The following is a 71,613-nucleotide window of genomic DNA, read 5'->3' as shown; positions in this document are numbered from 1 at the left end:
AGTTGCTTTTCTTTATTGCAGGAAATTAGTCCTGCTGCGACATTGTTTTTTTTATTTGAAGATGTTTGCAGCGAATTAACGATTAAATGTTTAAACACGCATTATGTAATCACTCGTATACAACGGGGGGGGGCTGGGAGCGGGGGTGGGGGTTAGCGAGGGGGGCGGGGGTGGTAATCGTCATCACAATAAACGGGGGGGGGGGGGAGTAATCGTCGTCACAATGAACGCACGCGTACGGCCGGTGACATCACGTGCTTTGTTCTGTGCCGTGTGTATAGGTGATGAATCGGAGGACAAAAGCCCCTTTGGCCTGTCATCGTCGAAGCGCGCCCGCACCGCCTACACAAGCGCCCAGCTAGTTGAACTTGAAAAGGAATTCCACTTTAACCGTTACCTCTGCCGCCCTCGACGAGTTGAAATGGCCAACCTACTTAACCTCACCGAGAGGCAGATCAAGATATGGTTTCAAAACAGGCGGATGAAATACAAAAAGGACCACAAGTCAAAAGGCGTCGGCAGCTCTCCCGGGAGCCAGTCGCCCACGGAGAGCCCGCCGTTGCACGTGTCCGGCCTTGGCGGCTTCCCCAACCCTGTGCACGGCATGGGCGTTGGCTCGTCGGTCTACGACACGGGTTCCCCGACCTCCTTCCCCGGGCAGCAGCAACAGCAGCAACAACAACAACAGCAGCAGCAGGGTGCCTACAACATCGTCGACCAATACTGCGGGCCCCTGAACAACGGGCCGCCCATGAACACCTTCCAGGGCAACCACAAGCGCTACGCGGGCACACCGATGCCCCACCAGGACTTCCACGACCATTATCAGGGCAACAACGGCAGCTACGGCGACCCGGGCCTGCAGGAGGGCGCAGTGTACGGAGGAGGAGGAGGGGGTGGTGGCGCAGGAGTAGTAGTAGGAGGAGGAGGATACGTGGATAGCATGGGGGGCCCCGTGTTCAATGTGCCCCACCTCCCGCATCCATCATCCGCCAGCATGGGCCTCGCCAGCCCGTCCCAGATGGCCGGCGGCCATCTTGTAAGACCATGTGATTCCCACAGCACGTACACGGACCTGTCGTCTCATCACCACCCGACTCAGGAAGTCCCCAGACTCACTCATCTGTAGCGAACAGAGAGCGAGCGAGAGGAGAGGGAGGAGGAGGAGAGAGCAGGACCGCCCGCCCGTCCGTCTGTCCGTCTGTTTTGAGAGCTGCTTTACCTCGCGTTGCCCCCCCCCCCCCCATGACTTGTGTTGTCACTGTGTGAGTGTGTGAGATGCTGTGTGTAAGGGGAGCGGTTGCCTAGTGGTCAGCGCCCCGCGCTACGAACCGCGCTCACGGCCACCAAACGCAGTGATGATTATATCTGAACCGATGCTGGGACTCCCCTAGGTCAACTCAGCCTCAAATGCGTACCCGGTGCGGTGCGTAAACATCGCCGCTAGGGAGACAAAGGCGGCCGGGTTGTGGAGTTGGCCACCCCCCCCCCTCCCTCGTGTGCCGTGCCGGGCCTTCATAGGTGCTCGCTAAACAGCACTTGCCCCAACAGTATATCAAGGCTATACGGGGGACCTTTATCTTTGTGTGCACATTGGAAAAAGTCGCGCACTCCCCACCCACCCACCCCGGGGGTTCGCCTACAGGCGCACAAGGAGACGCAGGCACGGTGCACACAGACACAAGGACACACAGACACAAGGACACACACAGACACACACAGACACAAGGACAGGGCACACAGACACAAGGACACACAGGCACAAGGACACACAGGCACACACGAGGACAGGGCACACAGACACAAAGCACGCAGACACAAGGACACACAGGCACAAGGACACAGGCACACACAAGGACAGGGCACACAGACACAAAGCACGCAGACACAAGGACACACAGGCACACACAAGGACAGGGCACACAGACACAAAGCACGCAGACACAAGGACACACAGGCACACACAAGGACAGGGCACACAGACACAAAGCACGCAGACACAAGGACACACAGGCACACACAAGGACAGGGCACCCAGACACAAAGCACGCAGACACAAGGACACACAGACACAAGGACAGGGCACACAGACACAAAGCACGCAGACACAAGGACACACAGGCACACACAAGGACAGGGCACACAGACACAAGGACACACAGACACACACAAAGACACAAGGCACACAGACACGAGTATACAGGGCACACAGACACAAGGACACAGGCACACACACAAGGACACCCAGGGCAAAACACAGACACAAGTATACAGGGACACACAGACACAAAGCACAAAGACGCGCACGGTGCTCCAGGAACACAGACACAGTACACGTGCGATGAAATACGCAAACACAGTACACGATACCGCAGACAAGTACGCGCAAAGTACACGTACACAGTACACAGACGAGCTGCACGTAGACACGCAGACAGGGGCACAGGTACGCGTGTGAAGTACACAGGGAACGCAGTACAAGTACACGGCTGCACAGTGCATAGATAAGCACACAAATGAGAGAGGTACACATACAAGTACAAAAACCACAGAGCACGTGGGCACACAGGTGCACACCAAAGTAACCAGAAACATTTTAAAAGGCACCCAGAGAAGTACATCGGAACGGATAAGTACACAGGGAAAGAGATAAGCACACAGTGCACTGCTCTATGGCACAGGCACACAAAGTACGCAGGAATTCTGAACACATGCGCATCAAGTACACACGTGTACACAAACACTAAGTACAAATCCATAATATAGGTTTGTTTGGGGGGGGGGGGGTTAGATCGCGACACGTTAATATATACGCGATCTAACTAACAAAACAAACAATATTATAGATACTGGTCGCGAAATCCTACATGTTAATCGGACAAAGTACACAAACGTCCAGACATACATAATATCTAGTGCTTGGGTACACAGACGCGCAGACAAGTACACAGCCCATAGACTACAATGTACACAGGCTCACAGTACACGGGCACACAGACACGTGCATCTGTGCACTGATAAGTACACTGCCACGCATTAGTAGTAGACACAGTAACATAGACACTGGGTTCAAGTACGCGGAGAGGAAACACGGACTCTGTGCGCAACACAGACACTGCACATCACAGGTCTCTGGACAATACATGGCCACGAAGTACAGTACAACATCGTATACACGCAGACTTTGCGCGAGACGAGCGCACAGTGCACAGATACGCGTGGTGTACACAGACGTCCACAGACACGGTGTACAGCGTATACACGGGGTACATAGTACGCACACACTTGTACACACACAAAAACAACAAATATCCCCCCCCCCGGTATAGCCTTAGCATACTTATGGGGCAAGTGCTGTTCGCGAGCACCAGTGAAGGCTGGAACGGCACACGAAGTATATGGTGTGGCCGGAAAATCTCTCCCGGACGCCTTTGTCTTCCCGGTGGTGATGTTTACACATCGCACTAATTTGAGGTGGAGTCGACCTAGGGGAGGCCCACGACTGGTTCAGATAATCGTCGTCGCTGGTTTAGGCCGAGAGCGGGGACTCGAACTCGGGTGGCAAGGGTTCGTAGTGCAGCGCGCTAACCGTTGCACCACCGCTCCCCACACACACACGCGCGTACGTACGTACACACATTCACCGCGTGTACACATATATAACAAACATACACTTGTACACAGACGCAGGGTGCACACAGGAGTGGAACACAGGCACTCGTACACAAAAGGGTTAACACAACAGACATGACACATGTTATACTACTCTATACAGACATCGGGTGTACACTTAGACGTGTACACATATCCGTACGGTGGAGACACGCACGGGAATGAAACACACGCAGCTCGCATGCGAACGCAGATATGGTACACAACCACCTGTACACAATAACAACACGGCGGGGAACATTGACGCGGTGCACAGATAATGATGTACTCGTGTACACAACCACGGTACGCACGCGAAGGACGTTTTACTTCGTACGGGGACACTCGCCTTTGCACACGGAGACATGCCACGCGGACACACGGCACGCAGACACAGGGTACGACGCAGTTGTGCGAGCGTACGCGTGGCTCAACAGCTAGGGGACACGGAGACACCGTCCGCAGACACGCCCCGAGTACACTCAGAGACAGAGTACACGGACACGTGGCATACACACACGTGGTACACAGACACCCCGCATAGGCGCACGCGCGTGTACATAGATATTTTACAAAGATACAGGGTACAAAGCGACAGGGTACGCAGGCACATCTGTGCACACGTCATATATCTGGTACACAAGAGGCGCGTGTACGCATAGAGTTCCGCAGAGACACATTTGTATACGCAGAGAATTTGTACACACGCAGACACACACACACACCTGTACACACGTGTGTGTGTGTGTACACAGCCACGCCCGTGTGCTCAGAGAGAGAGAGAGACGGAGGGAGGAGGCGGTGAGACCCCCGTAAGCCTCGAGTCGCGACCAACTTCCATCCGCACGAGTCCAGGAAAGGGAGGGGGGGGTCCCGTAATGCGCAAAGACAATTGAAGTGATTATTTATTTAAATATCATGTAGGAATGTCTAGAAGCTAAAACCAGCGATGCATTGCACTTTCTTTACATCGTGGTTGATCGTACGCAATCAATTATTATCGACAACGTGAACTTGTCAGCTGCTCGCGTGGAGGTGGTGGTTGGTGGTGGTGGTTGGTGGTTGATGTTGGAGAGAGAGAGAGTTCAAGCCCTGGCTGTAGTACGGAGGGTTCAGAAGAAGCCGGTAGCTCCCATCGCGAGGCGAGCGTGTGTCACGTCTCTGAGCGATGCCTTTCAGTATTTCATTTCGTACATTGGCTGCCGAGTTGCAGTTTGTTTTTTTTTCGTTGGGGAGGGGGGGGGTTGCTTTTGTAACGTCGAGATCACGTTGCTTTGATTATGTGAGGGTATAGTGTTCTTATCCGTCTATTTAATGTATATAGACCCGGTGTTTTACCAAGATGAATTAGGTAGCTTTGTGGTTTTAGGTGAACGTCCGGTCTCATTTAGGGAGGGGACTCGGACCAAACAAGTTAAGAAACGGAACCTTTTTCTATGAATTCCCCCCTTCCCTCCCCCCCCCCCCCACACACTTTTGATCAAAATAGTTTCCCTTAAATAAAACTGTTGTTCTATGCCGCTCGCCTGAAGTCGTTGTTGCGTCCGCGGGCCTCCGGCTTCACGCAGCTGCAGCTGCTGCTGCTGTTGCTGCTTCTTCTTCTTCTGCAGCAGCAGCAGTAATCGGGGCCACGTCGCCCCTTCGAGTGATTGATCGGAGGGCCGAGCCCGGGTCGGGTCCGGGCTGCTGGGTCGGGTCGGGCCCGGGCTGCTGGGTCGGGCCTCGGGGCTTCTTTTTTTGTTCACCCCCCCCCCTACTACCCCCCCCCCCCCAAACTACCCCCTTACCCCCCCCCACCCCTACCTACCCCACGCCAGCTCCCGAGTCGCGATTGTGGAAGCGCCACGCAGACGCACACGTCACCAAGAGAGACAAAGATTCCCTCTCCCGATGGCCTCAACAGCAGACTGTTGGGGCAAGCGCTGTTGGCGAGTAGCACCCGTGAAGGCCGTGGCACGGCGCACGAGGCGGCGCGCGGGGTGACCAGCGGCACCACGCCCGGCCGCCTTTGTCTCCCGAGCGGCGATGTTTTACACCTTGCACCATTTGATGCTGGCTCGTCCTAGGGGAGGCCCCGGGACCACGCACGTGGACACACGCGCACACAGACACTCAACCGAGGCGCTTCTGCGTTTTAAACATCGATTTATTGGGAGAAGGAGCGAGAGAGCGGGGTTTCTCGTAATTGCACCGTGCCGAGCCGATGGTACCGAAAAGCGGCGACGAGAAGCGAGCTGACTCGACACAAACTCGACGTGCCCGTGCCGGGACAGCATAACGGAACAACAATAGTAAACCTCACCCCCCCCCTCCCGTCCCCGCGCGCTCCCCGTGTTAATGAGCAACCGCGTGCAGCGGAAGAATGTGAGTGCACGGCGCGCATGTAACATCACAGGGTACAGGCAGGCAGCTGCACGCAATACGCATATACACCACGCGTGCACAGTGTGCGAGCCACGTGCACGCAGAGCGGGCAGCGCTGCATGAAACAGCGCAGTGTTTGTCTGCGTGCCCGCACACCGCCGCGTTAACGCATTCGAACGCGCACAGCATATTTCGCGTTGGACCGGCAATCATTAATTCATTGATTTCACATTTTAAGAGTTCACTATGAATGAAAAAGCAATTCAAGCCCGCCACCACCTTGAAGCTTGGGGGGCATTGCGCGCGGGCGAGTTGCGACCGTCCTGGGCCCCGCCATCGCACCGTCGCCGCGATGACGCGCCCGCTGGTAAATGACGGCGGCGTTCAGCGTTGGCGCTCAACGATAAAATGGCCGGAGAGCTGTAGTCGTGCCTCCTACACGCAGCCCTGGTAGAGCGCCCGCCGTGTGATGGGAGAGTGATGGATGGTGGGTGTTTATGTGCACACAAACGTGAGTGCGGGTGGGTGTGTGTGTGTCCAGTTGTGTGATGTGCACACACATACACCGCGAGTGAGTGCGCGTATGCTTGAGTGTGTGTATGTGTGTGCATTTTTTAACGTGCATTGCTGAATTATATATTTTTTTAAATACAGAGAGAGAGAGCACATGGCAGTGTGTACGCCTGTGTGTCTTTTCTGTGTGTGCAGAATTCGTTGGATGTGTGTTTATTGTGCGCACCAGCGTTTGCGTGTCGTGTAGTGCGCGCACACACACGCGCGCGTGTACAACGGCATGCGGGTGTGCATTTTGATGAATGCTGTACTGGGGGGTGTGTGGGTGTGCACACGTTCGTTGTGTGTGTGTGTGTGCGTTGATTTGTCGACGCGTAGGGCACACACGTCGTGTGTGTGTGTGCGTGCCAGTGTATGTGTGTGTTGGTGAGACGGAACGTGCACAATAGGGTGTGTGCGTGGGTGTGCATTCCCGTGTGTATTCTCCTGACGTAAAGAGCAGAGCGTGGGTGTGAGTGCGAGGGTGTTTTTGCCTGTACGTGTCAACGTGTGCTCGATCTGTTTTTGTATTGGAACGCGCGCGTTCGTTTATCTGTGCTTGCATGTGTGGTGCATAGAATCATAGGTGCTCGCTAATATCGCTTACTCCCCAAAACGTCTGTTAAGGCTAAACGGGGGGTTCTTTGTCCTTGTGTATATGGCCTGCGCCCGAGTGCGTTGTCTGTGCTTTGCTTTTTTTCCTTAGCTGTATAACGTGTGCGCGTGTACTCAACGCGTAGTTGTGCCTGTGGCCGCGCGTGTGCGTTTTGCCCGTTCGTATATTAATGTAGCTGCGTGTGTTCACGTGCGTTTAGTGCGTATTCGCATGTACAATTGTGCATTCGTGTGAATTATATGCGTTAACGTGTTTGTCCACATCTGTGTGTGCCTGCGTGTACGGTATGTGTTCGTATCTTAGTATATTTGTGTACCGTATCCGTGCGTGTATTCGCACGTACACCAACATTAGGATAATTTTGTTTATTCGTTTTCGTGAGTTGTTATGATTAACAAATGCGTACATTTGTACGCGGCCACTGTGTTCGTTTAACACGTGGCAGGCTTTCGCGACCAATATCATCCATCCATAATAGAGGGTTTTTTGATTAGATCGCGTGTTCGTTTTCGGAATTTTGAGTGTGTGTCTCTATAGTTGCGTGCCTATTTGTAATTAAGTGCACATTGCGTGTAAATTCGTGTGAGTACACAGCGTATGTACACGTGTGTTGCACCCCCACACTCGATTTGTACTTTTCCTTTGTGTACACATAGGTGATAACACACGTACTGTCCTATCAATGTACTGTATTCCTGTGTACATCATGTATATATGTATGTATGCGTGTGTCATAACCGCACTCATCGCCAAGAGGGTGTTAAAGGCTACACGGGGGATCTTTGTCTTTATCTTTGTTTGCGTATTATAAGTACACTCCACTATACGCATGCATTTGTGCGCGTGTATATTCGGGTGTACGCGTGCGCTTACCATTGTAATCACATCCTATAGCACGTGCATATTCGCGTCAATATATTTGCTAATTTGTATGCGTGTACGTATGTGCACGTGTAATATTGCACGTTCGTGTGTACACCTATATTTCGCGTGTGTGTACACATTCGTGTGTGTGTGTGTGTGCGAGTTTCGAGGCAGCACGGCCATTATACGGAATAATAAATCCTTGTATATGTTGGCAGATGCGCGTAACATCAGCCCACGCGTACACTACACTGCGTGTGCGTATATTCGTGTGCGCGCGTGCGTGCACATTACGTGTGTTATGCGTATATTGTTTAATTCCCCAACCCCCACCACACATTGTGTTTATAAATCGGTGTGAATAATTGCCCTGTCTGAATGTATGTACGTATAGGTGCGTATATTTGGTTCGCATGTTTTCTGGGTGTGCAAATGCGTGTAGTTATCGGTGTGTATATGTATTAGTATACGTGCGTGTGATGTAAGCACACACGCACACACACTAACATTTAATTTGCATATCGGCGCGCGTTCATTGTTTTTTCGTATATTTGTCCGTGTGTGTTGTAATAAGTACTGTATACGTGTGTGTGTGTGTGTCATATGAACATACCACCAGCCCATGTTATTGTGGATAACTGCAGGCTATTGTGTGTAGGACCATGCGTATCTATTTGCGCGAGTGGGTGTATCGTTTGTGTTCTTGTGATATATGTATGTGTGATACGTGTGTGATACGTGCGTGTGAACACACCCCCTTTATATTTGTATAATTGGTGTGTGTGTGTGTGTATGATGTATATAATTATATGTGTGTAATATGTGCATACCCTTTGTGTTTGTGTATCTGGTGCGTGTGTGTGCGCGCGATATGACCACACATCGTTGTATATTTGGTGTGAATTTATGTGCGTAGGTTTGTGTTTGAGGTCGTGTGTGAATGTTTGCGTGATATAAGCACGACCCTCTGTATTCGTATACTTAGTGTGTGTATGCGTATCTGTAGCTTTGTGTGTGTGTGCTAAGCACACACAGCTGTACGTGTATAATTGGTGTGTGTGTGCGATGTGTGTGAGCGAGTGAGTGTGTAATGCGTGTGGGTGTGCGATGCGTGTGAGTGAGTAAGTGAGGGTGTGAATGCATGTGTGAGTGAGTTTGTACGGCGAGTGTGCGATGTGTGTGAGTGAGTGTGAAGTGTGCAATGTGTGTGCGAGGTGTGGGATGCGTGTGACTGTGTTGAAATGTGCACACCCCTCGCTGGGAGAGACATCTCGGGTCTGTGAGCGAGATTTCTGCACGGATCTGATTGGTACTGTGAACGGCAGAGACAGGCAGTAACATATACACATTTATTTGCTTATTCTTCTGCAATAACGGCATGCTGCTGCTGACGATTAACAATAATCTAACAATATAAATCCATCGCGCAATTCTCCGGAGCAATTACGAAAACGCGCGGTAGGCACATTTTGCCACAATATTCGAGAGCGGCTTTAGCATTTGCGACAACTCGTTCAATGGAAACTCGCGATGAATTTAATCTCGGCCGAGGTCTTCGAGCCGGACGAGACGCTTAAGCAAGTTGCCTCCCTTTCACCCCGCCGCCACCACCACCACCCACACCGCTTCATATAACGAGCAACATCATACACGTGCAACAACACGCGACAAGGTGGGGCAACAGCGGCCAACAACGATCCTTCTATTTACACGCACGATAAATCATATTAATATTATAGCCGGAGCCGCCGCCCTGTACCCGTTGTAACCTCACCGTGCGCATTATATTCGCTTAAAATATCGCGCGCCCGCCGTTCTGTTGAGCGCAAACCTCCCCACGCGGTGAAAGAGAAAAAAAATAGACAAAAAATACATTTCGCGAGAGGAGAAAAAAGAAGCAGCAGAAGAAACCCCCCCTCACCCAGCCACTCGGCCTCCATCGGACGGCAACAGCCGGCAGCAGAGAGCAACAACGGAGATCCGCCGTCCAGAGAGGCGAGAGGGACGAGAGCGAGCGTGGCGCCATATTTGAGTGCGTTAGACCCCCTTTGTGTCGCTTCGGTTAACGCCACGATTCCGTCTCGACATCGCGTGCGAAACGTGCAAACTGCGACGTCGTTAAACATAATGGGACTGACACTTTTACACACACACACACACGCGCGCGCACGTACGCGCGTACGCTCACACATTTTTTTTAGTTTGTTATATATATTTTTTACAGTCCGTGTATATTAAAATAAAAATGTGTGTGCGCGACCGCGTGTCACACACACACACACGAGAGAGAGAGAGATACCATGCACATGCAATGCCTGGTCGCGTACAGTATATATTTATTGTACACATAAAACTAATGCCTGGCTATAAATCGTGGACATTGCAAACGGCCCTCCCCCCCAAATCCTCTCCCTCTCCGCTCACGAGCGCGCCTGTTGTTGTTGTTGTACGTACGGTGGATTGGTCTCGTGACGGACTCTGCAGACTGCATGTGCCATATAAAATGCCAGCGGATGCGTCTCCTCTTAATGTCGGCTTCAAGCGCCTATTATGAGCACTGTAAAGCGCGAATTAATCTCAATTATGGAGCGTCGCCCCCCCCCCGCCCCCCCTATTTTACATTCAAAATCTGCCGCTCGGGTCCCCACTGTAAGTCGCGCGTTCATAACAATAACCGAGTGTTTTTATTTCATTATTTCGCAGCATTGACCCGCGCATATTTCTATTAAACGCGTTTATAAAATAATAAAAAAATCATAATTTCCGTGATAGTAGGAAATCGTAATAATAAAACAGCAACGATTAACACCGACGTAGCGATTGCTAATTTTATTTATCCGCCGTAATTTCGGCGCAAGAGTCGTGGCACGACACAAAGGACGCAGCCACTCCCATCGACATGTAAACGTGGGGACGATAAATTCGCACCCCCCCCCACATCACCACCACACCACACACAAACGACAGCACATTGTCCTCACTTGTTTACATTTTAAACACTTCTCTCGTCTCCTTCTTGGCGCATCTCGGAATCCCTCCGAGCCCTGTCCGCACCTCCACAGCCACACTCACCTGCACGGAACAACGGAGCAGAGCTCCCCCCGCCGCCCGCGTAACCGCGGTCTCTTGGCCCCTGTTCCATGAGTCCGAGGGCCTCGCGACTCCAAAGTCGCGCCTCTCGCCAATATTTAAACCCAACATCTCTGTATGCGCGGGCGGCGGCGGCGTCGTCGGCTTCTTCTGCTGCTGCTGCGGCGACGGCGACGGGCGTCGCGGGAGATAACGAAGTCCACGCACACCCACGCGCAAACTTCCCGCACAAAGGTTACCGGGATTCCGGCCACAATCGTTCCCCCCCGAGCGACGATGCCCTCCAGGCCGCCCACACGCCGGGGCTCCCACCCCCACTGCCCGCTCGCCTCTCCCCCCGTGCGCAGTGGAGGCAGCCGCGGGTCGCGCGGGGCCCGTCCGGCTCTCGGTGTCGTGCTCGGGCCGCTTCGGGCCGCGCGGAGGCCCCGCGGACATCAACACACACGGCCGTTGCCAGAGCCCTTCTCTCGCGTTCTCGCATCTCGGGGGTTTGTGTTTCGCGCGCGCCTCAAGACGAGTCCGGTTGCAGCCCGGCCAGTATTTTGATAGGGACCGCTGAATTCCTGAGTATTTGTGCAGGGCAAGAGCTGTCAAGGCTCGCCCGGCCGGGAAGATTGATAGCGAGGGGCTCCGGAAAGACCAGTCCTGCGACACAACAATACACGCTCTCTCACACACACACACACACAACACCACACCCCACGCGCACAGCGCCGACGCACGCACACACCACCACACCGCATCCTAACATCTTGAACCTTGTAGAGTGCGCGGTGCACACTGCGGTCTGCGTGCGTGAGTTGTGATCGCGGATGAAGGCGCCCTCATTGCAAAGTCGTTGCCCGCGAGCGAGGCGCCCTCGCCGCACGTTTATTTGTGTGACCCCGGGGTGAACCTGGCCCACGACACGGGGCAGCTCTGAGACTGCATGTGGCGCGTTTATGAGTAAAACAGGAGCAGGGCCGCTCCTCCTTCTTCTCCTCCTCCTCCCTCCTCCTCCTCATGACCTCCTCACGCACGTGTCGCGTTCCCGGCGGCGCACATTGCGCGCCGAACGAAGACGGCGGCCGTGGAATGATGAGAGAAAGGTAAAATGTGACCTGTGTTGCAGATCCATAAATCCATCATTGACATTTCTCCCCCACCCTCTCCCTCCTCCTCCTCTTCATCCTCCGCCGCCTCCCTCGGCAACACTGCCGCTTGACGCGGCCAACTCGGCCACGACCTCGCTTACTCGATTATCGCAGACGCGTTTAGTACATTTCTATTATTTAATTTATCACGGTTTCTGTAATCGACGCCCCCCACCACCACCTTAATTTTTTTTGTTTTTTTTTATTGAGGTGAGGTGGGGGGGTCTCCCTGCCTGGGCGCGTTCTCTGCTACCGTCGTGAGCCGCGGCCGATGCCCACGACGAGTCACCCCAAAGCAGCGATAAACATCAAATTACACCGCTAAATGCATCTGTGCGAGGTGGGGGCAGCGGTGGGGGCGGTGGTGGGGGGGGTGTGGACCTCGCGGTTTATCTTGGCCGTGTATCGCCGCGGCTTGTACCGGGAAGGTAGAGAGGGGTGGAGGAGTCGTGGTGGTGGTAGTGGTGGTCGTCGTGGTGGTGGTAGTGGTCGTGGTGGTCGTGGTGGTGGTCGTGGTGGTGGTCGTGGTGGTGGTCGTGGTGGTCGTGGTGGTGGTGGTCGTGGTGGTCGTGGTGGTGGTGGTCGTGGTGGTCGTGGGGGGAGGTGGGAGAATCATCGTGTTCTGAGGGCGCCTCCGGACCCGCGGATTTGTCACAACTTTCGTTGCTGATTAATGGTCGCGGTCGCCTCGACTTAATGGCTGTGGGGCGCTCGTCGTTGGCGTTATGATTTAGTGTTGGTGGTGGGGGGGTGGTAGTGGTGATGGTGGTGGTGGTGGGGGGAGGCATGCGCCGTGCCCACACGGGAGGAGGAGGAGGATGCCGCCGCGGCCACCGCCGACATCAGCGCGTCCTTACGAGCCGAATCTAAACGGGGCCGGCTTCTTTGCGTCGTCGACCTCGCCGTAGACGTATCTACGGCGCGTTATCTTCAAGAACTAACAACAACAACCGCCACCACCACCAGGACGACGACGACGAGTAGGAGAAGGAGGAGGAGGCGGACGAGGCGTTCCCCAGTGCGCCTGCCTTGTGGATCAATCACGACTCACACAATGCGCTCCCTTCCCTTGGGCCGCCCGCCGCCTATTGGCCGGGCGCGCCCACGTGACCGCCGCCGCAATCGCTCCGATTTCAACGTTGTCTCGGCGAATTCAATAGTTTTAAAATAGCCGCAGTCCCCATACGGCCCGTAATCAGTGGAATTAAGAAGAAGAAGAAGAAAGAGGGGGGGGAAGGAGGAAAAAAAAAGGAGAAAAAAAATTATATACAGACCTTCCTTTAAAAAAATTACATTTTTATTTTTGTGTCTTGTGTGTGCGTGTGTCAAGAAATACGTCGCGCTGCGCTTCCCCCCCCCCCCACGTCTTGCTCAGTGCTCCGTCAAGGCAGCGATGAACTACGAGTTTGAGCGGGAAACGGGGTTCATCAACAGCCAGCCCTCGCTCGCCGAGTGCCTGACAGCCTTTCCCCCTGTCGCCTCCGTCGCCGCTGAGACATTTCAAAGTTCATCAATCAAGGGCTCGACGCTTTCACCCCCGACGACGCTCAGTCCTCCTCCTCCTTTCGAGTCGATCATCCCGGCTCTGCAGCACGCCACTCGGCCGCCAGCGAGCCGGGCAAGGGCGGCTCCCTCCGGTCGTCTCACGTCCTCCTCTCATCCTCCTGAGTATCCGTGGATGAGAGAGAAGAAATCGTCGAAGAAACAACAGCAGCAGCAGCAACATCATCATCATCAGCAGCAGCAGCATCAGCAGCAGCAGCAGCATCTACAACCCGCGCCTCCAGTGCCATCGTCGGTGGCCGGGCCCGTCTCGCCCACAGGTCAGCTTCGACGGATTGACGCTTGTTTAATTTGTTGTTGTTGTGCTTCATCAGCTCTCTCTCTCTCTCTGTCCTCTTCATCTCACGTGCGTTCGTTCGCTCTTTGTGCGTCGGATCACCGCGCGAGCGTCACGGGGCCCCTGGTGATGTGATTAGGAGACTTTGTTTTGGTAAATATCGCAGTCGTACCGTGAACTCCCCTTTTTGTCTTTCTTTTTTGTTTTTCCGCCTTTCGATCTCGACCCCGTCCGTCTCGCGACAACTGATAAGGACGCCGTTTGATTGGCAGCCGGTGGCTTAAAAAGTTTTTTTTTTGATGGCCAAGAGCAGTGAGTTTGAGTTGGTGGGGTTGACCAGAGATGGGGGTTGGTTGGTGGTGGTGGTGATGATGATGATGGTGGTAGTGGTGGGGGTTTTCTCGCAAACTCTCTCTAGAAATGACTGTTTATTCAATTAAATGTTTGACAGTCGGTAAATAATGGCCAGCCCTTGGACGATCTATAAATACGCTTCGGTGTTGACGGGGGACGGCTTCAGCCACCGCGAGCGGCCATTTTACAGCAGAAGACGCGCGATGCTTTTCGCGTTCGGACAGAGTGGATTTGACTTTTGAGTCTCACTCGGGAGTCTCTTTCTATATCTCTCTCTCGGTGTCTTTATTTTGTGTGTGTTTGTGTGTGTGTGTGTGGTTGTTGTTGCTGCGCGCGTCTGGGTGTCGCCACTGTATTTTCTCTCCATCCATCCACCACCACCACCTCCTCCGGCGTGCGTGCGTGTGCGCTACAGATGACTCCTTAGACGAGGACGGTGCGAACGGTGGCTCCAAGCGGCTCCGCACCGCGTACACCAACACGCAGCTGCTCGAGCTGGAGAAGGAGTTCCACTTCAACAAGTATCTCTGCCGGCCGCGGCGCGTCGAGATCGCCGCGCTGCTCGACCTCACCGAGCGCCAAGTCAAAGTTTGGTTCCAGAACCGGCGCATGAAACACAAGCGACAGACGCAGTACAAGGAGAACCAGGACAGCTCGGACGAAGCCTTCAAGAATAACAATGGGAATTCTGATCCCAGCGTGGAGCCCAATTCCAACTCGTCCGTCGCCCAATCCTTAATCAGCAATGTGCCCGGCGCTCTGCTGCAAGAAAGGGAAGTCTACGACGTTCAATCAAACGTGCCAATCCATCAATCGGGCCACAACTTAAACAACGGCGGCGCGCCCAGGAATTTCAGCCTCTCCCCCGCGTCGAGCGGCGATGAGAGCCCCGGGCCTGAGGACGAAGGAGTCGGGCAGCCGCATCATCAGCAGCAGCAGCAGCAGCGAGCATCGTCCAGGAGCCCCGAGGCGAGCAGCCCCGACAGTCTGAGCATGCCTTCCCTGGAGGACCTCGTCTTCCCGGGCGACTCCTGTTTACAGCTCACGGCCACCAGTATGCCCGCATTACCGGACGGCTTAGAGAGCACGCTGGACCTTTCCACGGACAATTTTGACTTTCTCGAAGAGACTCTGAACTCCATAGAGCTGCAGAACCTGCCCTGCTGAGAGTGGAGGTGCGTTTCGGGGGGGGCTGGGTGGGTGGGTGGAATTTGGGGGCACCAGCAAACTGCAGCAGCAGGAGGCACAGAGCACTTGGGCGATGCTGTTCTCGTCGCGAAATTCACTTCGCGTCTCGTTTTTTTGTCAGAGTTCGTCCGCGCGGCCCGCGGAGTTTGTTGCCACCGGCGGGGCGGACGAGGTGAGAGTCTTAAATATTAAAAACTAAAAAAAAACTTTAAAAAACATTATCATTGAGGCGAGGGACGGTGATCGCTGCCCGATGGAAGTGAAGGGGATGTGAACGACGCTGCGATGTGTTTTTTGTATGTTTTTTTTTATTACCGCGGCTCTTTTATTATTGTTATTTTTTTTGGTTTGTTTGTTTAATTTTGAACAGTTTTAATAGTTTACAAACGGAGAGTACAAGTTGGACACGGGCAAAACACGTTAAGGGCACCGCTCTCGTTCTATTCACGTACCCACCTCCTCCCCAGCTGGGATGGATAAGTGGACATGTTACAAAGCATTTATAGTTGTTGTATAAAAGTAGTTTACGCATTATGTTATATGTATCTTTTTGAAAATATTCAACAAGTATATAGGCCCGTAGGCGCAATAGATTTCGACTTTAGCAACTTTTTATTTTATTTCGGTCACAAAAACTAGTTTCATGCGTTTCTCTTTAAAAACAAAAAATAATACATAATGTTGTTTCATCGCTCGACAACCACGCATTTGCCCACGTGTCGTTAATTCATCGTTTAATTTAATTAATGTCGCTTTGGGTTATTTTTTTTTCGTGTTGGGTTCGGCGAGATCCTTCCTAATTTTCACCCGCGTGGAAGCCAGCAGCCTCCTCCTTGCTGGAGGAGCGGAGAGAGAGAGACAGAGAGAGAGAGAGAGCGGGCGGGCGGGCTCGCGAGGAGAGCCGCTTTCTCGCTTATCAGCGCGACCATCTCAAGAGCGGGGTCAACCCCTCGACGCGACTCCTCGATCGCCGCGACAGTGTTACCACACACACACACCTAAAACTATCCCCACATCGAGCCCCCTATCGGGGAGTTGGGGGGGGGCAGAAGAGGGGGGGGGGGTGAATAGGGTGCGGGGGTGGTGGGGGGAAACGAATGTGCATTGTATTTCCGTAAATTATTTTAATAGATTACAAATCAAAGGACACCATATTCAAATAAAAAAAAGACTAAAGTTGCATGGTGAGCTGGGTCGTCGCTCGTGTGTCGGGTAAGCGGCGTCGGTCGCCGTGTTGATATGGGGGGGCGACTTTCGTGAGCGATTATTTACGACAATCGCAGCGGGCGATTGTAAATAATCGCGGCCAGGGTTAGGGGTAGACACGCCGCGGTGTGACAGCAGCGGTGGTGTGATGATAATGTAATGGTGTGCGTGCGTGTTGGGTGGTGGTGTGTGTGTGTGTGTGCTGGGTCAGTGGTGTCTCTACTGGGTTGTGGTGTGTGTGTGGGTGCTGCGTCCTATGTGAGTGTGATGATAGTGGTGCGTATGCTGACGGATGGTGTCTGTCTGGGTTCGTGTATGATGGTGAAGGAGTTTGTTGGGTGGTAACACGTGCCGGCCTGGTCATGGGTAAGAACCTATTCGGCCGTAATGTGTGCTGACTGATGTGTGTGCGCGTGTGTGTTGTTGAAGTGCTCTGGATGACGGGGGTGTGTTGGTACCGGTGTGTGTGCGCGCGCGTGCCGGTGATAATGTAGTGCTGGGCTCATGTTTATGGGCAGAGATGCGCGCTGGCTTGATGGTGTGAGTTGTGTCGTGGCGTTCGCGTTCACGACGTCTCTCCGACCCCCCCCCCCCTCCTCTTGCCGTGGCCGCGTCGTCTCGGCTTCTCTGCTGCCCCGATGGGCGTCCGTGACGCCGGCGACACCGAGCTCCCTTCCGTGAAATGCACAATCAGATGTTATATGAGCTGTTAAACGACGGGGCGAGCATTTACGGGCGGCGGTCTGGCGGTGTTTAGAAAGCCGGCGGTGTTTTATAGGGAGTTTGGCCAACCCCGCCAGCCGCACATAAATCACGGCGCTTTTCTACTGAATGGGAAAGTCGTTAAGAGCAAAGCGGCATTGGCACGGAGGCGAGGCGATAAATCACAGGCCACGTTCTCAGAGCGCCGCGGCGGTGTTGCGTGTTTGGGGAGAGAGAGAGAGCGGAGCGTCTCAACATGGCCGACGTGTCATCATCGCACGTGAAGCCCTCTCACTCTCACGTTCTGTAGGACAAATAAAGATGCCCGCCTCCCACCGTCTATTGCCTTAACAGACTGTTGGGGGCAAGTGCTGTTAGCGAGCACACGAGCGCGGATGGGTGGCCAGCACCACTCCCGACCGCCTTTGTCTCCCCAGTGACGATGTTTGCACATCGAAACAGTTACTAATTTGAGGCTGAGTCAACCTAGGGGAAGCCCAGGATCGGTTCAGATAATCGTCACTGGTGTTGGTGGCCGTGAGCGGGAATCGAACTCGAATAGACCTTTGCGCTACCACTACACTATCGCACACGCGCGCACGCTCAAACCTAGGCATACGTTATAATACTATAATGTACGTTTTCTAAAAAAACACGAAGATATCCTCTTAACGCCTCTAACATGACTTGTGATGAGTGCTAGTGCTGTTAAGCAGCACCCAACACTCTCTTGAACTCCCACGTACACTCAGACTCACGAACGCACGCACACTGGTTCGAAACTCGTTAACACGCATTACCACACACACTCACTCTATGAGATTCACAGAGTATTAAACAATATTAATACTACGTGTACGAATTCGTTGCCTGTAATATACACGGGCACACAAACTTCTCACGCAGTGAAGCAAACGACCACTCGCACACTTTCTGACACTCACAATGACCGACACTCTCCAACGCACTCCGGCACACACACACACACAAGAACGCCGCTCTCTCTTTGAACACACATGGAGTAAAACGCACACTCCTCCTGCATTCTGTAACAACACACACTCACACGCTCCCCGACAGATGCGATCACACGACGCAAACACTAAGCACCATCCATCCCTCCCTCTAATTCACACTTACAGGCCTTCATCACAACTTGTAGCGCCCTCTCTTATCCTCGACACATAGCGGACACGCGTCAAATGATAACATTTATCTTTTGTTTTATTTAATCGGGAGAAAAACAACAATAATCTTTGAGTCGTACCGTCTCCTTCACCGCAGGGTGCCACGGTTCATTATTTGATAAATTCCTCACTGTGTGGGTTTGTTGTTTGTTGTTTAAGGGGAAACCATTTGAGGACGCAACTTCGTGGGTACGTACGTGCCTGGAACTTCTTTCGCACCGTACGTAGCCAACCGTGCTAAATCGGAGGTGCGGGGGAAGGACAACAAACTAAACGCACACACACACGCACACAGATAAAACGTACAAAAACAGTTATCCAAAAAAAGAAATGAGTTTTCAACTTAAATAAATTGATTGGTATCGTCAGTAGCAGGGCTGGCAGCTGAGAGTGGCACCACCGGGTTTCGATTCTCGCTGGAGCGTAACCGAGTAACAAACACTGCGGCTCACGTTTAACACATATCCATCCCTCGGGTGATAACAGTTTATTTAGTAAATATTGCAGTTTATTATGATAATGTGTAATCTTCAACGGTAACACTCATACGCATCCACGGTTATATACTCGGCGTTATGTTACTCGTGTTTATAAAGTGAATGTTTATTAATATCATTACGAGTGTATATCGGTGTTTGTTAGTGTTTATTATTGTTATGATTCGCTGCGGCGTGAGAGGAGATAGCGCGAAATCACGCTCCCGTAGGCGAGAGCTTCCTCCTTGGAGGACTCCGGGCAGGGGGACGACACTGAAGAACTGAGATGAAGTTGACTGTGGATGTGTAGAAGACTTCGGCAGAAGTAGCCAACGGCAAAAGCGAACTTAACGCAACTAAACGCGTCAATGATACTACTGTAAGGCCCACTCAGTTGCGATATCGCTCTTTTTCGGAAGTGACCTGGCCACCATTGATAAGCTCAACGAAGTGGCTTATCACGGGGAAATTTATAGCAGCCAAATAGTTTGAACGCGTGTTTCTAAAATGTCGAGGGAAAACCCGGATGACTCGGGGGTGGGGAGGGGGGTGTGGGGAAATCCACGCGACCACGGGGAGAGAGAGAGAGAACACGCAGACTCAACCGAGATGTTAACTCTGCTGTTTGGGGACGAGGGGCACTGGAGACGACGACTTCCCGAGGCTCAGGAAGAGCCCCGTTGTACGCCGACGACGAAGAAGACAAGTGGGATAGAGCGACTCGTCGCCTCTTCACGCGTCATGCGCTGGCATCTGTCGGGCGGCCGGGAACTGCCGCTGTCCCCCCCCATCACCACCACCATCACCACCACCCCTTTGTTGGGCTCATTGTGCAGAGGCCCGTGAATGGCGCGGGCGTGGATGACTCGGGGAGTCCCGCCCGCGCATTCCTCCTCGACTCCCTGGCCGCGTTTGCGCCTCCTGACAGAGAGAGAGCGAGAGGGGGGGGGGGTGGTGGGAGGACCGACAACGACGCAAAGGGCCGGGGCGTGGGGGGGTGGTGGTGGCACTTAACGCACGCATGTTACATACACACACATACACGTGTGTGTGTGTGTAATATGCGTGCGTGTGTGTACAGTAAGCACTTACGTACAAAGACAACGAAGAGCCCCCAGTATAGCCTCAACAGACTGTTGGGGCAAGTGCTGTTAGCTGAGCACACTGTCGTAGAAAAACAAAGGCCATCACCCGCCCCTGTATAGCCTTAACATGCTGTTGGGGCAAGTGTTGTTAGTGAGCACACTTTCGTATAAAGGCAAAGACCCCCCCCCCCACTCTGTATAGCCTGAACAAACTGTTGGGGCAAGTGCTGTTAGCGAGCACACTTAAGTCCAAAGGCAAAGATCCCCCCTGTATAGCCTGAACAGACTGTTGGGGCAAGTGCTGTTAAGCAGCACACTTTTACGTACACACCTACACAGACACACACACATGCAGACACTTAAATACGTACACACAGTTACATATATACACACACAGAGAGAAGATATATGAACTTATATGCTGAGTTACATTCACACATACAAAGACAAATATTACCCGCATAGCCTGTAACAGACTGTTGGGGCAAGTGTTCTGAGCGAGCACCTATGAAGGCCGGAACGGCACACGAGGGGGTGTGTGTGGTCAGCACCACGCCCGGCCGTCTTTGTATCCCCAATGACGATGTTTACACACACACACAAGGATACACACAAGTCTAGTCGAGTATAAATTTAAATCTAGAGGGGCTCGATAGACACACTAAAACACGCGTATACACCCGCTTACACATATACATGATGATATAAAGACAGTGCATACGCATAAACACATACGTATACACACATTAATACATACACAACATATATAATACGCATAAATGCGTATAAAATACAGGACTTAGATACATAAACACGTAACACTCGCCCCAATGCACGTCGTTGTAAGGCTCTGTACAAAACGAAGACACACGTACAGGCAGACGGAACACAACGACACGCACAGACATGTGCGAATACAGACACATCCACGCATAAACACATCGAGTGGACACGTACACGCACGGACACGTACATCATATATACATACAGAACGAAACTCGCGTAAATACGTGTACACACACACACACAAATATATACGTAAAATATACGCAGCTAAACAGACACTCACGTGCAGACATCATATACCCCCGTTAAGTATACAAACACGCGTACCGCAAAGTAGAGTATCAACACAGTGATGTACAGAAACTCGTACACGCGGATTCAACTCGCGCAAAGGCGACGACGCGCACAGCACAAACGATCGCCGGTGGTGACTCAGTGACTCGGTGACGTCACCGCAAAGCGCGCGTGCCAGGCTAGGTGCACCTCGAGGTTCGCGTGAAGTTTCGCGACGGCTCAAGCGCGCAAACAAAGGTACAAGTGCAACGGACGGCAACAGTGGACTCCACTCGCCACTGCAGTGACGGGAGACGTCAACGCGGCGCGTGTGCCAGGCTAGGTGCGCTCCGAGTTGCATGCAACAGACGCAAGGGGCGACAACGCTTCAAGGTCGCGTGAAAATCGTGACTCGGGCGCGAAGGAGGCTTCGCGCCCGCGGCCCCAGCGAGAGTTTGAAGCCGCTCGGGTGATCTTGAGGCCCACCTCGTTTTGAGAAGATCGCCCTCTGTGACGCACACGAAGACAAAGATCCCCCGTGTAGCCTTAACGGACTGTTGGGGCAAGTGCTGTTAGCGAGCAACTATGAAGGCCGAGACGACAAACGCCGGGGTGGGTGGCCAGCAGCACCACGCCCGGGCCGCCTTTGTCTCCCCTAGTGGCGATGTTTACACACCGCACCAGGTACTCATTTAAGGCTGAGTCGACCTAGGGGAGGGCCCAGGACCGGTTCAGATAATCGTCACCGGAGTTGGCCGTGAGCCGGGAATCGAACTCGGGTCGCCGGCCGGGTTCATAGCGCAGCGTGCTAACCACCCCAAGACAAAGATAAAGATCCCCCGTGTAGCCTTAACGTACTGTTGGGGCAAGTGCTATTAGCGAGCACCTATGAAGGCCGGAACGACAAACGCCGGGGTGGGTGGCCAGCAGCACCACGTCCGGGCCGCCTTTGTCTCCCCTAGTGGCGATGTTTACACACCGCACCAGGTACTATTTTGAGGCCGAGTCGACCTAGGGGAGCGCACACACACAGACAGATGAAGCCAAGCCGCACACGCACACAAAGTATTGGAACGGCGCGACCAAAGGAGCGGTGCCCTTTGCTTCAACAGTTTTTTTTTATTATAGATTTTTGTTTTCTTAATGCGTCTTATATAAAATCAGCGCGTGTGAATGTCGTGGGTGGACGATGAGTAGGTACATCGCAGGATCGTGCGAGATGGCGATGACGACCGCGGCGTTGGAGAGGCCTTCATCCAGCAGTGGATCGATGATGGCTGGTGATGACTGACAGAGACGCATGTTACTATGGCTACAGTAGTAGGATTATTATGCGCTGTTGAGGTCTGTGGGTCGGTGAGTTGGCGTAGTGGTTAGCTCCACTGCGCGATGAACCCCATTTACCTGCAGCATGAGTTCCATTCCCGGCTACGGATACCGTCAGTGGCGAGTGACACGTATCTGAACTAGTCCTGGACTAGTTCAGATACGTGTCCAGACACGACCGCCCTCCCTCATCTACCAGTGTGGTGAAGTATGGTCAAACAACCCCCCCCTCCCCCATAGCTTAACACGACGTTCGTATGCGACTAACCATCAGTGGATTGACAAAGTTACGTAGGGTACAGTAATAACAGATGCCTTTGTGTATATATAAATATAAAGTGCGAGTATTAGTTACGCTTGATTTAAAAAAAAACTACTTTTGGACAATAATAACCGGACGATATTTTAAAAGGAAGGTAATACGATGGGAATCGAACTCAGATGGCTAGGTACATCATCATCCAGCAGTGGATTGCCAATATTCCGAAAACATTTTTTTTTGCAACGCAGAGTCGAGTCGTAAGTTTATTATGATTACAATTAATAATTATTATATCATTTATTTACACAGGGAAGCCTCCGCTGAGTTTCGAAACTCTTTTACAGGTGGGCCTTGCCCTGGGGGATGTAATCGCCAATTCCATTGCAGGGGGTGATGACAGCTCCATGCCAGGAAGAGAGGGAGAGGCGTCCGTCAGCACGGCAACTGAACTGTGACGTTTTTTGGTAAAACATGCAACGTATTTAAATGGCACACACACACACACGCGTGCGCATCGAGACACACACACACATACACACGTGAGGAATACGCATTAAGAGAAGAAGCCAGCGCTTACCCCTCGGCACGCAGAGGGGTACATTCACGCGTGTTTGTGGAGGCGTGATTATTTAATAATTTCCCTTTAAAACAAATACAAAGTTTGGGCCTGGAGGGGGTAGAAACTGATGAAGCGCACTGGCACTGCTGCTTTAAAAAAAACAACACACGAGCTCCTGTCCAGCGGCACACAACTGCTACTGCTGCACGTCCACCGCTGCACCAGCCGTCACTGCACCAGCCAATCGCACCGAGCTGCACTCAGAGTGCTGCATGTCTCGCCAGCCACGTCTGTGAGCGCGGCAGCTCCACAACTATTTCCATTAATTTTTACCAGGCAAGGCCCACTGAGCTTTGTAGATTTTTGTCAGAAACGACCTGGGCCACAAATGATCGCTCGGAAAAGTGGCTCATGGTGTGGAAATGTACAGCAGCCAAATGATCGAAACGCAAGTTCAATCTAAATGTGGAGGGAGAGAAAACACACCGGAGGACCCGGAGAAAAATTCACGCGATCACGGGGGGAGAGAGAGAGAACACGCAAACTCCAAATATACAGCAGGCGTCAGGGTCAGGATCGAACCCACAACCTCCTGTATACCAGGCGAGGGAGTTAACATCTCCTAGCCACCGTGATGAGAGAGAGAGAGAGGGAGAGAGACGCAAACTCCAAATATACAGCAGGCGTCAGGGTCAGGATCGAACCCACAACCTCCTGCATACCAGGCGAGGGAGTTAACATCTCGCCGCCGCGGTGCAGCTCATGGGCCAGGGACGCTCGCCGCACGTAGGGGATGGAGCGAGGCGCGTGGTGCGGAATGATGAGGAGGCTCCGGGCGTGCCGTACGGAGTGCGCCGCGACCCCGCGAGGAATATTGATGAGCGCGGCTACTCGCTCCCTCCTCGCTGCTGGACGCGAGCAGATGGGGGCGGGTGGGGGAGGCCGTAGAGCTTAGCTGTTTGCTACTGCCCCCTTCTCAGCGGCCGGTCAGACACTGGTGGCGCTGTTCCCAACAAGCGATCGCGATACAGCACAGAGAAGAGGGGTGGAAGGAGATGGACGGACGCGGTAGACGGAGTGTGGGGGGGGGGGGGTTGGGGGTTGAGAGGCAGAGGGATGAGCTCACGGAGGGTGGGGGGCGTAGGAATGGAGAGACGAGCGGAATGAGTTCAGGCCCCGATAGAGCTCCAATGTTTCCGCCCTCAAATGACATTTCTGCACGCGTTCCTCTTGGCGGCGGTGACGAAACGGGACTCATTTCGAGGGTAAACACCACCGGGGCCCGGCTCGCGGTTGCTAAAAAGGAAACGCAAATTGCCTTGAAACCGCGAGTTCCGGCGGCCCCGACACCCGACACACTTCTTCAAGGGCCCCAGCGTCCTGCCGAGGCAGTGGCGAAGGCGGCACCCCCCCCCCACCGCCTTCTCCTCCTCCGGCGCTGGGGGAAATGAGGCCCGAGTCCACGGTAAATATTTACCTTGGTGCAGACACAATGTGGGAATTCGCACGTGGGTCACGCGGACGGAACATTACCCGCGCGAGGCGGGCGGCCAGAGCTGGGGCGCAATCCGCGGTGGCGGCGGCGGCGTTGGAAGCACGAACAGAAACATTGGCCAAGCGTGCAGGTGGGGAGGGTGGGCCTCTGTGGTGGGCCTATGGGTGGGCTCGCGTGTAAAAGCCGGCGGGGGATGGATGGACTATAGCTCAGGGCGCTTAGGAGAGGTGAGATCATAGCCCAGGGAAGAGATCGGATCGTGGTCCAAAGCCCAGACAGGAGACCAGCTTAGGGCCCTGTAAAGACATGAGGACATTCAGGGCATCAGCCATGGGGCCAAGCTCTCAGCGTGGGGTCCCGATTGCCACGCTCAGGGGTCCCTGGATTAGAGCGGTCCCTACGGGGGGGGAGGGGGGTGTCTGTGGTCTGTAAACTTGCCACGCGCCCTTCCTGGTATCAGGGCGGCCATGCAGATACCAGGTGCCCTATTCACCCTCTGTGTGGATTAGCGGGGGGAGGGGGGGATTTGGGATTTGTCGTGACCTGTGGGCTGACAGGGCCGCGGGGCAATTGTCCGCGTCGGCACACGGAGCCCTGCGGACCGTCGCCGTGTGGTGACGGGAAGGGTCACGTGGTTATTTATTTATATTATTTTTTGTTACATATAAATATATCGTGTGGTTTTTTTTTATATTAATTAGAAAATTCGCCAGCACATTCTATTTTAATTACTGTAATTTTCCGTAATCGCGTTAGACGCTGGAGAGCTTATAAATCATTGGGAATTAATGTGCGGTTTATTCAGAACAAACCCCGCTCTCTGAGCGCCACCACGCCGCAGGCAACAGGTGAGTTTGGGGTCCCGTCACATCCGGACAGTGGTCACCATAGTGTTGAGGAGTTCCCACGGACGCACTCGGAGACAAGTTATGGGCTTTCGCCAAGGGTTTTATTAAAGATTAACAATAACACACAAGGTACACAACTCCCAGGGGCTAGGGGTCCTACACTGAGTCCTGGTCCCTGCCCGGCTAGCTCCGGTCTCTCTCTCTCGTGTCGGATCGTGGACTCTGCCGACTCCACCGACCGGAGAGAGAAGCACCTCTACGGCTACCACCGGCTTCTCCCCAGACTCACTACTCGATCCCTCTCTCTACCCCTGGTTCACTCTTCACCCTTCGTACTCTACCCGTTCCCACAGTGTCCCCGCTCTCGTCACGGGGTCTCCCCTAAGTACTCTAGGAGACGTGACGTCATTGCACTGAACGGCACACGTGACGTCACGTCCCCATTTTACTCCTCTACAACAGCATCGACAGCGAGTCCCATTCCACCTCGCGACTACTGAAACTAGAAACTAAACTACGTGGTTTTTTCTTCTATTTTACCAGGTAAGGCCCAATAAGCTATACATCTCGTTTGTCAGAAGCGACCTGGCCACAAATCGTAGCTCAACCAAGTAGCTTATCACGTGGACATTCATAGCAGCCAATTTACTCTGAACGCATGTTGATTCTAAATGTGGAGAGAAAAAACGGAAGACCTGGAGGAAAATCCACGCGACCACGGGGAGAATATGCAAACTCCAAATTTACAGGCATTAGGGGCCGTTCATAAATGACGTCACGCACCTAGGGGAGGGGGGGGGGGGCTCAGACATTTGTGACGATGTGTGACGAGGGGGGGGTTGAGAAATGTGACGTACGCACTACAATGACAATAGTTTAAAGCGATTTTAAGCATGTTTTATATATTTGGGGGGGGGGGGGGGCAGAGCTTTGTGACGTCTTATTTGAGGGGGGTCTGACTTTCTGTGACGCCGTGTGACGATGGGGGGGGTCAAAATCGTCCAAAATCGCGTGACGTCATTTATGGACGGCCACTTAGGGTCAGGATCGAACCAGTGGCCTGCTGTATACCAGGCGAGGTAGTTAACATCTCGCCACTGCGACACATTCATCACTATCAGTAAACCCCCAATACGACAGCATCTTCTGACTATAACAGCCTGACCTTTGTAGTTTGAAAACCACGGTCTCACATACACACACGCACGCACATTCATCCATTCATACAAAACAAGGATCTCTCTTTAGAGACATGCATAACAGGCTGTCGTGGCAAGTGATGTGAAGCCAGAAATCCGCCTTTATCGCCCCATACAAGATTCTCATTTAATGCTGAGTCGACCCAGGAGAGGCCTAGGAAAAGTTCTAGTTTCTAACACCACTTGCCACTGATGGTAGCCGTGGCTGGAAATCGAACCATGGTCGCCTTGTCAGTAACGCAACCACACCGCCACCGCTCCTCCACACACGCCACCGCTAAGTGGCGGTGACCTCACCACAGCGCTTGTGCCAGGCTAGGTGCACTTTTAAGCTGTCGACATACAGTGGCAGACGGACACAAACAAAGACAAAGATCCCCCATATAGCCTTAGCAGATTCTAGGATCGCATACCCATACAGACACGGTCTCACACAAATGTAACAGTGGACACAGACATATACCCTCGCCCACAAAGATAAAGATCTCCCTATAGCCTGGACAGACTGTAGGGGCAAGTGCTGTTAGTGAGCGCCTATGAAGGCCGGCATGGCACCCGAGGGGGTGAGTGGCCAACACCACGCCCGGCCGCCTTTGTCTTCCTAGTGACGATGTTTACACATCGCACCAGGTACTCATTTGAGGCTGAGTCGACCTAGGGGAGGCTCGGGACCAGTACAGATAATCGTCACTGGTGTTGGCCGTGAGCGGGAATCGAACCCGGGTCGCCAGGTTTGTAGCGCAGCGCGCTAACCGCTACACCACCACTCCCCTTAACGCACACACACACACAAGCACACGCGCACGTGACGCAACCGAGGACACCCACGCGTGACGTCACAGCGCTATCATCGCCACGTGCGTCCACCCCGTTTGCGGGAGAAGGCTTCACACCCACAACCACCCACCCACCTTGCCTCTCTCTCTCTTTTATCCCCACTCCCTCCTTCCCCTCTACCCTCCAACGTCCCTCCCCCGCCCATTCTTTACATTTTCTGGAGGCCTGCACTCACCAGGGGATCCGTGGCAGAAATTACACGTGGCCGCGAGGAGGAGGAGGGAGGAGGAGGAGAGAGTAGATCGACGCGAGTGCGTGGAGAGTCGAGTTCGGTTGCGGCCTGAGATTGGACTGGGTCCACCTCGGGTGCAGTGAGTTGATGCGTGGTCTCAGCCCGGTCACCAATGACTGCACACACACACACAAATCTATAACAAACAAAAACCGATCATACACACACACACAAAAATCCATCACGTTAAATGTGGATTGTTCACTTACATCCGCACACTCTGGCTATAAATAATTGCAGCCCTTTGTTAATCCAGAATCATCATCGCAATACTGGAGGAATCCGATGAGCTATCCAGCTCTTATTGTTACGGATGTCCAGTAGCGGCGGATCGGAACGTGGCCACAACAATACAAAAAAAACGATTGGAGTGCAAAGTAGAAGAAACGGAAACAAATTACTTAAAATATACAAACAAAAACCCACTGAGGTATTAACTTGTTTTTTTTTTTCAGAAGCGACTTGGCCACAAATTATAGCAAAAAAAAAGTGGCTTATCACGTAAACATTTTCGAGCAACAACATAATATAAATACAACTCAATGAATGTTTCTAAGAGTGGAGGGGAAAACCCGGATGACCCGGAGGAAAAAAACCCACGCGACCACGGGGAGAGAAACACGCAAACTACAAATATACAGCAGCAGGCGTCAGGGTCGGGATCGAACCAACCGACCTGCTGCATACCAGGCGAGGAAGATAACATCACACTACCGTGGCGCCCCTTCAATTAATACATAAAGTATATAAGTTCAAATTGCATAATCAATTCTCAAGCTACGGGGATTTGTTTGAACATACTTCACCGAGCCGATCAGGGCGGCTCGGTGACGGTTCGGATGGCACGTTTCCCCACGAATATCAAACATTGGCCGGGAATCGCGAAATCAGGGAACCGTGGTTTTATAAGTGCGTTGCGCTTAACCACCGCAGCACCACACCCACACCACACCCACCCACCCCATTCCGGCTATCATCAGATCGAAAAGAATTCGCGGGGGTTGATTGACGCGTGACAAACACTTCTTTGCCGAGGCATTCGAGAATGTGGCCCGCATAGTTTGAGTTTAAAAGGTCCCCATTCAAGGCACCCCTTGCGTGGCGTCATCTCACGAGTTGGGGATCGTCGAAAATGAAATGCAAATTTTCTTGCTACTCTGAGTCAAACGCGAAAAACTCGATGACGTGTAACACGCGAGAGAATAATTAACGATACATTATAAATACTGCAGGGGGGATCAACATTAAAAAAAACTACGTAATACTCCGCGCCTTCTGCTTCAGAGTGGGCGCTAAAGACCCCGTGACGTCTTCGCAAGAGTAGGCCACGGGGTGCCGGCGGCATCAACCAAATTTGCCAAATATTAAACAATAAACCTTCCCGATGCAGTAATTATTTAATTGGAAACTACATTCAACAAAACTTTGTATTTTACCAAGGAAGGCCGACTGAGTTATATAGCTCTTTTTTCAGAAGCAACCTGGTCGCAATTGATGGCCCAATGAAGTGGCTGGTCATTTGGAAATGTAGAGCAGAACATGCAAGCTCCAAATATACTACGGGCGTCGGGATCGAACCAACGACCTCCTGCATACCAGGCGAGGTAGTTAACATCTCGCCACTGCGGCGCCCTACACATACAGTGTAGCAATCATCGTCCACCTCCTGCCAAAACCTGGCCGGACTCTCCTGAAAATGTGTCATGAGACTCAGTGAGAGAGCCAGTGATAAGCGTGATTATATAGTTCTATATCATAACTCCTTCCCATCGCTGAGTGAATCATAAAGAGCCGGGGGCCCATCACCATTTAGGGGTTCCAGCGGTGCTGGCCGCGCGCACGTGCGGTGGATTTTCATCACTTTAACAAATCAATACGTGCTTCATCGCTATCTTTCTCACTCTTCATATCGTTTCCATTTGCCCGATTAACTCACCCACGTTGTTGCATCGCCGTTCTTCTTTTTTAAACAACCGCCACTGGAAGAATGTCACCAATCGCACGCTCGCTACGTTCGCGAACAACGCAGACTCTACGGCGCGTAGCGGTATACGCACATTATACCTCCGAGGTAGCAATAATTGCAGGCAATTTCCCCGTCCGCCTGAGGAACGTGGAATTTCCACCGCTATCTCACAGGGCTGCTCTCTGCAGCCGGAGGACGCCGCCCCGCCTGGGGTTGGGGGAAACGCCGCGCGCCCTCGGCTCACACAGCCGATGTCAGCTCCTTCAGCACGAGAGGCGAGATAACCCAGCTATCAGTGGCACGAGACCCCACGTGCCCCCCACCCACCCACCCCCACTACGATAGCCCTAATACCACCACCTCTACACCTCCACACACATCCTTACACTTCCACTAACACCACCCCTACACCACAAACACCCGACAAAGACACAGATCCCCCGTATAGCCTGTAACAGACTGTTGCGGCAAGTGCTGTCAGCGGCACATGCAGGGGTGGGTGGCCAACACCACGCCCGGCCGCCTTTGTCTCCCCAGTGGTGCTGTATACACACCACACCAGGTACTCATTTGAGGCTGAGTCGCCCTAGGGGAGGCCCATGACCGGTTCAGTTAATCGTCACTGTTGTTGGCCGTGAGCGGGAATCGAACTCGGGACGCCGGATCCGTAGAGCAGGGCGCTAACCGCTGCACTACCACTCCCTAAAGCCCCCCCCCCACACCCCCATACACTCTGCCGTCTACCACTCTAATACCATTGTATACCCTTCAACACCGCCCTCCTTGATCCCTAACACTACACACACCCCCTGTGATTCTCCTGCACACCGCACCTGCCCCTTCTACTATCACCACCGCCATCAGCATCATCACTACCGCCATCATCAGCACCGCCACCGCCATCATCATCACTCCCACCACCACCATCATCATCACCAGCACCACCACCAGGGCTCTCAACGACTCAATCCACACCCCAGACAGAGCCAGTGACCCGTGGACGGGAGGTCCCTATACCCCTGTCTTAAAAGCTGTTATGACTCATGGAGATAAATGAGGTATAGGATTGGGAGTTTGCGCCCACCCTCTGTGTGCTGAAGGTGCACACGATAACAATTACACACACACACAAAAACGCAGTCACAGGGGAGCCTCCTCGCCGAGTCTCAAGATCCATTTGCAGGAGAGTCGTTTGTTTAGATGTTTGGACCGTCCCCTATTATTTGCGTTTTAAATGACCGAGAGAGGAGGAAAACTGGAGCGCCGTACCCGGCAGGAATGAGCAGGCACACGAGGGCATAAGGTGAGGTTGCACAATCCGTACGGATATGTCAAAATCCCACTTGCTGTCCTGCAATTTGTGGCCTGAAGCTGGGACCCGAATATCAAGGGACGAAGATAACCGATATCTGCGTAGGGCTCCACACGTGACAATTCTCACCCGCACGAGGTACATCGATCTGGGGTGATTACAGTACACGTGCATGTTGAACTTCTTTCGCACCGTCCGCAGCCAACCGTTCTCATCGGAGGTGCGGGGAAAAATACGATGACGCAACACGACATGCAAACGTAAGGTTTTAGATTGTAATACTAATTATTTCAACTTGTAACGCGCATAGTATTCGCTCACTCCCGATGAGAGAAAGAATAAGAACTCAGGGGCGTTAGGAAGCACAGACAATCGGTAAGGCAGCCATGCGGCCCTCCATATGTTATCTGCCCATGAATGAGCATTTACCCGTGGGAAAACACCACAGCACCTGAAGCAAATCCATCCGTGCTAGACGGGAAGAAAAAAAACACTATCCGATACAGACAGAAGAGGTGGGGTCCACGTTTTTTTTTCTGTACTACCTTCTCTTGGAAACCCAGCGTATGTGGCACCTCATTGCCCACGAGAAGAACGTTTCAGAACAATTGTGCGATCTACCAGCCCTAACCCCCCCCCCCCCTATGGTGCTGGATTTATTGACGTGCCATCACTGCCAGACTGAGAGCGAATGATGATGTGTATTATGCGTTGTCGTGGTAAAACTCAAATAATAAATGTGTATCCGCATCTGCCTTTCCCGCACCATTTCCTGGAGCAGCCAGCCTATGAAACACCATCACAATCAACGTCCTCCTTTATTTATAGTCAGGTAAGGGCACATCGACGACGGCTCGGCACGGGAGCTAGATGGATGATTACGTCGCCAGGTCGTGGAGACAGCTTGGATCAACTTTTGAACCGTCAGTGGCTTGATCAAGGCTGACGTGGTTCATAATCTTTATTTTACAACAAATGAGAGACGACTGAGACTGAACAGGAGCTCCGCGTGTTAGGAAGCCACTTAAGCTATGCACGTTTAAATCTAGATTGTTTAGTGTCCTTTCACCGCACCTCCGATTCGCACGGTTGGCTACATACGGTGCGAAAGAAGTTCAACATACATAGAGTTCACATGATACAAAATAAACAAAACCCGGCATGACATATTCAGCAGTGCATTGACCGGAGCCGGCACGCTTCCGAGCGGCAGTGGAAACACGGCGCGGGCTCCGCGTGCTGCGGGGCAATTAAAGCTCCACGTGGCACGCCCTCTCTCTCTCTCTTTTTTACGATCAGTGGAAACAAGAAGATTCTCGGTGTATTCGGCACTTTGCTTCGTTCATCATTTCGTAATTTTTTAAATAAATTTAAATTTTTTTACTTTGTTTTATGTAAACCCCCACCTCTCGCCCACTCTCTCTCTCGCCCTCTCTCTCTCTCTTCTCATCCCTGCCTCTCACCACCATCTCCCACCATCTCTCTCTCTCTCCCTCTCACCATCACCTCCCACCCTCTCTCTCTTCTCTTCCCTGCCTCTCACCATCACCTCCCACCCTCTCTCTCCCTGTCTCTCTCCTCTTCCCTGCCTCTCACCATCATCTCCCACCATCTTCCACCCTCTCTCTCTCTCCTCTTCCCTGCCTCTCACCACCATCTCCCACCATCTTCCACCCTCTCTCTCTCTCCTCTTCCCTGCCTCTCACCATTATCTCCCTCCCTCTCTCTCTCTCCCTCTCACCATCACCTCCCACCCTCCCTCTCTCCCTGCCTCCCTCCCTCCTTCCCTCACAACAACGCATCAGTCACCATCTCCAGCAACAGCAGCGTCCCTCCCTCCGGCTGGGGTCACGCCGAGTTCACGGGGGGAAGGGGGGGAAGGGGGGGGGAAGAGGACCCCTTTTGAAGTCGGCCTGCCTCGTCCCGCAGATAAAATTGCGAGTAAAAGCCCTTGCAGGGCCACGCCGCGGCTCCTCCAGGCACGGCAACCTCCACTCAACGCGGGGGTCTGATCACGGGGTGCCAGAGTGTCCCTGCAGGGGTTCCTGGGAGTCCCCTTGCAAGTGGGCAGAGAAGTTGGAGGGGGGGGGTGTGGGCGAGGGGGTTGGGTGGGGCTGGTGTCACTTGGAAGAGTCGGTGAGGGTGGGGAGTTTCTTGAGTGTTCCTCGATGGGTTCCTGCAGGGAATTGTTCATGAAGGGGTTCTATTGGGACCCCGAGGGGTTTCTTAGAAGCGGTGGCAAGGGGCGGGGTGGAGTACATGTGGGTAATGAGCACGCACGAGTGATGAGTAAACATGGTGTGTGGGTACACGTGATGGCTACGTACGGTGCGAAAGAAGTGCAATATACACAATGAATCCATGTGGGTGATGAGTACACGCGAGTTATGAGTACAGATGGTTTGTGAGTACACGTGTGTGATAAGCACACAATACGAGTACACGTGTGTAGTGCTTACATTGTAAGTACACGCTGGAAATGAGTACACGCGGGTTACGAGTACACGTGGGTGAGTACGCCACGAGTGCACGCAGGTAACGAGTACACATGCACCATGAGTGCACGTGGGTAATGAGTACACGATGAGTACACGTGGATGATGAGAACACGTGAACGAAGAGTACACGTGCCTGAGTACACTATGGGTACACGTGGGTGAGTACACTATGGGTACACGTGGGTGAGCGGGCCTGTGAGTACACGTGGGTGAGTGCACTATGGGTGCACATGGGTGAGCGGGCCAGTGAGTACACGTGGCTGAGTACACTATGGGTACACGTGGGTGAGCGGGCCTGTGAGTACACGTGGCTGAGTACACTATGGGTACACGTGGCTGAGCGAGCCTGTGAGTACACGTGGGTGAGTACACTATGGGTGCACGTGGGTGAGTACACTATGGGTACACGTGGCTGAGAGTATACGCGCTCCCCTCTCGCACGGTCTTCACGCCGGGGCCTAGAGAGCGACCCCACGCGGCACAGCCGAGAGAGATTCCTCTGCGCGTACGCGACGAGTGAAGAGGGCATCCCAGGGGGGCGGGTGTGTTGGGGGGGGGGGGTCACCCCGGCCCCTCCCCTCCGCGGCGAGGTTTAGAGGGGATGAGAGGGTAGATGTAGAGGGGAGATGAGAGGGGGAGATGACATGTGTAGAGCAGGGTATGGGACACTTGTGCTGCGTCTCCGTGCACAGAGAGGTCAACACGTGACCCCAACACAATCACACACCTGGATCACCACTTTCGGCGTAACAGATAGAATATTGATGATTCGGCGGATACTACTACTACTACTGTGTACTATTTGTGTACACGCTGCGAGGAGTCAGGGTGTCTCTATGCTCAAGTGATCATGGGGACTGTGCTCATCACCGGGGTTACACCAGTGGTGGGAATTCCACGTTCCTTAGACGAGTTAGGTCGATCCATGGGGATGAGCTACTGTTGAATTCCCAGGGAGGTAGTATGTGACGATGTGAGTTTCAGCGATGCTGATGATTCCATGCGACACGGTGGCGAGTTGATAACTACCTCGCCTGGTACACAGAATGTCGTGGGTTCGATCCGGACCTCGACACTAGGGCTGAACGATTTGCGGAAATATCTAATTGCGATTTTTCTGACAGATAATGCGATTTGCTACTCACATTGTTTCAAATTTCGATTTGAAATCGATTAATCGTTCAGCCCTACCTGACACCCTGTTACATCTTGCATTTGTATGTCTCTCTGCCCGTGGACGCGTGGATTTTTCTCCGGCTCCTGCGGGTTTACAAACACGCGTTCAGAGTAGTTTGCTGCTGTTAACTTTCCACGCGATAAGCCGCTTCGTTGAGCTATATCACACGTGGCCAGATCGCTTCTGAAAAAATAGCCGTCCATAAATGACGTCACGCACCTGGGGGGGGGGGTCAGACATTTGTGACGATGTGTGACGAGGGGGGGGGTTTGAGAAATGTGACGTCACATCAAAATGCGCAACTTTAAATAAATATAGACAACACGTTCTACTTAATTAAATATACTTTTTGATAAATGTTGTCTCCTACAACATCAGAGTGCAGCGCCACATTAACTACGCACTACAATGACAATAGTTTAAAGCGATTTGAACCATGTTTTATTTGGGGGGGGGGGCAGAGCTTTGTGACGTCATATTTGAGGGGGTTCTGACTTTTTATGACGCCGTATGACGAGGGGGGGGGTCAAAAATCGTCCAAAATTGCGTGACGTCATTTATGGACGGCCCCTTACCTGGTAAAATAAAAAACACAATTTAGTTGTACGTGAGCACGAGGACCGTGCACATCATCACGGGTGGTGGAAATTCCACGTTCCATCGACGGGTTAGATCCATCCACGGCTACGGGCTCAACTGTTGAATTCCCTCAAAGCGAGGCACACACGTGTCACACACGTGTCACCTCGGGGTACCGGGGGGTTGGGGGTGTGTCAGTACTACTCAGTCAGTCGACCCGCGGCATCTACTGGGTCTGCCCCGTGACCTCCTGCCCAGCGGGCGTTCGACACTTGACGTGGCCTCAACGTGCACCTAGCCTGGCACAAGCGGCGTGGTGACGTCATCGCCACTTAGGGGCCTTCCATAAATGACGTCACGCACCTAGGGGGGGTCAGACATTTGTGACGTGTGATGGGGGGGGGAGAAATGTGACGTCACATCAAAATGCGCAACTTTAAATAAATATAGACAACACTTCCATTTAATTAAATATACTTTTTAATACATGTTTTCTCCTACAACATCAGAGTGCAGCGGCACATTAAATACGCACTACAATGACAATAGTTTAAAGCAATTTGAAGCATGTTTTATTTTGTTTTGGGGGGGGGGGCAGAGCTGTGTGACGTCATATTTTAGGGGGGGGGGTCTGACATTTTTGTGACGCCGTGTGACGATTGGGGGGGGGGTTAATAATCGTCCAAAATCGCGTGACGTCATTTATGGACGGCCCCCTAGCCTGGCACAAGCGCCGTGGTGACGTCACCGCCACTTAGTGGTGAATGGCGGTTGTTGTTGTTGTGACTCAATATTCTCATTGTGATTCACAATTGATATCTTACTCTTAGGTTTTTTCGGTAAAGTCACGTAGGTAAAAATAAAAGTAAATAATAAAAATAATAGAAATAATAATATAAAAAAATAATAAATCACGACGTTTCGGAGGCAACACAAGCTTCCTTCATCAGGTGTAAAAAAGGCAAAGCAAATGATTTTATTTCTATTATAATTTTTATTATTTTATTATTTACTTTAAAATTTTTACCTACGTGACTTTACCGAAAAAACCTAAGAGTATGAATCCTTGCAGTCACGAAAGCTTCAAATCTAGAATTGATATCTTCTCTTCCAATCTCGGTATCTCGCTGAGCACGTGATCGACCGCGTGACCCCGGCGCGCGGCGCGTGCGGGGGTCACGCGGCCGGTCACGTGCGCCGCCGCCGCCTCCTCCGCCGTCGTCAGAGCGAGCGAGCGGAAGTCCTCGCGCGGGGTATTGTGGGAGCGGCCCCGGCGTGTCCTTGGCGAATCCGAGTCACTATCCCGTGTCTCTCTCCCCGTGTCCCTGTCTCTCACGTGTCTCTCCCTCACGTGTCCTGTCTCTCCGTGTCTCTCTCTCTCACCTGTCCTGTCTCTCCGTGTCTCTCTCTCCCCGTGTCTCCCTCTGTCTCACTCTCACGTGTCCCTGTCTCCCTCTGTCTCTCTCACGTGTCTCTCTCTGTCTCTCCGTCTCGAACTCTCACGTGTCTCTGTCACGCGTCTCTTCGCGTGCGTGTGCGCGCGATTCCGTCGCTTCGCGTACCACATCGAGTCTCTTCCCCACACGTCCCTCCTACCCACGCACCCCACGCGCCCTGCCCGCCGTGTTCTCGTGCTTCCCCCCCCCCTCTCGTGTTACCCCCGCTCGTCCCTCGGCCCGCGAAGAGGAGAGGGGGAGTCTCTCAGGATCCTGCGATGCTGGCCGCGGAGAGCCTCGTCAACCAGATGGCGGGTAAGCGCGTCGACTGTACGCGCATCGATGCTGTACCAGTGGAAGCACCGCGCCCTTGTCTCCGCACTGTACCCGTGTCCCGTACTGTGCAAGCGCCTCCGCACTGTACCGTGCCCCGTACTGTACCAGCGCCTCCGCACTACCCGTGTCCCGTACTGTACAAGCGCCTCCGCACTGTACCCTTGTCTCGTACTGTACACTTGTCTCGTACTGTACCCTTGTCTCCTCACTGTACCCTTGCCTCGTACTGTGCCCTTGCCTCGTACTGTACCCTTGCCTCGTACTGTACCCTTGCCTCGCACTGTAGCCTTGTCTCGCACTGTACCCTTGTCTCGCACTGTACCCTTGTCTCCGCATTGTACCCTCGTCTCGTACTGTACTATTTGGAGTTTGTGTGTCTCTCTCATCATCATCACGGTGGCTAGGAGATGTTGACTACCTCGCCTGGTATACAGGCGGTCGTGGGTTCGTTCCCGTCCCTGACGCCTGCTGCTGCTGTATATTTGGAGTTTGCGTGTCTCTCTCATCATCACGGTGGCTAGGAGATGTTAACTACCTCGCCTGGTATACAGGAGGTCGTGGGTTCGTTCCCGTCCCTGACGACTGCTGCTGCTGTATATTTGGAGTTTGCGTGTCTCATCATCATCACGGTGGCTAGGAGATGTTAACTACCTCGCCTGGTATACAGGAGGTCGTGGGTTCGTTCCCGTCCCTGACGCCTGCTGCTGCTGTATATTTGGAGTTTGCGTGTCTCTCTCATCATCATCACGGTGGCTAGGAGATGTTAACTACCTCGCCTGGTATACAGGAGGTCGTGGGTTCGTTCCCGTCCCTGACGCCTGCTGCTGCTGTATATTTGGAGTTTGCGTGTCTCTCTCATCATCATCACGGTGGCTAGGAGATGTTAACTACCTCGCCTGGTATACAGGAGGTCGTGGGTTCGTTCCCGTCCCTGACGCCTGCTGCTGCTGTATATTTGGAGTTTGCGTGTCTCTCTCTCTCCTCGTGGTCGCGTGGATTTTTCTCGGGGTCCTCCGGGGTTTTCCTCCCTCCACATTTAGATGAAACTTGCGTTTAGATGATTTGGCTGCTGTACATTTACACATCTTGTTATATTTTCTACCCACGTGACTTTACCGAAAGAACCAAAGAGTATGGATTCCTGCAGTCACGAAAGCTTCAAATCTGTATTTACACATCATCAGCCACTTTGTTAAGCTATCATTTGTGCCCATGTCGTTTAAAAAAAAGAGCTATATAGCAACATTGGGCCTTACCTGGTAAAATAAAAAATGTTTTCGTTTTAGTGTAGCTACTATAGAATAGCTGCGGTGATTGAGTGAGCGACAAGCCAGGGTAGTACGACTGTGGACATGTTTCCCAAACTATGGGGCCATGTAGTAAATCTCTCGGGCCATATAGTAAATCCATGGGGCCATATAGTAAATCCATGGAAGCATAGAGATACAAAGACACTCCGAGAGATACATATACAGAGACCCATAGAGACACATTAAAGACAAACTGCAGTAGTGTGATTGTGGCTACGTAATCCAAACTATGGACCATACAATAAACCCAGAGAGACACGTGAAGATACACAAACACTCCTCGAAATACATCGAGACCTATATCGATATATTAAAGACAAGCCAAAGCTTGTAATTGTGGCCATGCAAGCCAAATTATGGACCAGATAGTAAACCCATAGAGACACATAAATGCATTAAAGACAGGCCACATTAGTGCGATTGTGGCCATGCATACCAGCCTTCAGACCACACATTAAACCCGTAGAGACACCTAGAGATACATAGAGATGTATTTTAAAGACAAGTCACAGGAGTGCTTTGGCCATGTAACCCAAACTCTGGACCGTATTGTATACCACTACTTGTCAGCACTACACCGAACTCTCCCTGAAGCCCCCTCGTGGCCAGCAGACATCCACATTGGCATTCGGCACAACAATATTGCCCTACGCACGATTGAAATTGGAGTGAGCGCGAGTGAATAACGGCACCCATAGAGAACCACTGTGGCTACGAATCGCGTGATGAACACAGGAACGAGTGATGTGTGTGGCGTTGTTGAACGCGACTTGCGTGTGGTCATGTTCTGTCCGTTGTGGCGAGTGTGATGCCCGTCTGTGCAGTGTTGTAAGTGTGCAGTGTTTATTGTGGTTGGTGGCATGCGTGTGTGTGTGTCGTAATGTTGTGGTGGGAGCGGTGGCGCAGTCGTTAGCGCGCTGCACGACGAAGCCGGCATCCAGAGTTCGATTCCCGCTCACGGCCAACATCAGTGAGGATTTTCTGAACCAGTACTTGGCCTCCCTTAGGTCGACTCGGCTTCAAAGGAGTAGCTGATGCGATGTGTAAACAATGCCTGTCGGGAGACAAAGGCGGCCGGACGTGGTGCTGGCGGCCGGACGTGGTGCTGGCCACCCGCCTCCTCGTGTGCCGTTCCGGCCTTCACATGTGCTCGCTAACGGCACTTGCCCCAGCTGTCTGTTAAGTCTTTGCAGTAGCTCATGATTCTGCACAGCGCTTGCCTATGCTGGAACCACGCCTACCCTCTGTCCTGGGTGATTGATTTTCTGAACACGTGGGGTCTCTAACCTCACCATGATCAGCGTTTGCGCTCATGGCTCATTAAACGGCCAATGATGTCCCAGAATTCAGTGGGAGAGCATTTCATTACCTGTACACATGGATGAGTTCTCTTCTTAGAAACTTTGACAATATTCATAGAGTCTATGTTATCTATAATTTTAGTAATCATCACATTTTAAACTAATTAATATTTACCTTCTGTATGTATGTTGAAGTTATTTCGCACCGTACGTAGCCAAAGGAGCTTCTGTGACTAAGTCATTATATACTATCACTTTTAGCCGTTTGGTAATTGTGTTTCTGATATGGTAAGCGATAAGCAAGTTTTTGGCATTCATACAAATAATATCCTGAACCTATTCTGCAAACGTAAGGTCGATCTGTCGTCATCGTAATTATTACTCTTCGCAAGTTATATTTAAAACCAAACGCAGCATTTTGGACTTCAGTAGTACGAAGCATTTCACGTTAATCTCATTACGGGAAATATTTCATTACAGCATTTCCTTGAAGATAGCGAATCCATTTCACGTGTGGCTGAGTTTTAGGCTAGGGTGGTGCGCCGTTCAATCACGCAATGATCACTTATTTTCCTATTTCCATGTGTGCCCTCGCTAAGCAGTTTGTGGTTGCTGATTTGCTGCCAGGATAGATAATGAATCACCATTATGTCTCGCGTCGTAGTATTACATCACTTGGTGTGAGTTTGTATGTTCGCCTCGTCTCAGGTGGCTGTTATGACTGGTCCTGTGGGGGGTGGGGGGGGTGAACATTGCCTCGGGGATATTAATGAAAAAAAGTTCTATGGGAACTTTTGATGTCATTGCTTTGCGTCTTCATTAAAGGATTTATGTGATTCGGCATGCCCGTGTACTTCCCCCTCGCTCATCTCTCTTTCACAAACGACGTGAGATGTTGAAATATTTGTGGTGGGGGGGGTGATACAACAATCCTGGGAGCACTCGCCTGGCTGGGTCCACCGACCCTGTTTGAGAAATGAAAATTAACTGGGCTTGTTAAAATCGGGTTCACTGAACCATTCGTGTAAATCCAGGACTGACCAATTAATTGCTCACAAATTTTAAATTGTTCACCCGACCTCAAGGAGAGACGATGTTTATTTTTGTTGTCTTCAAATGATTTTATGTTATCTCGTGTATAAAAAGGCCGCTTGTCCGATCCTAAACGGTTGATTTGCATTAATCTCACTGGTGGGAAGCTGATGACAAGAACAAGACATTCACACACAAGCCTAACCAATCACGTTACTTGATTGTAAATTAGGCAAATTTATACATTGTGATGATGCAATAACATCGCAATCATCGCCCTCTGATGGTAAAATAGTGCCCCAGGTCACTCTTGCAAATGAGACTATCATGGACTCTTGAATTCTCATCTGATTAAACGAAAAAAATTCTTGCAGTGAAAGATTTAAGCTTCTGCACAATAATCTCCGCGAGAGAGAAGGAATCATTTGATACTTCTGTAACATCGCTTGCACTGTGTCTGGGGTGCCATGGTGGCGAGATGTTAACTCCCTCGCCTGGTATGCAGCAGGTCGGTGGTTCGACCCTGACGCCTGTATATTTGGAGTTTGCATGTTCTCCCTGTGGTCATGTGGGTTTTTCTCCGACTCCTGCGGTTATTCCCTCCACATTTAGAAACATGCTTTTAGAGTATTTGGCTGCTGTAAATGCCCACATGACAATCCACTTCGTTGAGCTATCATTTGTAGCTAGGTCGCTTCTGAAAAATGAGCTCTGTGGGCCTTACCTGGTAAAAAGAAAAAATCGGTAATAAATAATAGGATGTGTTTGTTATTTGTAAATGTAGCCGGTGTGGGGCTTATAGCTGGGATTATGGGATGGGCCGGCTACGTATATACATGAGAACACGGCTCCGGTCACCTCTTGCACAGTTTTCTTCCCGAGCGACGTGAAATTAGGCGAGGATCTGTGCCAAACGGTGGTTGTAGGCTTTTCCCCCGTGCCAAACCGCACGTGGTGCGATTCCTCACGTGGGCGAGTGAGAGGTCATCGAGCAGCCGCGATCAATCCACTGCTGGACGAAGGGCTCCCCTTCATAGCTGCCTTGTGGAACGTAAAAAAAAAACCTCGCTGACATTTCAGTGGAAACAGTCATTTTGTGGATGAAATGAAAAATCCAGCCACGTGTCCGATCGCATTGCGCTTTACGCTTAAAATGGACGTGCGTTGTTTAACCCAAACGTTGCATTGCAGTGACGACAGTCCTCACGACCGTACACATTGAAAACAAACGTTTATTTTTTTTTCCAATATAACTTCGATTTTTCTTCACCCTTAAAACTATTTGAGTGGTGGGTTTGTATTTCCTTCGTGCTGTCTTGAACGTTCCTTGCGGTTATTGTGCCGGAAGCCTAAACGCCGATCAGCAGACTCTGTGGAGCAAACGGGGCCGTGTTATCTGTAACGACGCGTTTCTGTGTTTGTGTGTGGACCAGCTGCCGAGCCATGGCCGGAGAACGCTGCCTTTTACCAGCCGCTGAGAGGTACGCGCGCCCATCCAAACACACAGCCAGTCGAGTTTGTTCCAACCCGGGTAGCTGTTCGCGGTCGTGCCGCGCGGCTCTGCGATGTGTTTCCGGTTTGGTCCGTGGTGTGTTGTTTGGTAACGATTGTCCGACGTCTCGTGCCACATGCTGTGAGCTACTTCGACAGTACGCGCGGTACAACCCGGAAAGGCGTCGGAGTTTTTTTTTGCCCTCCACTGGAAATATAGCCAGCTGTGCTACAGTACGAGGTGCATATTTGTATCTGGGCATCTGTGAAACTATTGGACATCTGATTCTTCTGATTCTGTATGTTGTGTCAAGGCTGTGAGCTGGCCAGCAGGTGGCAGTGCAGAAAATGTGCTGTGAACCCATCTGTGTGGACATTTGCACCTTAACACCTGGCCTGCAACACACAGAGTAATGTTTATTTCATGCCGCCGGTCAAGTCAGTCGTTTTAATTCTCAACATTAAGTGCCAACATACCCTTTGTCGTGCCAGTCATTGGTCGACTGGGCTGAGACGAATCAAATCGCTCCACTTAAAACGCAGGCAGCAGAAAATCCGCATTTCAACTCAGGGTTTCGACGGTGCAAGCTCATTGCCTCTGACATCTGAGCAACTCTGCCACCACCAGGCATTTCTTTGTTCACAAAGAAACTGTTTGATTTTTTATTGTATGTGCTTTAACCACAGGAACGTTTTTATCAAAGTCGCCAGGAGATGGCAGTGCAGTCATGGATTCATTAATCTATCTGTGCGGAGCTATAAGTGTTGCCTCATTAATGGAATAGGTCAAACATCCCAATGCAGGAAACGTAGAATATTTGAGTCTTTCCTGAATATTGAAATATATTTATAGATATATTTTATATTAACCTTATAATTCATAACTTGTAATGCTAAAATATTTTCTTTGAAATAACCTGCCCGTATATATTATAAACATAACAAAAAAGTTGGACCATTTTCTGTAACCGGCTACATATTCGCTGACCATTACGTAAAGATAATAACGTCAAAAAGGATTTGTATTTCTTTTTTATTAATGCGGCTATGTGACAATATATTTTCAGCAAACATCGAACAATATTGAACAGCCACAACATTTTATTAAAATCTTGTCACTTGCAGTTAGTGGGTGAAAGTCTGGCTGTCAGCTGCTTTGGCCCCTTCGTGAGTGTAATAAGGCCAGAAGTGACAGTTGATGCTATGTTCAATATTGTACTGACATACTGATAATGCACATGTCTGTAGTACTTGGCAATACTGTAAAAGGTTGGCCCGTTCTCATATTCCATTTGGGCAATCTCCACAGCGTAGTTCAATCCCATTTTATCTCCTAACTGATTCTCGGTGCAATTTGAACCCGCGTGCCAAATGCCTTTGTTTCCGGCAAATGAATCGAACCACGTTGGTGCGTCGGCAACATTTTGTGGAACGTTTCTTGCGTGAAGAATAAAACAAAATATTTTATGTCGTCGTCGGCGTATTACAGATTTGAAAAAAAGCGAACGTGGGTTTCTTCCAGTTTGTGTGAAGTCGGCGGGGCTTTCTTGTTAAAACCCGCTGCCGTTTCGTCGCTTGTGTTTCAGGTGAGCAGATTCTGGTATCGGACGCGGCATCGTGCCTGGCGGTTCAGGTGAGGCCACTACCTGCAGATTAAAGCATCGAGTGCGAGGCTCGGCTCGGGTGAAAAAAAACAAAGCAGCTTGCAGACATGCATTACTGACAGTGTGATGTAGTGCAGCAATGTGTTACACCGTGCCAAGTAAGTTAGTGTAATTGCAATTTGATGCAGTGCAGGATTGCGCTGTGTTATACAAAAATAATTACAATGCAGCGGAATGTCAACAATGCAAACGCGAATATCAATTGCGTTGCTTCACGGCGGCGGCAGCGTTGAGGAAGTGATGCGACGGGGAGAATGCTTTTATAGCAGTGCGGTGACGCAGTGCAGCAGTGTAAAAAGCACATTAACTAAATGAAACGTGATATGAAGTATATAAAGGTGACGTCATTAACAAATGTCATTCATTTGTGTGTGATTTAGTGCCGCACTGTTGTATATGTATATATACCCAGGGCCCTGCTTTATTAAGACAAAAACAATCGGGCCAATATTTTGTTTTAAGTTTATTTTTGCTTGTCATGTTATATTTAGAAATCGTGGGAAAGCCATTGCTAACACAAATATTGGCTGTGATTGGCAGTAACGGGTTTTTTTTTTGGGCTTTACAAGTCCGGCCATCTCAGTAATTCCCCGATTAATTAGGCGGCGGTGCAAATGGTCGTGAGCTGTGCCTCGTTAGCGGCCTGCTTGGGTCAGACAGACGGGGCCGTAAACACGGTGCACTTGTATTAGACGCGGTTGTTAACAGCCGCGCTTCCAGGTCATTGGTATTAACGGTGTTGGTTTTATTGGACATTTGCAAACCAGGTTGGGAATCGCACGGAAATATAAATTTGTGGAATTGCTGCAAATGCAGGTTAAACGGCATAAGCATCTGAAGTGTGGGAAATGTCATTCCACTGTGTTGTTTTTGCAATATATGTAACCGGGGAACTCTCTATATATATAGGAATATGATACGAAATAAATAACAAGGTGATGGCTGTGATGTAATCAACACGTATCTGTCTCCGTAACTCGCAGCTTGCGATATCGGGCGGCAATGTCTTTACGTCAAAGTGGAAGTGTTCCCACAAGAGATGCTATCTCAGCGTCGCCGAGTTATTTTCGTTGATGGTTTTATACGCGCTCTATATTTCACACGCTCTCTATACGGTCGGCGCGATATTTGCTATTGGAAAAAATTGCTCGCTGTGGCTCTTTTTTTGTTTGTTTATGATAACGTGCATTTATTTATTTCTGTCCTCGTGGTGGGCAGCAGAGGGCGGTGCGGCAACGTCAATTTGTTGTACTGCACTCCTGCGCTCCCACGCCTACGCAGCTTGCCTGCACCAGCCCGTACCGATGAGCATGGCGAAGTATGGTCAAATAGCCCTCGCCACCCCCACACGGCGTGGGGGAGGCCCCCCTCGTCCAGTGTTGGATTGATAATAAACGGGGCGGCGACGTGTGTGCTCACGCCTAATTAAAACAAAATATTTTGCGAGCTTGAATTCCAGCAGACGCACGCAGGGTTAGCGCCGTGACCCCTTGACCTTCAGCGACGATCATTACACGGCAGTGGCTGCGGCGGTGGCTGCGGGTCATTTGGCGTCTCGCTGCCCCGTGACTGCACCGCAACGGGTGAACGGCGCTCCGTGCTTGCGCGCGTGTCCATGTGTGCGCTCTGTCGGCCCCCGTCCGCAGGCCTTCCTGCGGATGTGCAGCCTTCCCGTGTACGTGGTCTACCGGCCCAACGCCGAGCAGATGTCCCCTTCCGGTGAGAGCTGCCGCCGTGGGGTTTCTCTGCCCCCCCCCCCCCCCCCTTTCGTTTCTTTAGAACGACGGCGCTTAGCGGCGCCTGCGATACGTCAGCCCGAGGGTGCGCGCGCGCGAGAGAAAGAAGGAGCGAGCGAGAGTTCGACGTGCAGACACGCACCCACGCACGCAGGGCGGGCTCGTGGGCGGGCGGGCGGGTGGGTGGGCGGGAGTGCATGGTGGGGGTGGGGTGCTGTGGGCAGCCAGCCTGACTCTCTTACCCCAATTTCTCTTCTCGGGTCCAGTGGCTGCTGCATTCATTGTCAGCGTGAATGTGCTTAGGAAGTTCATGAACTCTAAAGCAGTCGTTATCACAATTGCCTCATTGCCATTGTGCTTTGTGACTTAATTGGGCTTATCAGTTTTAGTGCCGCGGTAAATTACAATGTATTTTCTAATACTCGCTTGACTTTATGCTTGGGGGAAATGGCCGCGTAAATTGATGCAGTTTTTACAGTCACTTTGCTGTAATTTATCCGTCAGAATTCCCTTCGTCGCAGCGTCTCGTTGTATTGCTCCGGTACGAATAGAAAAACTCGAGCCCTTCCCCTTTTGCAGGCTGAGAAGCCGGAGGAATTGAGATATTCGAGCGTGATTCTAAAACACGGTGGCGGCTGCTAATTATTAACGGTAACTATTGAGAAAAGCAAAGTTAGGAAGAATTAATCAGCTGTAAAGGTCACGCGGACTAGCGCCCGTGTTGGAACGTTACATTTGTTAAATGCTAAACGATGGTGGGAGAGAAAACCAAAAAGGTCACTGGAAAATGTCACAACTTAATATCAAACCCGACTGCAGGTCCGGGGGCCCTTAGCAGCAGCCCAAGACTAATTGGGTACCTCACCGCTCCGGTCCGTTCGGAGGCGGCGCATTAATCAGGGAATAATCGCACCGGCGAGGATTGGTCGCTGAGCTCTCTCCCCATTTCTCTCGCGCCGGGGGAAGGGATAATGATAAAGAATGGCGGCGTGGCGGCGGCGGGCGAGTGGGCGAGGCCCTGGTGTTCGCCCGACGACAGAGGGTGAACGGGAGGTGAGCAGAGCGTCACGCAAACTCGCGGAGAATCGCGCACGCCGCTGAACTCTGCGTGACCGTGTGGGGCTGTCACCGGCGCAGAGTGATGCCCCCCCCCCCACCCACGCTCTATCCCTCTTGCATCTCCGTCCGGCCCTAGCAGGTGCTACGCACGGAGCTGCGAAACGCTCGCAGAGGAGCGCCATACATTATACATAATATGGTAATGGCCGCCGTTTCGCATCCATCTCCGGACGCTTGTGAGCATGCGCGTACGCGTATGCAGATTTTTCCGTAGCAGAGTTAAGCGGCCAATTTGTACGTATGGTGAACTTCTTTCGCGCCATACGTAGCCCAACCGCCGCTCATCAGAGGCGACGAACGATAAATTAACTTTGCCTGCAAATGGGCCAGATGGGATGTACGCCGGCTTCGTTGGGCATAAAGGTAAAAAATAAAACTACCGGTCTCCTGTTGATTCCGAAGACGGGGGGGGGGGGTGGGGGGGGCTGGCAAAGAGCAACAGGATTCCGGCCGCGACGAGGGCTGGCGGCGAAGGACGGATCGGCCGGAGAGAGAAACAAGAAAGCGAGCACACAACTCCCCGTCCGCCTCGCCACTACGTCGCGGGATGCCAGTAAATGGTTCGATTTAAAACATTAACTTGCGCCAGCGTAATTGGAATACTTAAAAAGTGCACTCAATTGGAACTTTGAGTTCGATAATTAAGGGCCTATTAGGTAATATTTAAATTCTCATTACGCCGCCGCCGACACCGCCGACGAGCGAGCGCCGACGCGGCCCCGTCTCATTACCGGGGGGGGGGGGGGGGGTGGGGGGGACGCCGGGGCCACGGCGGTGCCTAATGTATGCGCTGCCCTTGAGGTTGATCGGATGGACTCTATTGAACCGTCGCGAGCCTCATCAGTATTCGGCGCCGTGGGTGTTTGCGGGCCAGGGTCAGGCAGAGGGAAAAGGTGAGGCAGCGGGCAGCGGGCGCGGGGCTGCCCCCCCCCCCCCTCCTGACCGCCCGCCCCCCCCCCCTGCCCCCCCCACCTCCCCGGTTCATCCGAGCACCAGGTAACGGCGCTCTCTCTCGAGGCTGTGGGAAAATCTGGCCGCGCAAACGGGGCAAAGTGTACGCAGGGGCTAGCGGTCGAGGGCCCCCCCATCTTTGTGATGATATTTTTGTCGCAGCGCCCCGTTTCCCGTGCGTTTAGCCATCTGCCTTGCATCCCTTTGTTCTTGTCTTCAGTCTTTTATGGGTTTTTTCTCACATTCCTTTAGCTGAGGTTAATTGCCTTTACTTTTTTTTTTCTGGAAACTAATGGCTCTGAACAATGGAAGTCCGATAAATTCCAAGCATTTGCAAAAGGCGCTCGCCACTTGCATTCTGGGTGGGTGTGTGCGCGCTTGCATGCAAATTGTCTTTAAAAAAATGTTTTAAACTGTGAAATCCATCAACATAAGCTCAAACAAGGATTTATACATTTCGCTGTCAACATCTTACCATTTTAGGAACTGCCATATTTAACCAAATGTAATAAGTCGCTCGCTTAATAAGACAAGTGTCTGTGATGCTCATGCACCGTTCACTTATAGAGTCTTCAACTTCATTGTGCAGTATTGTTAAAGCCTATGATGTGAACAAGCTGCGACTGAATTAAATTCCTGCATTAAAGTCTCAATATGTCAATATGAGAGTCTTGAAAATTGGGGCAGGCAGAATGTTTTTTTTTTAAAGAAGATTTCATTTTTAAAACCCATATAACTAAACGAACCCATAGTGGCGGTTGGTGGGGGCAGCGGGGGGCCTTCATCCAGCAGTGGATTGACGACGATGAACAACCCGTTTAAGAATGAGAACGGCGGTGGTGATTGGGGCTGCTACGCTCTCTTGCAGGCAAGGTGCCCTTCATCCACGTTGGGAACCACGTGGTCTCCGAGTTGGGTCCCATCGTGCAGTTTGTGAAGGCAAAGGTACGGCGGCGGCGGCTGCACTCCTTGTCGTTATCGTCATCATCATCATCAACGTCAACATCGTCATCACCTCTCTTCCTAATCGTCTGCAGTTCAGTCAGGCGGAGATAACAGAAATACGATGCTCAACGTATTGTACGTATTCATCTTTGCCGCTAGTTATATTGTAGTATAAAAAAGTATTTTGAATATTATTACATTAACGAGCGTTGGACACGCTCACTCTGCGAGTGGCCCTGAGCCCTCCCCATAAGGGAAATTCCACATTTCTATGGCAGGCATTGAGTATTCACGTCATTAGCCCATGGAGGGATGATGAGCTGTTACCGATATATTAAAATCGTCGGTAAAAAAAAAAAGGAATTCCGATGCAAATGTTGTTGTGGCCAAAAGAAAAAAAACAGCGGTGAAATTTTAATGAGCACCAGCGAGAGCTACGTAACGAGTCGCGCGCGCTCGCGCGTGCACACACGTGTGTATGTGTGGCAGCCCATGATTTGCGTAGCTCCCACCCCCCATCCCCCACTCCACCGTAATGCAGGGGAGGGCCGGCCTGCATCACCACCGCTGCTGCCTGGAGCCGCTCTTGCTGAATAATGAAATAGCCGGTGTTTACATTCCGCCTGCAATTGACTGCCGAGGTCCCGGGTGCAGAGTGCATGCGTACAAAGCGACGAGCCGTGCGGCTGCTGCTGCTGCTGCTACTCACCGCGAGGAGAGTTGGTCACGAATGCATTAGTCCCATTCCTGGATAAGGAGAGGGCACAAGTGGGTGACATGTTGATAATTTCCTAGCGTCGCTCAGTTTCTGTGCCACAATCCTGTGTGCGTACACGTGTCCATGGCTCGCTCCGTGCGTGTGAAATAGTGAGTGATCGGCTCGAAGGCTCTGGTGCGTATTTGTGCATGCTACGAATGCTTCATAGGTGCTCGCTAACAGCACTTGCCTGAACAGTCTGTTCAGGCTATACGGGGGATCTTTGCCTTTGCATGCTACGAATCCGGCGATCCGAGTTCGATTCCTGTTCACGCCAAGCACCAGTGACTATTATCTGAACCGGCCCTTGGTCTCCCCTAGGTCGACTCAGCCTCAAATGGGTACCTGGTGCAATGTGTAAGCATCGCCAGTAGGGAGACAAAGGCGTTCGGGCATTGTGCTGCCCCCCCCCCTCGCATGCTCGCTAAGAGCACTTGCCCGAAGTGCTTGTGAAGGCTATATGGGGGTCTTTGCCTTGGCATGCTAACAATACCGTGCAAGAGAATCGCGTATTTGTAGCGTGGATGATTAGAATTATAATAATAACAACAGGAATTGTATCCCGTTCAGGTCATAATTGCATTGATAATGTAGGTGATAATTACGATGGAGATTCGTTCTGCTTGTAGTTAAGAAACACTTGGTTTTATTTTCGTGTTAAAGTATTGCATTTGTTAATTATTGTCCGTTTTATTTTTTACAATTGTTAATCATTGCTACTGTAGAATTGGCTCGTGCCTCAGATGGTGGGTGGATTGTTTACATTGCAGGGCTGTGACCGGCTGCGAGGGGCTCAGGGAGGCCTCAGTTTAACGCGTAGGCTTTCTCGACCAATATCATCCACAATATAGGTTTTTTTTGGGGGGTTAGATCGCGTAAATATACGTGTCCTTCAACCCGCCACCAGGGAGGCCTTCGTGCAGCAGTGGTTAATGGTGGACGATGATGACGGCGACGGATTATTATTGGAGACTTGATTTTAATTTTTCCAGTCCAGCAGATATCCTCTGCACAGCGTTAACAGCGCGTGCACGCAGCCTGTGCAGCGGCCGCTGCGTGCACGATGCAGACGGCATACAGAAAGAGCACAGTCTGTGCACAGCAGTCGGTGTGGTGGTGTGCGTCATGTCGGTGTGACCTTGGTGTGATCTCAATGTGATATCGGTGTGCTGTGTGCGTGAGAGATCTGGGTGGGAGCTCGGTGTGATCTGGATGTGATCTGGATGTGATGTGGGTGTGATGTGGGAGTGAGAAGTGTGGATTCATCGGTGCTTGTGTTGATTGTGTCAGAGGTGGAATACCCCCACCTGCCCGGCGATCTGATTAATTCAGATTCATAGTTCGATCTGTGAATCTTTTTTCTCTTACACTGCAGTGATTGTAGAGCGGTCACTCGAGGCCGCAGTGGTCATATGAACCCAATTAAACACACATACAACATAACCTAGTCAGAAAGCATCGTTTCTTGCGCACAGGATGCCATCCACGCATGCATCGTGATGAGCTTAAAAATAGATACGAGTTGGTGAGAAGTTGATGCGTCGATACACCACGGCCGCCCATGTGTGTGTATATATATATATGCCCCCTTCTGACCTGGGTGCTGTGTGGGCTTGCTAGGGCCATTGCCTGAGCAGCAGCCTGGACGAACAGCAGAAGGCAGAGATGAAGGCCTACATGGAGCTGGTGAATAATGTTCTTCTCACCGCCGAGGTGAGCGGCAACCCCGCGTGACCCTCGCCGCGACCCTCGCCGCGACCCTCGCCGCGACCCTCGCCGTGACCCCGCGTGACCCTCGCCGCGACCCTTGCCGCAACCCTCGCCGTGACCCCGCACATGCCACAGACCCCAAGCCGATTCCCAATTCTCCGCAACGCCGCCTCGAGCGTCGCTTACCGGCGCTGAAACGGCGCGGTGTCTGGCGCGATGGTGCGGTGTCCGTGGTGCGATGGGGCAGGATAGGCGCGGCTGCTGCTGCTACTGCCCGCTGCTGCAGCTGCTGTAGCGGTGGCCGATGCAACGATATAATGATGACTGCTGTAGTGATATGAGTGATGCCTTGGTGAAAGAGCCAGTGATCAGTGGGCCCAGTCGTGAGTTATTAGTACTGTAGTGATAGGAGATGAAGTGATGAGTAATGCAGTATCGAGTTATTAGAGCTGCAGTCATGAGCGAGGAAGCGATGAGTGATGCAGCGATCCATCAGTAAGTGATGCGATAAGAAGTTATTAGTACCGTGGTGACGAGTGATGCAATGATAAGTTATTAGTGTTGCTGCGGCGGTGAGTGTCTTAGCTTATGCCTCTGCCCAGACCGGTGACGAAGCTGCTCTGCCTTGTCTCAGCGTTGGTTCACCAAGTCGGTTGGCAACCGCGTGCAGCGAGACCTGATCGTACGTCAGGAGCAACTTTCGTCTTAAGGCGGCGTTTTTTTGCTGCCGGTACGTTATTGCACAGCTTGCTGGGATCGTAGCTGCCAAGGCTACAGAGCGATGCGAAACGTAGAATTTTGCGCAGCATCGCATGACGACGTGGCTTTGCTCGGGGACTCTGCTGGGCGGCATTGCGACGGCCGACTTGAATGCCTTCCTTTCCGATCGTTTCTCGCGAGCCCGACAATCGCCTTCTCGGATGACAAAACCGGCATGTCGAGTGACCAGAAACACCCAGCACCACACCGGGCACACGAGCGAAACGCTGACCCGTGGTCTCCGACGAGGAAACCGTGCCATCGGGGAGCGGTGGCGCTCGGCGAGGCTTTGTGAAACAAAAGAGTGAGGAAGTTGGCCGAGATGGGCGCGCGATCGATCGTCGGAAACCGTTCGGCGCGACGATTCTCTCCGCCCGAGTGGGCGTTATCTGTTGTCGATCAGAGCGAGCGAGGTCACGGTCGGTGTGCAAGTGGAATTGGCTGGCAGAATGTCTTATCGCGACCCACCACCCCTCCGCCCAATCACCCCCCCCCCCCGCCCCCCTCGCAGAGTCCCGGCTTGATTGCCTGGCCTGCCGCATTGACACGCGATGTCGGTGGCGCGGCGGCGACGCGCCTTTAATTGGCTTACATCGCCTCGGCGGAAACAGGAGGGAGAGGGCTTCTCGGGACCCGGCGACGGTAATTGGAGACGTGATGCATCTCGCTCTGCTCTTGACCGCCGCGAGTTCCCGCCCGCCCGCGTGCGCGCGACGCCGCGAGGTGTCGTCGCGATCTGCTCGCGGCTCGCGTAGATTATTCGACTCTCCCGTAGGCGCGCCGCGCCTGCTGCTGCTTGGATTCCCCTGGTCCCCGTAAGGTGGAGCAGTGGCGCGGCGCGTTGCTGCGAGCCCGCAGCCGCGAGTCGGATTCTCGGTCAGTCGCGGGTCACGGACTGGTCCCTCGGGGTCACCGCTGCCCTTTGGCTGCCCGCACTGACCAGCATGGCGAGTTGGTGTCAATCGACCCCCGTGACTGACACGTCGAGCAGCTGATTGGACAACAAAGGGCTGTACCTGATCTCGTTTTAAAACGTTTGTGCACGCGCACGTTTATATGTACAACATGCGTTCGCCTCTTTAACGGGACGCCGTGTCTCTTCCCGCAGCTCTACATCCTGTGGTGCGACGACACCACGTGCAAGGAGGTGAGTGGCGCACGCTCGTGGCGCGGTGCCTGCCCTGGGAACGCAGACTCGCTGGCGCGCTGTGGCCAGTGTCAGCGCTCGCAGAGTTGATCACAACCCCGCACCGCTGCGTACGTACGTTCCTCGTACCATAGGGAGAACTAAACAACCTTTAGGCCCCGAGCACCCGTATAAGGAATCGTAACGTCTCTGTTTTTTAGGGTAGGTTGTGCTCTGCTCGCGTAGCCGTGGTCATCTTCGCCACACCAGCCAAGCCCCTGTGTGAACAACCTGTCGGCCTTTGCTGTCGACAGGGGGTCACCCCCCGTTCTGCTGTTCCCACAGTCTGGAATTTCTGTCTCTTGGCCTTCCGCAATGGCGAGAACCTTCACCTGGCGGTGAGATGTTATCTCTCTCGCCTGGTTTACCGGAGGTCTTGGGTTCGAACCCCGACCCTGATGCCTGTATATTTGAAGTCTGCGTGTTCTCTCTCCCCGGTGAAGTACGTGTACATCATTAAACAAAACCGGAAGGAATTTATCAGTACCGAGGCTCCCACAAGGCCGTGTGGGAGGACATGTAGCAAAGTTTTGGGCCAGCTGTCAGAGTGCGGTCGTGTAGTTACAGTTCCGTGCGGTGAGTACAATGTCTTTAAAAATGACGGCGCCACTACGCCTCTATAAATAAAATGAAGGCCGAGCCGCTTGCGCGTTCCGAGATGCAGAGGTCAACGGGACCCCCTCACCCTGCAACTTGCACAGACCTCTCGAAACGGGAAAGGCTTAACGGGAATGTTGTCTCTCTCCGTCGTGGCGCAGATCAGCCGACCACGGTACGGCTCCCCCTACCCCTGGCCTCTCAACCGGCTGCTCGCCTACCAGAAGCAGTGGGAGGTGCGGCGCAAGATGAAGGCCCTCAGCTGGGCCAGCAAAACCCCGGAGCAGGCGAGTCCCCCGTGCCCGTGTGGGGATAGCGGCGTTCGTTGGCCTGCTGTTTTGCACCCGCGCGTGTGCGCATGCGTGCGTTACATCTGTCGGAGTGCAAGGGGAGTTTCAGTTCGGTGGTGCTGTGTGGAATGCTCTTCCTTCCGATATTAGGAAGCCGTTGGAGCTATGCACTTTTAAATATAATTTCTTTGGAACTACTTTTTGTGTTTAGCGACCAATATCATCCATAATACAGGTTTTTTTGGGTTAGGTCGTGTAAGTATATAAATGTCATTTTACCCGCCACCACCCAAGACAGTCAATTAGTAAGGTTTGTCACGTAAACAGAACATGCCAATTCGATACAAGTACAGCACACCGGTGTGTTGGAGACAAGTGGACTTCTCCACAAATCTGGCTGTCGCCTGATGAAGCTAGTTGTAATTTCTTGCGAAACGTCGTTTATAAATGTTGTGGCTTGGCTCTCCAACACACCGGAGTTGCTTTACTAGTAACGAATTGGCCACGTTCTGTTTACGTAACACACCTTACTAATTGGCTGTGTCGGGTGGTGGCGGGTTTAACGACACATTTATATATTTATGCGATCTAACCTAAAAAAAGCTGCATTCTTTTTGTGTTCAGTTTGTGGTTCTTCCCCAGCACCTCCCAATTCGTTGGCTACGTGCAGTGCGAAAACATTTCAACATTCATACTGAAAGTGGGCGGGGGGGGGGTGGCGTTTCGTCCCCCCGGCTGAGCTTTGTCCGTGACGTCTCGGCGGTTTTGCCGCTATCGAGCGCGCTGCAGCCGAGGCCGCTTGGGAAGCCCCCGCACGTGGATGTGAACACACGGCGCTGGCATCTGGCGCAGCCCTTGCACCTCCAGCCGCTGACACGCCAGTCCCGCTGGGCCCGGCTGGCGCAGCGCTACGGGGGGCCAGACAAGCGGCGATTGCCTTGAAGCGCCTCTGCACGGTTGTGCTGCTGGCGCCGGGTTTTGCTATAGAAACCCCCTGCAGCTTGACTCGTAGGGTGGGTGGGGTGGGGGGGGGCCCTGTGCTTGTATCATTAGGACTCCGCTAATGATGTTTGCTAATGTGGGGAGGATAAATGGTCCAAACGCTTTTCGAGAAGAAGAGTGTTTGTATAGGCTGCTGTTTCCAAACAGAATACCGTATTCTCCCTGAGTAATTACCCAGCCATTTATGTTATTCGAGGGGTCATATTTCTGGCGCCTGTTCTGGACAGATGCTCATTCATGTCCCGGCGACTGCACGAGGAATTATACAAAAATACTCGCCCCGTCTTCTGCGGCCTTTAACTCGATTGTTGAAAATCTTGCAACCGTCACTTGTGCTCTGATGTGCGCGTGGCCTGTCCCAGTTAGTTGTTGGTTGAGCGAGGCCTACGAGAGGGGCTTGGGTTCGGCAGCACGAGTTCAGGGCCGTCGTCATCACCGGTTCCCGCCTCCCTGACCCCGAACGAGGCTGCCACGATCGTCGTGGCGAAGTCCGAATAGTGTTGTTCCCTTGGAACGCACATTGCACGGGACGAAAAGATTGGCTTGCGTTTGTGTTGTGGCAGTGCACTGTGAGTGTCGATGTGCAGACTGATGTTGGGATGTAACATGACAGTCATAAATTGTGGTGGTGAGATGTTAATTACCTCGCTTGGTATACAGGAGATCATGAGTTCGATCCCGACCCTGACGCCTCTATATTTGGAGGTTGCATGTTCTCCCTGTGTTGCCTTCTGCAAAAGAACTGTATAGCTTTGTGGGCCTTATCTGGTGAAAAAAATGGAAGTGAATCGGTATTTACCGTTGTGTTTTCGGTGGCGAATGTTCCTACTGCGCTTGTTTTTCTCTTGCCCTTTCAATCCCAGCGTCTTGACGCAAAGACACTTTCTTTCGTCTTAACGAGCTTCTCGGCCAGTTATAAATAGCGACGGGCGACACCTAATTTGTAGCCGTGATGGCGACGCGCGCGGCCCCGTCTGACATGCGGCGTCCGTCTCTCCCTCTCCCCCCCCCCTCTCTCCCCGCGCAGGTGCATGACGAGGTGAACCAGTGTCTGCGAGCGCTGTCGCTTCGGCTCGGATCTCAGGCCTACTTCTTCGGCCGCCAGTGAGACGCGCATTATCTCAAGCACATCATCATCAGCAACACAGCAGCGGCAAACGATCGGCACTGGTGCCAGGCTAGATGCACGTTGAGGTCACGTGAAGTGTTGAAAGCTCGCTGGTAAGGTGTTCACGGCACAGGCCCCAATTGAGGACTTGGCATGCACACAAACGCACGAACAAAAATGGCAGACTCTTAAGAGCAATTGCTGCAAGTGAGGAGCTATTGAGGCCAACACAGCACATGAGGGGGTGGTGTGGCCAGCAGCACATCCGGTCGCCGTTGCCTCCCTGCTGCTGACGTTTACACACCTAGGGAGAACCCAGGAACGGTTAAGACGTCACTCGCCACCGATGTTATCCAAGGCCAGGAATTGTGTTCAGGTCGGTAGCGCAGTCCGCAAACCACTGCAGCTCTGCTCTCCACAGCAGGCGCGCGCACACACACCACCTTTAAGAACCTTTTGGGGCAATTGATGTTCGCGAGCACCGATGAAGGTGGGTGGTGAGCACCACGCCCACCGCCTTTGTCTCCGCAGATGCTTACACACCATACCAGGTACTCATTTCAGGCCGAGTCGACCTACGGGAGGCCCATGACCGGTTCAGATAATCGTCACGTGTGTTTGGCGTGAGCCCGAATAGAACTCGGGTTGCCGGGTTCATGGCGCAGCGCGCTGACCTCTACGCTACCGCTGCACACCGCCACACACACACACTGAATTACGCGTGGAGGAGAGGGGAATTCGCCTTGGGGTGGGTCTTGGTTTGGTCAAGCACCTCGGGGCTTGGGGGATGGTATCGGTGCCTCATGGAGAAAGGCAGCACCTCGCTGCGAGCCGTTAATCTGCGCCGGCGTTAACCGCTATAATAGCGCTGTAGTTCACTTGAACTGAAATGCATCATTCCCGCCCCCCCAGAGTTGGTAACCTGTACCTTTTTCAGGTCGCCCCCCCCCCCCCATTCCTAGGCTCACATATTTTTCTGAGACCCTCCCAAGAGTGCTATTGAGGCTCGAGAGAAATCGCGCGTGACGTCGTATCACTTTTGTGCTGGCCGCGGCGTGAGGCTCGCCGTTATTGTTTAATAAAGGGGGAGCCACTGGACCGGCCGCGTGTCTGTCCCCCCCTCTCTCTCTCTCGCTCGCTCGCTCGCACACTCGGTGCCAAGGAATGTTGAGCCTCCGATCGGCGCTCCTAGCGCCGCCACCCCGGGAAACTCAGAATTGCCGCGGCCACCCCCTCTGCGTGCCCGTTTCCATTTTTTCCGCGGCGCCGGCTGCAAGGGGCCCCCGCAGACAGCTGGGGCGCTCGGCCATTCATCAGACTGCAAAGGTGCAGACTTGGGAGTGGTTATAATGTGCCCCCGCCGCCGTTGAGGTCGGTGTAAATACTGGCTACTGTGTGCTTTCCTCTCCCTCGCTACCCCCAACCACCCCGCCCCGCTCCCATCCCTACCCCTCTTCCCCCTCCTCCTCCTCCACAGCACCACCACCCCCCCCCCCCCCGCCTCTTGTGTGTGACCTTGGTAATTTGTTGGGAAATATGACAAGTGGGTTTTAGAGCTTGGCCGCGCGTGCGCACGTTGGTCGCCCCGTCCGTTGGCCCTGTGCGGCGAGAGGAGGCTGCAGTTTACAGCGCGGCTGCGTAAGGAGGTCATTAATTATTGCTTTTATGGCTCTTTAACATTGATGGCCCCAAACGTTGCTTGGCAGTAGCTTCATGCGCACGATTTACACACCCACGTGGAGGCATTAAATAAGGTAAATTACTGACAGTACAGTTTAAGCTTTTACGTTGTTTTCTTTATTGAGTGGAGTTTCCACAAACACTGGAGTGGATGTTTTTTTTTGTTCTCCTTGGCTCGTTAGTGACTGACTGCCGGCCCCCGCCCGCAGCTGAGTCAATCAAAGTCGGCTCAAAGCAGAGCTTCGTTTCTGTCCTGGGGGTCGGTGAACCGGGGACGTTATTTTCACACACGGCACGCACACACACACACCGCCCACGCCACATCCAGCATACCTCTCGCCAGTCAATGTCTGTGGCTACGCGACGTCACTGCCCTACGCAAGCCCCGACCACCAACCCGGAAAACATTCGGTGAGAACTCGAGCCCCCCCGGGTGAAAGCGCCCCCACGCCGCCACGGAACGGCCGGTATCTCGACCCTCGTCATTGGACCGGTGGCCTAAATTCCACATTTCCATTCCGAGGGTGGTGAGGGAGGTGGAGGAGGGGGGGTCATTGTGCGAAGCTTCAGCGCCACGAGTCTTGGCAAACGATGACAATTATCGCCGCTGTCTGTGCCCCCACCCCTCACCCCCCCCGCCCCCGTCACCCCCCCCTCTAGGCCGACGGAGCTGGACGCGCTGGTGTTTGGCCACCTCTTCACGCTGCTCACCACGGAGCTGTCGAGCGACACGCTCCCCGAGCTCGTGCGCGCCTACCCCAACCTCGCCGACCTGTGCCAGCGCGTCGAGCGCCAGTACTTCCGCGAGCCTGGCGACGAGACCACCGCCTCCACCGAGGGCTCCAGCGCGTGAGGGCCCCGACGGGGGCCCCGGGTGGGGGGGGGGAACCCGACGGCGGTTGGTTCCCCGCGGCTCGTTGCCGACGGGAAGAGCGAGTGACACCGTGCGCACGGGAGGACATCTCGTGTTGGCGCGTTTGTTTACACGCCACACTAGGTACTTGTTTCAGGCTTGCGACCAACTTAGGAGAGGCCCTGGACAGGTCGAGATCTCGCTTTCCGCTGATATTGTTCGCCTTGGCCAAGAATCGAACTTTGGTTGCTGTGCTGTGGCAGTGTGTGTGTGTGAGTAGTGGTTGTGCAGTGGTTAGCACAGTATTGGACGATTGCAACAAACTGAATTCGATTAAAACACTGCTTCGGTGGAGAGTGGTGTCTTCATTTGTCCTGGGCCTCATCTAGGTTGACTCGGCCTTAAATGAGTTACCTGGCATGGCGTGTAAACACCAGCACGGGAGAGACAAACACGGCCCGTGGTGGTGGTGGTGGCGCTCACCACCGCTACGTGCACAGTGCCAGCTGCGATGGGTTCTCGCTTAACAGCACTTGTCCCCCACCGTCTGAGGCTACACGGGGGATCTTTGTGTGTGTGTGTGCGTGTGGGTCTCCTGGGATGACCCTGCAGCGAGACGCGCGGGGTACTGATCTGTCTATGCTTATACTGGTCCCTCCGTCAACAATAAACGTTACACTGATATTGAACGTCACTTCGCGCCCCATATTGAACGATTCCTCCCAAGTTCATCGTTACTACCCATATTTTATTAAACTGCCACGTGTTGTTTGTTTGAGTTGGTGGAAACGAGATTCCAGCCGAGTGCTGGAGAGAGCGAGCGAGCGAGCATTGCCATGTTAATGTGGCGCGCGCCTTGTTTCATGCTGTTGCTGTGGTGTCTTTCGCACGTGTGCGCGCACGTACCGCCAGTGCCATGTGTAAATGTTTGTGCAGGTACGCAGGAAACGTGCGGCCGCGAGCGTCGATGAGCCCAGTTTGATGAAAGTGATTTGATGGGCCAGTGGCGATTCATCAGTTGCAAAAAGCAACCAGTTCCAGTGAGCTCATTATTATTATTAAAGACATCTGCTTCATTTTCTCTTGCGGGTTTAATGAGCTGCCTTATTAAATTCAAAGAACGAATTTAGTATCTTGGATGAAAATAAAGATACATTCGAATGGAGTACATTTACGTTTGGTCTCCTTAATGTCGCACTTTCTCGCCTTTATTAAATAAAGTGCGTGGCGTGCCTCGCTGCGCTTGCAAATGTCCCGCGTTCATGTTGACATTCCGCGTTCTGTACACGGCCACTCGGCTCTTTTACCGTCATCGGAGGTGGTCGTGGTGGCGGTGGCATTTGTGGTGATGATGATGCTGGTGTTTGGGATTTCCTTTACACGTCAAATCAATCAAGCGATGGGCATTTGGCAAAGCGCATTGCCGACCGATGCTTGGCGCTCCTTCCTGTCTGAGAGTGCATTGTGTTAGGAGGTGAACTAAAACTAGACTTGTAGTTACCAGGTCAGGCCCAATGAGCTATATGGCTCTTTTTCAGGAGCGACCTGGCCACAAATGATAGAGTGGCTTATCATCGTGTGGAAATGTATTGCAGCCAAATACTCTAAACGCATGTTTCTAAATGTGGAGCGAACACCCCGGCGGATCCGGAGAAATATCCACGCGACCATGGGGGAGATAGAGACACGCAAACTCCAAATACGCAGGCGTCGGAAACGAACCCACGACCTGTATACCAGGCGAGCGATGTGTGTATGTAGAACTTCTTTCGCACCGTACGTAGCCAACCGTGCCAATCGGAGGTGCAAAAGGCCGGTACGGCACACGAGGAGGTGGGGTGGCCAAACACCACGCCTGGCCCAGTGACGATATTTGTTACACATCACACCAGGTACTCATTCGAGCACCGAGTCGGCCTACGTGCGACTGATGGTGGGCGACGATCTGGCATGAGCTGACTCGCACTCCTCTCGGTGACTTGCTTCTCGAGTGCGGCTCGCGCGCCTTGCCAGCGGAGTGGCCATCCCGGCCACGTCCAAGGGAATGAAATTGGAGGTGGGGAGGGTTGGGGTGGGGTGGTGGTCGAATCGTGTTACGTTCGCTACGCGTAACATCCCCTTCCTGAACGCGCTGCCAAATCCCATAACTCTCTTGCTCCGTACGCAGCTTGCGTGTAACGTTAGCTTAGCGACGTGCGACCTTTTCTGACGGATGGACTGAGCGGCGAGCGACGCGGAGGCGTGGGTGGGTTGCCAGCGCACATAAAAGCCAGGAATTTTTTGTTACTTACCGCGGGGCAATTGGCAAATTCACACCGAGTGCCATCAAACGGTTGGAGGCAGAGCGGACGGGGTTTGATGTTGCAAGTGACAACGGTGCCTGGGTGTCAAAGCCTCGGGGGTCCATGCGGGCGTGGGTGCTAAGGAGACACCCCCCCCCCCCACCGAGCGGTTTCCGTCTCCTCCGCCCCCCCCCAACCCCCTCTTGTTTCACGGCGCTGCGGCTTCAAAGCCCGAAATCGAGAGAGGGCCCCGCTACCTACGAACGCGTGAAAGGAAAGCGGCAATCCATTCCGTTCGCGCTAAGTGGCCAACAAGGCGTGCAGTTTATTTAGCGTTTTGTCTTTCAAACTCGCTTCCTGCTGAGGCTCGACTGAAGTGAGGAGGATGAGGGGGCGGGGGTGGTGGGGGAAGAGGGGGAAGGGGGGGGGGCGTTGGGGGTGATGGTGGGGGTGGTGGGGGGGTGGTTGATCAACCCGCTTCAAACGATAATTGGCCCCGTGGTGTCTCTCTCGCACGCGCTCACAGCCGCCGTCCCTTGATGTCCGTGGGTGCCCCCCCCCCCAACTCCATCCCCCCTCCCTCCCACCCCCGTGGGGAGGAGGGGGGCGGGGCTGTGAGGGAGACTCGAAACCTCGGCCGCTGCGTTCGGATTCCGAGCAAATCCACGAGCTCGTGCCGAGGCTGCCCCCTCGGCCTGGCGCTCGCTCCGCTCACACTCGTGCCCCGAGGAGGAGGGATGGTGCCGGGCCACGTTGACAACAGCGGCAGCAGCAGCAGCTATGAGCCGCAGGAACGCGCGCTGCTGTTTTAATTATTTTTTAATGAGCCGCGTTTCTGACTGATGCCGCATCGGCCCTAATTGATTTATTTGCGCAGCTCACCCCGGAGATAATGGATCTGCGGTGTCGGGGTGCATGCAAGTGCGGCGGGGAGGAGTGGGGAGGTGATTGGGGGAGGTGGGATTGGGGAAGGTGGGGTTGTGGGGGGGGAGAGGATCCTTTGAGATGGAAGGTGTTGGGGAGGAGAGAGGGGAAGATGCAAGGAGGTGTGGGGGATGAAGGGTGGCGGGCGGGCGGGCGGGGTGGGGGTGGAGAATCGTGTGGAGAGACGCAGGGAGATGCGATGGGAGCAGTGAAGAGGCGAGTCGCCGTGCCGAGGAGCGCGAGAGAGGAGTGGGGGGGGGGGGAAGGAGCGAGGGAGGCTCCGCTTTTGATGTCGTTTTGGGGCCCGTCCATAAATGACGTCACGCGATTTTGGACGAATTTTGACCCCCCCCCCCATCGTCACACGGCGTCACAAAAAGTCAGACCCCCCCCTCAAATATGACGTCACAAAGCTCTGCCCCCCCCCCCCAGAAAAAATAAAACATGCTTCAAATCGCTTTCAACTATTGTCATTGTAGTGCGTATTTAATGTGGCGCTGCACTCTGATGTTGTAGGAGAAAACATTTATTAAGAAGTCTATTTGATTAAGTAGTTGTCTATATTTAAAGTTGCGCATTTTGATGACGATGGCGGCGGCGAGGGGGGGGGCTGGGGGGGGTCACTCCCCGTCCGCGGGTGGGGGGGGGTGAAGTTGAGGTTCCGAATATTGGAGGTCAAGTGGTGTCGACCGTGTCACTGCCGCGTCGTCTGGCACAGGGAAGGAGGCGATGGCGACGCGTAGTGGAGGCGGCGGTATACCAGGCGAGGGAGATGACATCTCCTAGCCACCGTGTTGCTGCTGCTGCTGCTGCAGGTTGACTGATCGCGGGCAGTAGCTGCTGCTAATGAGGCTGGGAGTCTCCACGACCACGTCGTAGCCGTCAGCCTGAGCCCGATAAGAGCCCGGCTCAGTGTCAAGCGGAGCCTCCAAACACGCGGCTCAGCGTCGGAGTCACGAGGTCCAGCGGATGTGGTCGCCGGGCAGCGGCTTAAGGTCCCAGAATGTTTTTTATTTGTGTCGAACCACGACAGCCGCGGCTTCTGTTTCTCCCGGAATATTTCACGGGTTGCTGGTCGACCGGCTGGCGTAGGAGGCACGGGCTTCGTTAGCAGCCACGGAACTAGACGAGAGCGGTATACTGGATGTGGTGTGCCGGAGGTTGCTGAACGATTTCCCGGATCGGACGCGGACGAATGTAAGCCCCGACGATATGGCCACAGTCATATGGCTGATATTTCCCAATTCCCCGCGGTCATGTTAACGGAAGTAATGCATATATTACAAAAAAATATATAATTTTTTTCGTACATAAATTTGAGCATGTGTCGAGGTTACAGGGTCATGCAATTGCGCGCGTGCGCGTGCGCGTGCTTCAACGGCTGCGGTAATTTGCGCGTGCTGGTATTTATCTCGTCGCGTATTCGGTGAGCGAAGCTCGGCACGTGAAGAGCCCCTTCCCCCTCGCAAGCCCTGCCGCCGATGTGTGTGTGTGTGTTTTGGGTTCATTTTTCATCTAAACCCTGCCAGAGGGCAACCCAGAGCGCGCAAAGAGCACAATCTTGCGATGTTGATGTGCGGGCGAAGAAATCAAAGTCGTTGCAAAAAAAAAAAATGCATTATTGCCACGGTATTGCATTACGCGTTATTAATTAGGTCTGTGCGCCGGAGGCGCGTACGCGCGTGCCCACGTGGTGCCCGCCTACCCCGAGTGTCGAGGCAGCGGTCTGGATGAATGCCAGGCGCAGGGAGCGAGCAGGGAGCGGTGTTCACCACAAACAATGCACGCGAACAGAGTGCGGCTACGGCGGCGGCGGGCGGGGGGGGGACGAGCACCGTGGCTCGGTGGCTTCCAAGGGGCAAGGAGGTTGCGTGGTACGACTCTCAGATGTAGGGGTTGGTGGGTGGTGTGTGTGTGTCTCGATGTGTGTGGTGTGTGTGGGGTGTGTGGTGTGTGTGTCTCGATGTGTGTGGTGTGTGTGGGGTGTGTGGTGTGTGTGTCTCGATGTGTGTGGTGTGTGTGTGTCTTAGTGGTGAGTGTCTCAGTGGTGAGTGTCTCAGTGGTGAGTGTCTAGTGGTGAGTGTCTTAGTGGTGAGTGTCTCAGTGGTGAGTTTCTTAGTGGTGAGTGTCTCAGTGGTGAGTGTCTTAGTGGTGAGTGTCTTAGTGGTGAGTGTCTTAGTGGTGAGTGTCTCAGATGTAGGGGTTGTGTGTGGTGTGTGTGGTGTGTGTGTGTCTTAGTGGTGAGTGTCTCAGTGGTGAGTGTCTTAGTGGTGAGTGTCTTAGTGGTGAGTGTCTCAGTGGTGAGTGTCTTAGTGGTGAGTGAGTGGTGAGTGTCTTAGTGGTGAGTGTCTTAGTGGTGAGTGAGTATCTCAGTGGTGAGTGTCTCAGTGGTGAGTGTCTTAGTGGTGAGTGTCTTAGTGGTGAGTGTCTCAGTGGTGAGTGTCTTAGTGGTGAGTGAGTGTCTCAGTGGTGAGTGTCTCAGTGGTGAGTGTCTCAGTGGTGGGTATCTTAGTGGTGAGTGTCTTAGTGGTGCGTGAGTGTCTTAGTGGTGAGTGTCTTAGTGGTGAGTGTCTTAGTGGTGAGTGTCTTCGTGGTGAGTGTCTCAGTGGTGAGTGTCTCAGTGGTGGGTGTCTTAGTGGTGAGTGTCTAGTGGTGAGTGAGTGTCTCAGTGGTGAGTGTCTTAGTGGTGAGTGTCTCAGTGGTGAGTGTCTAAGTGGTGAGTGTCTTAGTGGTGAGTGTCTCAGTGGTGAGTGAGTGGTGAGTGTCTTAGTGGTGAGTGTCTCAGTGGTGAGTGTCTTAGTGGTGAGTGTCTCAGTGGTGAGTGTCTTAGTGGTGAGTGTCTCAGTGGTGAGTGTCTTAGTGGTGAGTGTCTCAGTGGTGAGTGTCTTAGTGGTGAGTGTCTCAGTGGTGAGTGTCTTAGTGGTGAGTGTCTCAGTGGTGAGTGTCTTAGTGGTGAGTGTCTCAGTGGTGAGTGTCTTAGTGGTGAGTGTCTCAGTGGTGAGTGAGTGGTGAGTGTCTTAGTGGTGAGTGTCTCAGTGGTGAGTGTCTTAGTGGTGAGTGTCTCAGTGGTGAGTGTCTTAGTGGTGAGTGTCTTAGTGGTGAGTGTCTCAGTGGTGAGTGTCTTAGTGGTGAGTGTCTCAGTGGTGAGTGTCTTAGTGGTGAGTGTATCAGTGGTGAGTGTCTTAGTGGTGAGTGTCTTAGTGGTGAGTGTCTTAGTGGTGAGTGTCTCAGTGGTGAGTGTCTTAGTGGTGAGTGTCTCAGTGGTGAGTGAGTGGTGAGTGTCTTAGTGGTGAGTGTCTCAGTGGTGAGTGTCTTAGTGGTGAGTGTCTCAGTGGTGAGTGTCTTAGTGGTGAGTGTCTCAGTGGTGAGTGTCTTAGTGGTGAGTGTCTCAGTGGTGAGTGTCTTAGTGGTGAGTGTCTCAGTGGTGAGTGAGTGGTGAGTGTCTTAGTGGTGAGTGTCTCAGTGGTGAGTGTCTTAGTGGTGAGTGTCTCAGTGGTGAGTGTCTTAGTGGTGAGTGTCTCAGTGGTGAGTGTCTTAGTGGTGAGTGTCTCAGTGGTGAGTGTCTCAGTGGTGAGTGTCTCAGTGGTGAGTGTCTCAGTGGTGTGTCTCAGTGGTGAGTGTCTCAGTGGTGAGTGTCTCAGTGGTGAGTGTCTTAGTGGTGAGTGTCTCAGTGGTGAGTGTCTCAGTGGTGAGTGTCTTAGTGGTGTCTTAGTGGTGAGTGTCTTAGTGGAGAGTGTCTGAGCCTTCTCCGCGGCCTCCGTGGGGACCCATCACTCATCGCGCGGTGCTCATTACGAGGCCGCATCGACTAAAAAGACGACACACACACAGAAGTCTTACAACAAAAACCGACAATATTTCATCACACACGGTGCGTGTTATAGCCTCCTTTAAAGGCCCATTTTTGGCTCCGCGGACATTTTTACAACTCGCTCGGACGTAAGCATTTGTTAGCGAGGCGTTGTTGGCACGTTGCTCTTTGTTTGAGTTGTGTAATTTTTTTTATTTTTTACTCACGCCAAAAAAATAAAAATACGACCGAGACACCCGGTGTTATTGGAGGGCACACCGGTCAACAATCACTCGCTGTCGCGTTATTGAGAACCTTGCGTGGGCTCGCGTCGAGTAGAACCAAGACGACGACGACTACGATGGCAACAAAAACCATCGCACGGAAACGCGCCCGATCTCACCGTCACATCGAGCAAGCGAGGCTTGATGGAGTCGTGGAGGGACGGAGCTCTGATCGGGTGACCACTGCCGCGCATTCCCGCCGTCCACACGACCACGCGACCACGAGGAGAGAGGAGACACGCAAACTCCAATCATACAGCAGCAGCAGGCGTCAGGGTCGGGATCGAACCCACGACCTCCTGTATACCAGGCGAGGTAGTTAACAGCTGGTCACCGTGGCGCGCCCGAGTTTGCTGAGGTTTTGGGTCCCTGGCTGTCACAGTTCAAGGCCTCGAGCCCAAACGTGGCCTTCACGTCGTATCCTGTGGAAAACACGATTTCCCCTTCGACTGCCCCCCCCCCCTTGCAGCCATTGTTACGTTCCATGCAATACGCATTTATGTGTTGACCTTTGAGACAATGCCGAAACAAAATAAAATACGAGTGAGATGAGATTCCGTTCGGATCCGACAATACCGTGCATCTGAATTAGACGAACGCGTAAATTATGTCAAGCACAGTATTGTTAGGTTGTGTATAAATAAGTTAGAAATTCACGAATTTCCGCTGCCCAGTGAGTGATCGTGAGAAAGCACAACTTTTGTGGGCTATCTATCGTGTGTTATTTCCAAAATAGTATCTCCAACATGTTCTCTCACCAGGGGTCATCAAAGTCCATGGGGCATGTATCAATAAAATAATTATTATTTCTCAATTGCAAAAAATACAAACTTTGTAAACTACCAATGAGAGGTGAGTCCCAATGCAGAGATAGAGGGTGCGTCTAAAGATGCACGCGTGTGTTCTCCGACTCTTACTTTTAACTCTATGCAACATCGGGACAGTCTCCGCCTACGTTAATCTGATCCCCGCCATAGGAGCGTGGAGTTTTCACCACGGGCTCAGGGCAACGGGCAGGGTTGAGCTCGTTTCAATTGTGGGATGGGGGGGGGGACAATCACTGACTTCTGCCCTCGTTTGTCGGTGTTGAGGTCGTGCGGTGCGAGTCAAACAGGGGCCGCCGCGGTGAGTAGGTGGAGGATAGTGGTACGGACGTATGTGTTGTCCTTATTTAAACTTATACTTTTTTTTATTTTAGCAGGTAAGGCCGACTGAGTTAGATAACTCTTTTTCAGAAGCGACCCGGCCACAAATGATAGCTCACTCAAGTGGATTACCACGTGGAAATGTATCGCAGGCAACTACTCTAAACGCGCGTTCAAACCTAAATGTGGATGGGAAAACCCCATAGGACCCGGAGAAAAATCACACGCGACCACGGGGAGAGAGAGACTTGCAGCAAATGTCAAGGATTGGGATCGAACCCACGGCCTCCTGTATACCAGGCGAGGTAGTTAACATCTCGTCAGCGTGGTGGGGGGAGGACAACACACAACACACAAAAAGCATGTTTGAAGTTTTCGTGACTGCAAGGATTCATACTCTTTGTTTTTTTCGGTAAAGTCACGTAGTTAAAAAATAATTAATTCTTATTTTATTTTAGTTTTTTTCGGTAAAGTCACGTAGTTAAAAAATAATTTATTTTCGTTTCATTTTTTAACTACGTGACTTTACCGAAAAAAACAAAGAGTGCACAAAAAGCACTTGGAACGAAATGGGTTTTCGATCTGTTAAAAGTGCTGGTTGGCGACGTGTGCACATGGTGGTGCTGGTGGCGACAGTGGTGATGTTGGCGGTTGCGGCTGTCACGATCATTGGCGATGGTTGCAGGTGCTGTCGGTACGAGCGGGGACCCCTTGTCTCGGCACGGCCGCGTCCCTGGCTGTCCGTGCGCCTGACACGGAGATCCGGCGGGGGGCCACAGGCGCGCCTCCACAATGAGGCCGGCGCCTCTGGCTCGCGCTAATGAAGCCTCGGGGGAGCAGCGGGGCTGAAGGGCCTACTGCTCCTCACACCCTCTCCTCCCTCTCTCTCTCATCTCCCCTCTCATTCCCTCCCTCTCTCTCCCTCTCTCTTTGTTTTACGATCAGTGGAAACAAGAAGATGCTCGGTATAGTCGGCACTTTGCTTCGTTCATCATTTCGTAAATTTTTTAATTTTTAAACTTTGCTTCATGTAAACCCCCACCTCTCGCTCACTCTCTCGGTCACTCTCTCGCTCACTCTCTCTCATCTCCCCTCCCTCCCCCTCTTTCATCTCCCCTCTCCCTCCCTCATCTCACTTCTCCCTCTCCTCTGCCCTCCCTCTCATCTCCCCTCTCATCTCCCCTCCCTCTCTCTCTCATCTCCCCTCTTCCTCTGCCCTCCCTCTCCCTCTCAATCTCCCCTCTCATCTCCCCTCCCTCTCATCCCCCCTCCTCATTTGCCCTCCCTCTCATCTCCCCTTTCCTCTGCCCTCCCTCTCATCTCCCTCTCATCTATTATCTCCCCTCCCTCTCTCATCTCCCCTCTCACCGCTCCTCTCTCTCCATCCTCATATCGTCTCCTCCGCACGCAGCCACGCGCCCCTCTTCGTCGGTCGTCAGCACCATGGACAGAGACACGCGTCGTCTAGACGGACAGCCAGATGGATTCGTCTGATGGACGGAGACCACCTTGTTCAGGCAGTAGTGATATACACAGTGCCCCCTGCCAAGACAAACAGATTCAGTCTGAACTACAAAGACATACAGCTTAGAGAGACAAAGACAAACATCTAACCGAGAGCCTTAACAGACTGTTGGGGCAAGCACCTAATAAAGCCGGCGCGGGTACTCATTCGAGGCTGAGTCGACCTCGGGGAGGCCCAGGACCCCGTTCGGGTAATCGTCACTGATTTTAACCGTGAGCGGGAAATCGGACGCGGGGTTCACAGCGCAGCGCGCTAACCGCTGCACCACCGCTCCCCCGTTGCCCAGGCCTGCCTGGCTCGTGCGCCCACAATGCACTGCTCTGAATGCTGCAACCACTTCCCACTCGCTGGCTGTAATGATGTCTCTGTCGTGGAGCAAATGACACACCAACACAACACATCCGCCAATAACACCCGCAAAGCAGCGGCAGGGAGGGAGAGAGAGGGAGAGAAACAGATCGAATTATTCGATTTCTCTCTCACTCTCTCTGCTACATAAAGAAGGGCCATCTTCCGAAACGTCGTCTATTACTGTGCCTGGGCCCCGCCGCCAGTTGCAGTGTCACGATGACCACTCCGCCGCGCCTTCCCATGGGTGTCATCGTCAGCCATCATCAATCCACTGCTGGATGAAGGCCTCCCCGATGCAATAATCCATCCACAATAACCGGCGCGTCAACTGATTTTCATCGCTCCATCTCCACGGACGCGCTCCGTTCATTCCTTGTCTGCCACTCGGTGTGTTGCGATTCGACGATTAGCCCGACTAAAATACAACAACAAAAAGCCCCAGACGGTGAAAGCACGCGGGCTGCGGGGCCCCCTAATGAGGCAGCCGATGATCGCGCCGCGTCCACGACAGGGGCCTTCACCGGGAGCGCCAAAGCAAGAAGAGCTCCATTAGCGGGGCCGGCTCATCGAGCGGACGCGCGGAGATGGCGTGAGGCTGCGTCTCACCCATACCCCCCCACTGCCCCCTATCCCCCTTCCCCTCTATCCACCTCCCTTCTACACCTCCTCCCCTCTATCCCCCCTCACCACTATTCCCTCTCCCCACTACCCCCCTCCCCTCTATCCCCACTATCCCCCCTCCCCTCTATCCTCCCTCCCCACTATTCCCTCTCCCCACTACCCCCCTCCCCACTATCCCCCCTCCCCTCTACCCCCTCCCCACTATCCCCCCTCCCCTCTACCCTCCTCCCCACTATCCGCCTCCCCACTATCCCCCCTCCCCTTTATCCCCCCTCCCCTCTCTCCTCCTCTTCTCTATCAACCCCCACCCACCCACTGCTGACCCCCCCCCCCCCGCCCACGTTGGAATCGATTGCCAATGAAGCGCTGAGCCGGAGCGAGTAGCGGTGGGGGTTCGAGGGGGGCTTGACGGCTTGGAGGGGGGTGGGGGGCGGGGTTGGGGCTCCTGCCAATTAGCACGGAGGGGGGGGTGAGGGATGGGGGGTGGGGGGTAGGGGGAGGGGGCCGTAGCGTTTGGCCACTCCACTGGGTTGGACCTGTCCCGTGTTTTTTTTTTACTCGCCGAGTCTCAAGACTTTTTGTTGTTGCTGTTGTTGTTCGTGCGCGGCGACATTGTATTAATAAACCACAGTAATGGTATTCATAAACCACAGTAGTAGTATTCATAAACCACAATAGTGGTATTAATAATTATGTAAAATACAATTCTGGGAGGGGTCCTGCCAATGAAATGTTGGCGAATTTCGTGAAAGAGCGTTTCGCTCGGAGCAGGGAACCGGTGCGACCTGGACACGACCGGCGCGTGCGTCAGGGTGACACTCCAATTGTAGCCGCGCAGATGGATTTAAGAATCCACTGATGTGCTGCCATTTCCCGGCGACCTCGATAACAACAAACGACAAGACACGTCCCTTGGCATGAGCACGGATCCTCGTTCGTTTGGTTTTTTTTTCTTTCGTTTTAACAGAAAAAATGTTCCGCAGGTTGGCGAAGGTGGCTCGCAGTTACAGGCGCTGGGCCGGCACCGTTAAGAACCAGAATCCGGGCAGCCGCCTGTGATGTCAACTGTGTTCTCAGCTCCACCGAGTTGATGGTGGTCTCAGCCAGGTTAGCAACGGCTGCGCGCACACACACACACACAACCCACACACACACACACACAACACACACACACCAACCCACACACACACAACCCACACACACAACCCACACACACACACAACCCACACACACAACACACACACACACCAACCCACACACACAACCCACACACACAACTCACACACACACAACCCACACACACACACAATCCACACACACACAAACCCACACACAACACACACACACAACCCACACACAACACACACAACCCACACACACAACCCACACACAACCTACACACACTCACCACACACAACCCACACACACACACAACCCACACACACACACAACCCACACACACACAACCCACACACACAACCCACACACACACACATAACACCCCGTCACATCACATTGAGTTATGCACGTAGCTTCGGCTACATTTGCTCAACTCCAGCTCCGATTATAATTAACGCAAAGCCAATGCTTAGAATTGCTTCACATCAGTTCGTTGTCCTTCCTCGCCGGCACCTCCGATGAGCGCCGTTGGCAACGTGCTGTGCGAAAGAAGTTCACCACGCAGTACTGGACACCACCGGACCGCGACGGACATTCCTCGCTGTTGCCGGGTGGTGGCAAGTGCTGCCCCCTAGTGTGGACAAGAGGTCAC

At 52.8% G+C, this 71,613-nt stretch overlaps 3 protein-coding genes across 3 annotated transcripts in view; all 3 read left to right on the top strand.

The window, feature by feature from the left end:
* Nucleotides 1-1,537, top strand: part of LOC144940427 (homeobox protein Hox-D3-like) — a 2,815-nt gene extending 1,278 nt beyond the window's left edge. Inside the window, exon 2 of the mRNA XM_078866781.1 lies at nt 282-1,537. Within this exon, the coding sequence (XP_078722907.1) occupies nt 282-1,129 (848 nt within the window). The 3' untranslated portion in view covers nt 1,130-1,537. The remainder of the gene's footprint in view (nt 1-281) is intronic.
* A 12,108-nt stretch (nt 1,538-13,645) lies between these two features.
* HOXA2 (homeobox A2) lies at nt 13,646-15,631 on the top strand. Its single transcript, XM_078864963.1, has 2 exons — nt 13,646-14,093; nt 14,880-15,631. Exons 1-2 carry the CDS (start codon nt 13,664-13,666, stop codon nt 15,629-15,631), a joined length of 1,182 nt encoding a protein of 393 aa, XP_078721089.1. The 5' UTR covers nt 13,646-13,663.
* A 21,251-nt stretch (nt 15,632-36,882) lies between these two features.
* Nucleotides 36,883-60,140, top strand: MTX2 (metaxin 2). The gene is made up of 10 exons (XM_078866777.1): nt 36,883-37,408; nt 42,506-42,553; nt 44,150-44,196; nt 45,874-45,946; nt 48,902-48,978; nt 51,356-51,448; nt 53,313-53,351; nt 54,149-54,274; nt 56,307-56,383; nt 58,728-60,140. The coding sequence occupies exons 1-10, from the start codon at nt 37,372-37,374 to the stop codon at nt 58,918-58,920; spliced, it is 810 nt and encodes a 269-aa protein (XP_078722903.1). The 5' UTR covers nt 36,883-37,371; the 3' UTR covers nt 58,921-60,140.
* Nucleotides 60,141-71,613: the final 11,473 nt, after the last annotated feature.

The sequence above is a fragment of the Lampetra fluviatilis genome, chromosome 2 (assembly GCF_964198595.1).
Source record: "Lampetra fluviatilis chromosome 2, kcLamFluv1.1, whole genome shotgun sequence".
Classification (NCBI taxonomy): Eukaryota; Metazoa; Chordata; class Hyperoartia; order Petromyzontiformes; family Petromyzontidae; genus Lampetra; species Lampetra fluviatilis.
This window is presented reverse-complemented; position numbering and strand designations above follow the sequence as displayed.

Coding starts and splice junctions, on each gene's coding strand:
- HOXA2 (XM_078864963.1), top strand. CDS start 13,664: ATGAACTACGAGTTTGAGCGGGAAACGGGGTTCATCAACAGCCAGCCC. Junction 14,094..14,879: donor CGGGCCCGTCTCGCCCACAG/GTCAGCTTCGAC, acceptor TGTGCGCTACAG/ATGACTCCTTAGACGAGGAC.
- MTX2 (XM_078866777.1), top strand. CDS start 37,372: ATGCTGGCCGCGGAGAGCCTCGTCAACCAGATGGCGG. Junction 44,197..45,873: donor CATCGTGCCTGGCGGTTCAG/GTGAGGCCACTA, acceptor CCCCGTCCGCAG/GCCTTCCTGCGGATGTGCAG. Junction 56,384..58,727: donor GCCTACTTCTTCGGCCGCCA/GTGAGACGCGCA, acceptor CCCCCCCTCTAG/GCCGACGGAGCTGGACGCGC.